Below are 72089 nucleotides of genomic sequence, written 5' to 3'. Positions count from 1 at the left end.
GGCAACCTGGTGGCCCTTGGCTCCTTGGGGATCATCATCTCCATTTTCCCTGAGTCTTCACGCCACCCAGTTTTGGGTCGACGTTCGGGGCTCAGGACCCTAGATAGCATCCCGGAGCCCGGGGAGCTGGTTGAACTTTTTAAGAGAGATTCGGGTTAATGTCAGGGTTCCAATGAAAGAAGACTCTGAGGCTTGAAGTTCCTCAAAGTTTCATTTTATTAGAGATGTCATATTGACACATCTGGGAAAACCCAACTCTGAAAACTTTCAGGTTTTCCCCACCCAAAGGAAAGTCCAAATCCCTGCCCAGCACCCACATATCTATCACATAGTCCAATCAAAGCACCATCCCAACTAGAGATGCGTCCCAGTTCCAGCCTGAGAGGAGAGAGAGAGAGAGAGAGAGAGAGAGAGAGAGAGAGAGAGAGAGAGAGAGAGAGAGAGAGAGAGATTGGTTTAGTGGTTAAGGCACCAGGCTACAAAACAAGAGGCTGTGAGTTCAAGTCCTGCCTTAGTCATGAAAGACAGCTGTATACTCTCATCTCATCTCACAGGGTTATTGTTATGGGAAAAATATGAGGAGAAAGGTGTGTTGGATATGTTTCCCAACTTCCTGTTATTTGTAAAAATAATAAAGGTGGGATATAGATATATAAATAAATAAACCATCTATTGGGGATGAGCTGATGACATTAAGATTGTGGTAGATTACAAAACCTATTCACTAAAAGTTTAATAAGTAGTATATTTTGAAACGGGATTGCTGAAATAGGGAACAAAAATCTTGATGCTTTAAGATATGGATTTCAGAAGTGGGATCATAGTTTTTTGTAAGGCAAAGTATGAAAATATAAAGGCTAATTAACTAAGGCAGCAGTACAGAGTACATTAACTGAGTGCTAGTTACCCCCCTGGACACAGTGAAAATGTTACCAAAAGAAGAGAATATTTGTAGCTCCGGGTTGAACTGTGGAATCCTTGGTGCTTTTTGAATTTGGTTATTTGCTTGAAGATGTTTCGTTATCAAACTAGGTAACACCTTCAATGCTAATAAATTACACCAATTATCTAAGAGTCTTGAAAGAGCTTGTAGATGGCAAGTGGCTTTAGACTAAACATACATGGGAACCATTGCACTACAGCTGTACTAAGAAACTTTTATAAAGAATTGCTTTATAACAGGGGTGGGTTCTACTTACCTTTACTATCAGTTCGCAATGGGAGCGTGTGCATTTCTGTGCATGTGCAGAAACTTCTGCACATGCGCAGATCGTCAATTATGATGTCTGGGCAGGTGGGCGGAGCCTCCCACCGCTTTTTCTACCAGTTCTAAAGAACCGGACAGAGCCAGGAGCAACCCACCACTGCTTTATAAGCAATCAGAAGTTGTTTCATCAGAAATTGGTTACAGGATTACAAATAGTCGCACATACTTTCAGTTGTAGCTGGTAGCAAATTCCAATTGAGATTATTCCAATTCGAATTTCAGATAATTGGATTTTCCTTTGAGGCATTGGAGGTTAGCACAATTAGAAGCAGGATTTTCAACAGCATGACTCAGAAAATCTCCTTTATTTTTCTTTCATTCCCTGAACATGACTGCTAAATTTAGGAGCAGGAAGGAATTTCCCTTACCTCAGGTTGGCTCCTAGCCCATTCTAGTGGGTCTTTTCCCTTTGCTTGTGGCATGTGGGTTAGCTTTCTTGCTTCAGTAATTTGTCGTCATTTCCCACAGTGATTCAATATATTCCCTTGAGTCTCAGGTGGCAGCAATAGGGGGTCAACCTATTTTGCAAAGCACCAGAGGCATGACAAGAAGCAATGGATGGAAACTAATCAAGGAGAGAAGTAACCTAGAACTAAGGAGAAATTTCCTGACAAGTGAGATTGGAACAGGTTGCCTTCAGAAATTGTGGGTGCTACACTAGTGGAGGCTTTTAAAAAGTTATTGGATGGCCATTTGTCTGAAATGGTATAGGGTCTCCTGCTTGAGCAGGGGGTTAGACTAAAAGACCTCCAAAGTCCCTTCTAACGCTCTTATTCTGTATTCTATATTCTATTGGGGTCTTTGAAATTTTAGAAACTTCTAGAGTTCAGATATTGCTTGAGACACTACATGTAGGTGACTATAGGTAGGCAAATAGGCATTTTAAAAATATTTGCATATAAGGTATTAATTGTGAATACGCCACATACAGTACTTAGACAAGTAATAAAATATTAATCATGTAATATATAGACTTCTGAGTATTGGATAACTTGGAAATTATCCAATTGGATATTGTAAATTAATAAAAGAGCATGCAAAATTAAAAAATATGTAATTCTGTTGTCTTTTTAATTCTAAAAAGTATGAAAAATTGCGCTGCTGTAGATACAAAACATTTTTTCAGTTCATTGTTTACCTTCTGTAGTAAAAATCTTCCATGCAAATGACAAATTAAAGACATCAAAATAGAAGTGGAATACATTTAGCAACCCTTGTGCCATATAGATAAGCCCAGTTCAATGTAACTGCCTTCACCAACCCAGTGAAGGTAATTTCAGCCACAAACTTACCGACCCAGCTGAAAATTCTGCGAATTAATTCCCCAACATTTTTTCAAGGTACCAAGAGGAAGGAAAACAATGTATATCATCAAACCCCACTTAAAAATGACATCTCTGCTGCCATCATGTAGACAGAATATTAGTAGTATTTATTGATTTGAGAGATGAAATCAAAATCTGATCTATCTATTCCACATGATAATCCTTTACCCAAAAATTCTCACTGGAGATGGAAAACCATGAATGCGGTGAACTATGAATGAATGCATACATTATCTTCATGTACACATACAATTATAACTGGTATACAATAGTGAAGGTGATACAGGAATTATAGCCACAAAGCAATAATAAGAATAATATGAGTCCATACTCCTTTTGCGTCATGGCTATGCTTGCTATACCAGAATGCAGAGAAAAATGGTCTATTGTGTCCTTTCCCTCTATTGACAATATATAATTACCTTCCACTGACCACATCCAAAACAGATATTTTTTTCTATATCAAGAAGTTATGCAGATCCAGAGAAGAGGTTATCTACCAATTCTCTTTCTGGTGTGAGACAATCAGCAGTTGGGGAACTCCATTCTACTCTCATATAATTTCCTCCTTGATTTTAGATTCATTTCATGTCTAGCTCTAGCTCCAATTCCTGCCTTGAGTCCTATTCTAAAAATGGATTAGAATGCTAAAGTTGCCCCATCACACTAAATCATAAATTAGCCAGTCAAATTTTAGCCTTATGGGGTTATATGCACCCAATCTGTGCAATCGTTTATGGTTTAATGTCTCATGCAAATGAAAAATATTAATTAAATAAGCCATTTAGCTGGTCACAAGTAAGCATGTCATGTAAACAGAGTCTTTGTGCCCAAGAGGCCATTAGCAGATGGCAGTGATGGTAAAGATTAGAAAGCCAGGAATCATCTGACAATCAAAATGTGGTGATGAAAGAAGAAGGCGATGGGTGTCTAGCACCTGCCAAATGTTATTTTCTTTGCAGATCATGCATTGCCATCCCCCAGTAACCAAAACAACACAAGATTTGTTGAAGCACTATAGGCTTAATATTCCTTCCTGCTTGAAAGCCTGTATATGTAACCACCTCACTCATCCACCAAGGGCTCCCCCTCCCCCCTCTTTCTCTTTCTCCCAAATAATGTGGTCATATAATCCACATGGTTGAACAAATCTAACTCCACCTTTCATACTTAAGAGATCTAGTGACTCATTTGAAAAAAGCTGTTGTGTGTGTGTGTTTGGGGGGGGGGTTTCAGGGCTGAAACAGAATAGAAACCAACGCTAAGTATCAGAGTTTGCTTTTATCCTCCATCTTATGTTCTATCACAAAAACAATCCTAAAGTTTGTGCAAGTGGAAGAAAAGCTACACAATGAATGGAGAAACCCTGAACTTTATTGTTACACGTCAAGCCGGGTGCCCTTGAGAAAGCCTGCCAAAGCCGTTTAACGTTTTATAGTGAAAAGTGACTGCAGTCATGAATAGAAAGAGAAGGTAATATATATTACAGCAGGGAAGACTCCAAAAAAATAGAAGCAGAAGCAACGTAGGAAAAGTATGCTAAAGTTTGCAAGCAGTTTGTGTATTATTGTTATTTTCATAAACTAAGTATCTGTTTTTTAATTAAAAGCCTTAGGCCATTTTATAAAGGACAAATACTCTCTGTGTAAGTAAATCGTGAGAATAGGGATATGGCTCAGCATATTTGGAGGGTGAAAGAGAATAAATAACTATGGTTGTTTTCATTATTCAAATGCAATTTTCTTTGGTATTTATGACTCATTGGACATGCAACAAATGCCATAATCTGTGGGAAAATGATCCATATTGGGTAGTGTTTTCTACTGCCATATAGTGTTTGTTTTATTATACAAGTATTTATAAATTGCCTTTCAGGACACCATCCTTACAAAACAGCTATCAGAAATATATTGTGTGTTTTTATTATTTCACATTGGAATAATGTAGTATGCAGTAATCATACATGGGTAAATATTTCACCTAACAGTACTTGAATCATAGGAGTAGGTGAATGACAACTCATTTATTTCACAAGGAGCAGCACTCCGTAATCCTCACCAACTGTATTCAAACCCTAACTTCTGTAGTCTAAACTCAGTAAAAGCATGTGCCACACAACAGGGAGCTGGGATACGTCTCTGCCCTGTATCCCCCAGAAACTGAACAGTATCATGAATCAGAATTTGCTTTCTACTGCTGTTCCTGGAAAAGTGTCTTTCATACGGCTTCCGCTTGTTGATGCATTTCTTACGAAACTGTAGCAGTTAAGGTGGTTTTTCAGATATGTTTACTCATTCATTTGAGAGAGAGATGGAGCAATTCAAAAAATCCTTTTATTGGACACACCCTAAATAGGGTCAGGTGCGGAACAGAGTACAGACTTGTCTGCCTTTAGCCTCCACTAGGATCAGGCTGTTCAGAAATTTTGTAAAATTCCATTTAGATGCCCTGGAGCATTCATGATGAAGTGGAATCCAACAGTTGATAATTTGGCTTGGAAAGGCTAACTATACAGATAAACTTTCTCTGAAACAAATGAAATATTCACCTGTTTTAGAGCTGACGTCAGCACTAGGGCACCATTTTTAGACAGAAGTTCTCTAGAAAACTTCCCATAATACTTACTGTGTCATTAAAGAGCTTGTAGTACAGTGGACTAAAGCACTGTTATTAACATCTGCTGCTTGCAATTACTGCAAGTTCAAATCTCCCCAGGCTCAAGGTTGACTCAGCCTTCCATCCTTTCAAAGGTAAGTGAAATGAGGACCCAGATTGTGGGGGCAATAAGATGACTTTGTATAAATATACAAAAGTATGAAGGTTATTGCTTAATGCATCGTAAGCCGCCCTGAGTCTCCGGAGAAGGGTGGCATATAAATTAAAGCAAAAAAAATAAAAATAAAAATGGATATTTAAAAGCAGTAAATGCTATTCATTTTTTAATTTTTTTTTTGTTTTATTCTTTGCAAATGATCAATGTTTCATTGTCTGGTGGGACTTTCTTGATCGGGATTCCTTGTGCACAGTCACTCACGCCCTCGTCACCTCTCACCTTGACTACTGCAACGCTTTCTACATGGGGCTCCCCTTGAAGAGCACCCGGAGGCTCCAGCTGGTCCAGAATGCAGCAGCGCGGGTAGTGATGGGAGCAACATGGCGCTCCCATGTAACACCGCTCCTGCGCGAGCTGCACTGGCTCCCGGTGGTCTTCCGGGTGCGCTTCAAGGTGTTGGTCATCACCTTTAAAGCCCTCCATGGCATAGGACCTAGCTATCTGCGAGACTGCCTGCTGCTACTGACGACCTCCCATCGACCCGTGCGCTCCCAGAGAGAGGGCCTCCTCAGGGTGCCATCAGCCAAACAATGTAGGCTGGTGACCCCCAGGGGGAGGGCCTTCTCTGTGGGGGCTCCCACCCTCTGGAATCAGTTGCCCCCAGAGATAAGGAGAATCCATGACCTCAATGCCTTCCGTCGTGTGATTTCTTAACTTCTGGGCCAAATTTATATATATTTTTAACTGTTTTTAATATTTGTATTTTATGTTCTTATTCTGGCTGTACACCGCCCTGAGTCCTCAAGGAGAAGGGCGGTATATAAATTGGAAATAAAATAAAATAAAATTAAAAAATAAGATTTTGTAACAGAGAATATATGGGACACAGTGGCTCAGTGGCTAAGACGCTGAGCTTGTCAATCAAAAGGTCAGCAGTTCAGCGGTTCGAATCCCTAGTGCCACGTAATGGGGTGAGCTCCTGTTACTTGTCCAAGCTTCTGCCAACCAAGCAGTTCGAAAGCACATAAAAAATGCAAGTGGAAAAATAGGGACAACCTTTGATGGGAAGGTAACAGCTTTCCATGTGCCTTTGGCGTTTAGTCATGCCGGCCACATGACCATGGAGACATCTTCGGACAGCGCTGGCTCTTCGGCTTTGAAATGGAGATGAGCACTGCCCCCTAGAGTCAGGAACAACCAGCACATATGTCCAAGGGGAATCTTTACCTTTAACAGAGAAAACAGGTTTCTTCTCTTAGAGATCCTACCTGGAAACATGTTTCTGTCACACTAATTTTTCTAGGAAGCATCCAGTCCCTGGAACGTATCTCCAGCATTTGCAATTCTTATTGGCACTTCTCATTTAAAGCAGAAGATAGAAAGATAGAAAAATAGAAATTCCCTATCTTCCAAAGGAAAATATGTTGAATATTATACTAGATATGCCAGGAATAGATGTCTCTGCATCTGTGGAGAATAACTTAGCAGGAGCAAATACAGAGGCTGCAGCTCTTCTATTCAACTAAATCCCAGATGCCAAGAGCCAGTCAAAACAAAATTTAAAGTATTTTATAAAGGCTCTTGGGATAAAGAACTCTGCACTTGTGAGAATGTGTTTTTACATCCATTTGATATATCTACATTGGAATACAAAGCACTAACTCAGAGCAAATTACACACATTAAAAAAATGCTATGCATACGGGTTCTATATTTAGAACCCGTATGCATAGCATACGGTTAATTAACCTAGTTTGGAGACATCACTTGGATCACTGTTCATACCAAAAAGAGAAACCTAATGTCTAGTGGTGGGCTGCAACCAGTTTAATAATTGGTTCTGTGAGCGCACACTTCACATGAGCGCCTAAACGCACTTGCGTGCAGTGTTCAAAATACAGCAATTTGAAGCTCAGCTACTTACCTTCTAAGGCAGCCCCGGTAAGTAGAACAGTGGAGGCACGGAAATCAGCTGTGCCGTGTAAATCAGCTGAGCTAGAAAGAAGGAAATATAGGACAGGATAGGGCGGGGGCAGGTGGACGGGGCCAGCTGATTGTCAGAACTACAGGTTTGCCCGAACCGGTCTGCAGCAGCCCACCACTGCTAATGTCACATGGTGGACATGGTCAGTATAAAATACTCCTTTACAACCACTACCTGAACACCCAAGATATCCTTTACTTTGCCATTCTTTTTCTAATTAGGTAGACAGTATCCCTCGTTTTGGTTTCTAACAATTTTGTAGTCCCTCATGTGGCTATTTTTGAACAAGGACTACCGGTATGAGGTCTATGTTGATCCCAATATATTCTTGGCATTAATGATGCAAGAAAATAACTCTTTCTTCGGCAGTGTTTTCTTTTGTTCTGTTTGTTTTCTAGCTTTATTATTTTTTAGAAACAACTTAAGGTGGCGAACATATTGAACACACTTTATTCCTCCTATTTTCCCCACAACAGCCCTGTGAGGTGAGTTGGGCTGAGAGGGAGTGAGTGGGCCAAGATCACCCATCTGGCTTCCATGGCTAAGGCAGGAGTAGAACTCACAGTCTCCTGATTTCTAGCCTGGTGCCCTAACAACTAGACCAAACTTGCAACTTCACTACTGTAATGTACATTAAAGAAATTTTAGGACAAATTTTAGGTCAGAGAGCTTAGAGAGCAGTGAGGGAATGATCCTCAGTGGTACCCATGGGTGGGCATCATTTTGACTATCTCACATTGTTGTTACTAGCAGTGGATCTTCAGCAGAAGCCTTTCACACTGCCCACTTTTAAACTTGAGATGCCAAGGAATTGATCTGCTACCATCTGCTTATAAAGTTCTTGCTGTACTGTAGTGCTATGATCCCTCCCTTTATGATGAAGTTTTGGGAAATGAGGCAGCCTCTATTATGATTCCAAAACTATTATGCTAATAAGAAACATTTAACTATATGTAATATTACTAATATATCTTTGATATATCAGCTTCCAAAAACCAGTGCAGGATTAATGGATATCTAGATACTTAACTCTCTAGTTGTGCACTGATCATTGTTCACAACAGAATTGCCTGAAGAGACCAAAAAAAACAGGGTCCTATGATTCTGGATTCAAATGTGATTTGGTCTTAAATACTTATGAGATGAATAGAGCTAGGCAACCATAATTTGGTATATTCTATAATGAAATCACTATACATGAATTTTCACACATGTATAAATTGTACAAATATCTCAGGTCCAAAGTATATAATTGTCAGCTTTCCAGGAAATGGTATTGCACTTATCTGTGGATGAGTTCTGCAAGTGTATTGGCAGGTGCCCTCATCAGCTTGCCCTCTAACAGTTACTAAACAACTGTTAAACAGTTGTCCATTATTGCATTGTAAAAGGCTTGCTTTCCTGGCATAAGAGCAAAACCCAACAGTTCACTGGAATCATGAAATGGGCACAGATAGTTTGTGAAAAGGGGGGGGATTAAGTGCCCAAAGTACACTAGGTAGCCTAAATAAAGACTTTCCATAGCTATTTCCCTGTTTCCACTTAACTTTAACGCAACCAATTCTTGAAAATAACAAACTCATTCTTCTTTTCTCTTTCTTGTGGCCTTCAACTTGCCCCTTATCCTATCAGGGAGGCAGGCTTAGGTCATCTTTAAGAGCAGAGTGGCACATTAGTGTTTTAACTACTTTATTCCAGAATTGTCCAGCAACAGTCGATAAAATCGGATACTTTTCACTATTCCTGATGCTGGGAGCAAAATCAGGAAACCAGCAATCGGAATGAACAGAAAGGGATTTATTGGTTGTTTCAAACTATTTTAGGGACCTCCTCTCCCAGTCTCAGATCTGCCTCTTCTCCCTAAAGAGCCTCAGTCAGCCTTGCATGAAATGGTAAGAAATAAACATTAGAACATTGCCAGGGGCTGAAATTGCATAAGTGCAAGGCAACAGGGAAATAGCGTAAGTTAAGCAATCCCCTCCTAGCTTTGCTTCTGAAACGCAGCACACAGGAATCTCAATGTGGCAGCTCATTACTTTGTAGAAAAGGGGAGAGAAGGGGAGAGAAATGTTAAGGTATTCTCCCCGTGAACCAGTGCCAACATCTTACTTCTAGGGTGACAAAAAAAGAAAAGTAAAGGCAGCAAAGCAGAGGACTCAAGCAATCACTTTTCCTAATAATCAGGGCAACACCATTCAGCCATGAGTTGGAACAGATGCTGTAGAAGTTTGATGCGGTCACAAACTGAGCCCTCACATCTTGCCTGATTACAATCAGAAGAACTTTAACTCTTCTTTACAAGTGAACCGGTACTACAATAACAAATTTATTCCTCCCGATATCAAAGGACAGTAGTTGAACTGCATGTGGAATGAGAGGCTATTATCCACCTCCTGAATTGTTGGCAGAGCTGACCGTATCCAGAGAGTATCAAACAACATCCATAGCTTGCCAGTGATTTCATACAGATTAAGTTGCTAACCATAGTTCAGAATATATGTACATATCCTTGAATAAATTACTCATCCCAGTATGGCTGGTATATGTGCAGCCATTGGTTTCTACTGGCCCCTCAGGAGATATACCTTAGCACCAGATTGGTTGGGGAAGAGAGAATAGTTTGAATTCATCAAGAAAATCCATTATACAGGACAGAATGGGATAGTTCCTTCTGTCTTTCCAAAGATATGAACACATGCAAAAAGATTCCATTAAAGCCTGCCTTAACAAACAAAAAGATTAAATGACACAGAAGCTGTCCATTATTGTGGAGACTCCTGAGCGATAAGACAAGGCTGCATGTGTAGGCTTGTCCAATAGCAATGATTGGCAACAAGCGTTCATGAAACAGCTGTCTTGATAGTTTCCATTCAAGATTGTATGCTGTGTACTTCAGCTTGTCTTTTGCCCTCAGCTTGACAACCATGCGGGCAGAGAAAATGGCTCCAAATGTGTTTATTGACCAAACAATGTACTGTTGCACTAGAGAAATCCTGACAGCAAGACCTCCTACTGAATAGAAATATGATGATACCTCTTGTGGTCTATTAAGTTACCCCTTAATTATCAAGGGCGTTGCTGCTGTGTGGGTAGAATCTGGGCCCGGCTCCATTAATAATGCAGTTAATGACAATACGAGATGATGAAAAAGAGAAAAGGGCTCAGTGACAGCCTTCGAAGAGGGCATAGCCAAGCTCAGGGTAGTTAAAGGATGATAAAATGGTGAATTGTTTGCTTTCTTATAATGTGTTTGTACATGGGCAAATCATAGAACTGGGAGCTAATAACTACTTGTACACAATTCTTGCATTCTTCATTTATTGAACAACTTGACAACTTGAGTACACAGCATAAGTTAGGAGAAAGAGGGCAAGGTTGATTCTATAGAATTTGAACTTGTAAAAGCTTCGCTATCAGAAATGAATGATTCAATGCTGATGTTCAAAGAAGGAATTCTAGAAAGCTTCCCCCAAACTGGTGACCAGAAGATGTGTTAGACACCATCTACCATAATATGTATGTATGTATGTATGCATGTATGCATGCATGCATGCATGTATGTATGTATGGTATATATGTATGTATGTATGTATGTATGTATGTATGCACGTATGCACGTGCACACACATACTCATCTCACAACATGAATAAATCTATTAACAGACAAGTAACCTGCATTGCCAAGTCAGTTTTTAAAAATCTAATTGCTGTTTGCTTGAAGAGACCCCCTAAAATGTCCTAAAATCCTAGACCCAATCTTTCCACTGAAGTACTGCAAAACTGAGTTAAGTGAACAAAATTCACTGACAAGTCATCTCAAAGCCATGTAGCCCATTTCCAGTGCTAATGCAGTGCTTTAAAAAAAAAAATCTCCTCCAACATTGTCCAAATTATATTATGCCTTGCAAGCATAGGTGCCTGTAAGGCAAGAAAATCCAGAACTAAGTCCAGTTGGTTTGTATAAGCTATAGTCTTATTTCCTGCAGCAATTTGAGAGTTCAGTGAAAACACCCAATTCTTCAGAGAAACTTGAAATATGCCAGTCAGACTTTGCGTGTAAAAGCAAAACCTGTTTTCTGAATGGGATTTAGCTTAGTTTTCTTCTTGCATAACAATTGACACCATAGGTGAGGTGTTTTTTCTCTCCAAATTTTGGTACCTGGGGCATGAATCCTCCCCCCCCCCTTGTACCTGCCTCACTCTGGCATTCAAAGAGTTTACCACTGAAAGTACAAAATGACTTATTTCAGGAAATGTAGAATCTATATTTCTTCACCTGTCAATCCAGTGTTTCTCAACCTCAACCACTTGAATATGGGTGGACTTCAGCACCTAGCATTTCCCATTCAATGCTGGCTGGGGAATTCTGGGAAATGAAGTCCACCCATCTTCAAGTGGCCGAGGTTGAGAAACATTGACTTAACCATTCACGGGAATAGTTATATAGTTCAGCAGCATCTGGATGGCTGATTTAAGTCTTGGTTTCTTTAATTCAGTTTAACAACCATTTAAGTCATTTAACAACAGCAATTTTTCAAAGTCATGATGGTGGTAAATGAGTAATGGTTATGACCAGTCGTCAAAGTTTCTGCCATCCCAATAGTCCTGCAGTCACATAATGGCAATTTGAGCACTTGGCAACTGGCTGATACTTATGACGGTTGAAGTGTCCTGCAGTCACTTGATCCTGATTTCTGGTCTTCCTGCCAGTGTCCCACAAGAAAGTCAATGGGGAAGCTGGTAGGGAAAGTCACAAGATGCTTGGGTAAGTCTCCCCCCAGCCATCCACCTTCCCCCCAGCCCAGGGGTGGGTTCCACTTACCTTTTTGCTACCGGTTCGCAACGGGAGCGTGTGCATGCATCTGTGATGATGTCCAGGCGGGTGGGTGGAGCCTCTCGCCACCGTTACTAGTGGTTTGCAAGATCTGGACTGAACCGGTAGCAACCCACCACTGCCCCAGCCCCTCTGCGCTCATGACTTGCCTTGCCAGCCACCTGTATACCCTTGCACATCCTCCCCCATCCAGCAGCAGCCAGCCCAAGCACCACACCACAACTCCCTGGCCATCAGTGCATCCCCTTGTTCCCTCTCATTTACCTGCTTGCAAGCCACCTGGAACTTATATCTTCCTGGTAGCTTCTCACTGACTTTGGTTTTTGGAAACCAACAGGAAGTTGTGAGGAAGTGCTGGCTTAAGGACTCACAATCCTTGCTTAATGACAGCAATAGGCACTTTGCACCAGGGGTGAAATCCAGCAGGTTCTGACAGTTTCTGGAGAACCGGTAGCAGAAATTTTGAGTAGTTCAGAGAACTGGCAAATACCACCTCTGGCTGGCCCCAGAGTGGGGTGGGAATGGAGATTTTGTAGTATCCTTTGCCTGGATGGGGTGGGAATGGAGATTTTGCAGTATCCTTCCCCTGCCATGCCCACCAAGCCACGCCACACCATGCCCACCAAGCCACACCCACAGAACCGGTAGTAAAAAAAATTGGATTTCACCACTGCTTTGCACCCACATCACTTATCAATGGAAATTCTAGTCCCAATTTCCATGGTAATTCATATATCACCGGTATTGTCTTCCAAACCCAGAGGCCCTCTCCATATACAGGGCTGGGTATTTCGAAGTGTCCATTGTACTTCAAAGGCCCATTTATACCAGACCAAGGCAGGGCTCCTCATGGAATCTTTGTCCTTACTTTTTCCCATGGAATGATTTCATTTTCTTGGCAACAGCAGAGATACAGGGAAATTATGTTTTGTGAGATATTCTTTCTCCAGTGCATATACTAAGCTGTAAGCACTTCCTATGGTGGGTTTATTTTTCCAATGTACGCTTAGGCATCTTTGGGGTCAGATAGGTAGGACGCTGTACTGCATCTAGCTCAGAAATCACTTGCTTTGGGCCAAGGATGACCCATTCACATACTGTAAGTATACTGCTTAATTTATTTATTTATTTATTTATTATTTGTTTGTTTGTTTGTTTATTATTTTGTCAAGCATATCTAAGGTAACAGATAAAAGTATAAACATGATTAAGAATACATGAAATACATGAAATATGGCACTGAATTACTGAACGTAGGATGCCAAATTCTAAGGGTGAAAAAAAAGGCTAAATCAAATGCTTTTGGTGGGGATAGGCCAGTGATTGCTTGATTTGTTACTTTGCTTCAGAAACTGAAGTATTGTAAGGAAGAACCAGATTATAAACCGAAAGAGTAGAAAGCCATAGAAGTACCATCTCATTCCTTAGCCAAGGCTCCAAAAAAAAAAGGCCAAAAAAAAAAAAAAAGCACATTGTCTCTTCTTCAGGGTCCCCCATGAACTATTTCCTAGGAATTGCTTTTAGGAACATCTACTATCCAGGTAGAGCTCATAGGAAAAGAGCTCTGAGCCAACCCGGCTTAGTACATTGAACAGGATAAAAGCAACCTGTTTTCTCTGAAATGCCTTCATTCTCTTTTGACTCTCCTTGCAATCAATCTGCCACCTCATTCCTGCTTCCCCTCCCCCCTTTCCAATTTGCAAATGTTGTACCAGAGCTGTGCTTATTCCCTGGTTCCGATCCCTGCCTCCTGCTCCACAGAAAGCCAGGGGATCAAAGATAATGACTGGAACAATTGCAGCAAGACGGAGCTCCTCTACTCCCTGGGTTGGTTAAACATTCTCCTGGCAGTATTGGGTAACAAGATCCACCACAGGATAGCCTTGGCAAACAGGAGAAGCTTGCCAAGGAGCAGGATGCGTGACAAGCTGCTATTGCCTCCTTGCCAATCTCCTGCATTAGCTATTGACTGAAAATAAAACTTCACCCACTTCAGTCCCAATTGCCTCCCCCATCTGTTCTCAACTGAGTTTCATTATCTCACGTTGAAACTATGCTTCGTTCTCCCTGCCGTCCAGTTGGCCACAGTCTCATTGCCTTGAGGGCAAGCTAGTTGCTGGTGCCATAGAGACTCATGTCTCTATTTTATCTTATACGTTTATAGCTATAGCACCTCCGACATGCTGTATGCATGTCTCTCTCCCTCCCTCCCTCCCTCTCTTCCTCCCCCCTCTCTCTAATGAATACTTTTTCATTATGCTTTTTTGTGATTTGCTAATCATTTATCAAAACAAAATATTAAAGTGTGTGTATGTGTGTGTGTGTGTGTCTAGGTGCAGGTGTATATATGTACGGATGGATGTGAGTAAGAGAAAACATAAGCATGTAGCAGGATCTACCAATTGTCTGGACTCAGAAGCAAAGCAGGTTGAACTAGTTTCTACTACTTAGATGGGAAGACACTATAATAATAATAATGGTATATAATAATATTAATAATAAAGCATCCTGGAAAGATATAGCGGCAAATCAGTCTTCATTGCTGCCAAAAATTAAATTTCTATGTCCATAAAGTCACCAGGGGTGAAGTTCAGTTTGAAGAAGAGTTTACTTTAGGTAATTTCTGCTTTGTAGTCAATAGAATAATTTATAATTTTCTGACTCGGAAACTTTCCCATATTTTTGATATGTCTAAGCAATGCTAATAGCAAATAGCATCTGGCTATATGCCATGACGGGTATGGTTGATGCACATAAAAACAGATAGAATTTTTATTGCACTATCATGGCTGCCATCTTGTGTCTTTTATCCATACCCTGCAGTTGCCCTGTAGGACATCCCATTATTATATCTTTTTTCCCCCCTTGCTGTCCATCTGATGGTCTAATGCAATGTAAACATTTTAGGAATAAGTCTGCAGGGAATTAGAAACATTCAAGAAAGAAGTTAAATCTTTATGTATTTGCAAGATAGAGGGAGGGAGAGAGGAAGGGAGAGACAGAGAGAGAGAGAGAGAGAGGGAGGGAGGGAGGGAGGGAGGGAGGGAGGGAGAGAGAGGTCTAGAATGATTCATCATACTGGCTTTTTAGAAGCAACCATTTGGTCAGGAGTTTTTGGCAACAGCCTACATATAAAATCTCACTTCAAAGTGAGTGTGCTGTGTGTTATGTCCTTATAAGGACATCCGCCCTGATTGGCTGCCAGCCATCGGGCGGGAGATTTGAATCCCTGTCTAGGGGCGGTGCGTCTGCCGGGAGCGAATATAAGGAGAGCTCCGGCAGCGCGCCAGCAGTCTTCTTTTACTTATTACATTGTAAATAAAGCTGTTACATGTATCGAGCTGGTCACGTCTTCTGTTCCTGCGCCTGATCTAACACTGGCGACGAAGGACTAGAGAAGAGAACCTGAGAAAGACTCACGGCACGATCGCCCAAAGAGCTGAAGCCACTTCACCACAGCGACTTCCAGAATGGCCACCCCGCAACCCCCGATGACCGCGCTGAACCCCTTCGACCCATCCCGGGAGAAGTGGAGGTCATACATGGTCCGATTCCGGCAGTTCCTGTGAGGCAATGGATACCAGAACCTCGATGATGAGAGGAAAAGAGCCCTCTTCCTGGCTCATTGCGGATCGGACGTCCTAGAGATGGCGATGGACCTCGTGGCACCCAGGGACATCGAGGAGATGTCCTGGAACGACCTGCAGGACGTCTTACAGGAGCACTATGCACCTACAGGCACCCCCATCGCAAACAGGTTCACCTTCCAGCAAAGAAACCAGCGGGAAGGTGAATCCATCAAAGAATTCGTGGCAGCGCTCCGCCAACTCGCTGCCAACTGTGAGTTCGACAATGTGGACAACGCCATCCGGGACCGCATTGTTTTTGGAATGCGAGATGTGGGGCTGCAAAAGAAATTCCTCAGCAGGAAGAGGATTCCGCTTAAAGACGTCCTCGACGAGGCAACAGCGGCGGAAACGTCCGAACAAGCAGCCGCTGCAATGGTAAAAGCAAGAGGGATCCATAAGATCCACAAATCGGGCCCGACCTCATCAGACGAGGCAACCACTCAATCCGAGTCTGATGAGGAAATGGCCGTCCACAAGGTGTCCCGCCCTCCCAGGCGGGAAACACCACAGCATGGCGACCGTGGAGAGCGATGCGGCAGCTGCAGAGGCGACCACCCCAGAGCAACCTGCAGATGGAGGGACGCGACCTGCCGACGATGCCTGAAGAGGGGCCACATCGCCGAGGCCTGCAGAGCCACAGACCCAGCCCCGGAGCCGCCCAGACCACGATTCCGGGAAAATCGCAAAGATAACCAGAGGACATCCAAACGGTCCTCAAACCAGTCCCGGCGCGGGGAGGAGGAATATCCCCGAAATAGAACGGTGCACCAGACCACCACCATTGCTCACACAAGCGACGAGGGGACCACCAAGTTCCACGTGACGCTGCTAGCAGAGGGGTCTCCGTGCAAGATGGAGGTAGACTCTGGATCCGCATTCTCCATCATGGACTGGCAGCACCTACAACAGCTGAAACCGGCATACAAAAGGACCCAGCTGAAAGCCCCGAAAGACAAACTTGTGGACTTTAACGGAAACCCCATTGAAATCCTAGGCAGAGCAACCATCCATGTGAAGTACAACGACTTCGATGGAAAGCTACCCATCACCATTGTGCAGCACAGCCGACCGAACCTGTTGGGCGTGGAGTGGTTCAAGCCTCTAGGACTTTCACTTCAGGGCATCCACGAGATCCGCAGGGACGAACTCGACTCCATCATCGAAGAGTTCAAAGAAGTCTTCGATGGTAAGCTGGGGAAATTTGTGGGGAGGCCAATCTCTTTTAATCTGGACAAGGGAATCACCCCAATCAGGCTCAAGCCCCGCCGAGTTCCATTTGCCCTGCGGCCTAAAGTAGATGAACAGCTGGATAAGCTGATCGCCCAGGGCGTACTGGAACCGATCGATCATGCCTCATGGGAGACCCCCATTGTGACCCCACTGAAGCATGATGGGTCTGTGCGCATCTGTGCTGACTACCGTTGTACCATCAACAAGGCGTTGGCACAGAGCGCATACCCAGTCCCAGTGGTGCAACATCTGCTGCATTCCCTGGGATCTGGATTAATTTTCGCGAAACTGGACCTGGCCCAGGCTTACCAGCAACTGCCAGTGGATGACAAAACAGCGGAGGCTCAAACAATTGTCACGCACAGAGGGGCATTTAAATGCAACCGCCTCCAATTTGGAGTCAGCGCTGCCCCTGGTATCTTCCAATCCATGATGGAACGCCTTCTCCAAGGCGTTCCAGGGGTGGTGCCTTACTTCGATGATGTGCTCATCTCCGGTGACTCAAGAGCCCAACTCCTTGAAAGGCTCAGGCTTGTCCTGCAGCGGTTCAAGGCCAAGGGTTTGAGGGTCAGGCGGGACAAGTGCATCATAGGAGTACAGGAAGTCGAGTTCCTGGGCTTCCTCATTGATAGCACAGGCATACACCCCACCAAATCAAAAGTGGAAGCAATCCATGAAGCTCCAAGCCCAAAAAACAAATCGGAGCTTCAGGCTTTCCTTGGGTTGCTCAACTTCTACGCCATTTTCTTAAAACAGAAAGCCACAGTTGCTGAGCCACTCCACCGCCTGCTGGGGAAAGCGGCTTCCTGGAAGTGGGGCCAGGAAGAGGAAGCGGCATTCCGGGCCATCAAGGGACTATTGACGTCCAAAAGCGTCCTCATCCAATACAGCGAGACGCTCCCCATCAGACTGACCTGCGACGCGTCGCCCTACGGGGTGGGGGCAGTCCTCAGCCACGAACTGCCCAATGGCTCGGAAGCCCCAATCGCGTACTTCTCAAAGACAATGTCCGGCGCAGAACGGAACTATAGCCAGCTGGACAAAGAAGCCCTGGCCATCGTGGCTGGAGTGAAGCGCTTCCACGAATACCTTTACGGAAGACGTTTCACCATAGTCACAGACCACAAGCCTCTTCTGGGACTCCTCGCAGGCGACCAACCCACCCCGACCTTCATGTCCCCAAGAATGACGAGATGGGCCATCTTCCTAGCTGGCTACTCCTATCGGCTCGTGCACCAGCCAGGCACAGCCATAGGGAACGCTGATGCCCTCAGCAGATGCCCATCGAAGAAGCCGGTCGAAGACCCAGCCCCCACGCTCCACCTACTACACATTGATGACGACGCCAGCTGCCCGGTGTCGTCCGCAGATGTGGCCGTCCACACCCAAAAGGACCCCACACTCCGCCAAGTGAAGTCCTGGATCCTCAGAGGGTGGCCAGCGGACAAGCCAGAGGAAAGGTTCAGCCCGTTCGCCAGGAAACAGGAGGAGCTGTCCACCATCAAAGGCTGTCTGCTATGGGGAGACAGGGTGCTGATTCCAAGCACTCTGCAACGGCGGACGCTAGAAACCTTACACAAGGGGCATCCGGGCATCGTCCGCATGAAGGCCCTGGCACGGAGTTATGTCTGGTGGCCCTCCATGGACAGAGACATTGAACAATGGGTCTCCAGATGTGACCCGTGCCAAGAAGTCCGCCCAGCGCCACTGCAATCCGAAGTCGCGAAGTGGGAGACCCCCAGCAAACCCTGGTCGAGGATCCACATTGACTTCGCGGGTCCGATGCAAGGGCGACACCTCCTCATCGTGGTAGATGCCTTCTCCAAATGGCTCGAGGTGGTGCCCATGGCATCTACCACAACAGACGCAATGATCCGAGCCCTGCGCCGCCTTTTTGCCACACATGGTCTACCGGATGTGCTGGTCTCAGACAATGGCCCCCAGCTCACATCCCTGGCCATGGAGTCCTTCCTGGCAGGACTGGGCATCCGCCACGCCCTGTCCGCCCCCTACAGGCCGGCCGGAAACGGACAAGTCGAACGCATGGTCCGACTGACCAAAGAGGCCCTCACCAAAATGGGCCCGGGGGACTGGCAAGAGCGCATAGACAACTTCCTCCTCACCCAGCACATCACGCCACACGCCACCACCCACAAGAGCCCGGCCGAACTGTTGATGGGCAGAAGGTTGAGGTCACCCTTGGACCGGCTGCACCCCCAATACAGCCCGGAAGTGACCGCAACCGCCAGCCGCCCGCTTCGCGCCTTCAGCAACGGAGATTCAATCTTCGCGCTAAATTTCAGCGGCTCTCCTAAATGGCTGAAAGGGAAGATTGCCAGCACAACCGGCCCCAAATCCTACATCGTCGAGTTGGAAGATGGACAGTTCACGAGACGCCACATCGACCAACTCCGAAAAAGGTGGGGGGGAGCACATGAAAACCAGCCTGACGAGGGAGGCCTACAACACCCCGACGAGGTAGGCCTCCAACACCCCGGCGAGGTAGACCTACCACACCCAGACCAGGTAGGCCTACAACACCCCGACGAGGTAGGCCTCCAACACCCCGGCGAGGTAGACCTACCACACCCAGACCAGGTAGGCCTACAACACCCCGACGAGGTAGGCCTACCACACCCCTGTGAGGCAGAGCAGCACCACCCCGACAAGGTCGGCCCAGCCCACTACCAGATGCTGTCACGTCGACAGCCCAGCGAGGTAGACCGGGGCCAACCGCACGGGGGATGGCACCACCAACCCAGCCAGGTGGGCACCGGGCACAACAGGGCCAGGGACCACCAACCCAGCCCGCAAGTAGACCGGTACCTGCCCAGAGGAGGAGCGGCGCACCCCACCAGTGACAGCAGCCTACGCCAGCCCAGCCAAGGAGACCACGGTTCCAGGCGAGTAGACCGGGACCCATCCAAGACGGGCACCCCCCAACCCATGGGCAAGGGTGGCACACGACTCCCCGGTGAGAGGGACCCCCGCCCATCACAAGAGGCAGCCAGGAAACAACACCCCGACCCGGATGACCCCAGGCACCACCCGACGGTAGACCAGGGACTAGGAGGAAGGGAAAGCCGACAACAACCCGGCCAGGTAGACCTGCACCACCCCGGCAGGGGAGACCTCCGCCGCCCCGCAGAGGTAGTGCCGCAACAACAGCCCGACCAGGTCGACCACCACCGACCAGACGGGGTAGACCAACGCCAGCCCGACCTAGCAGGCCAACACCACCCCTGCGAGGTCGGACAACGCAACACAAGCCAGCACCACCCGCAGCCGGAGGGCCGGTCCAGAGGGCACCAAACAGAACCACCACCCACCCGGCACCAGGCCGAACCGCAACCGAACCGCAGCGCCCGGGAGACCAGGGAGGAGCAAACGATGGACTTACCGAGACCCAGACGCTCTTCCCGGGTCGGAACCGAGCCACCGAGACGAGGCGACAGATCGGGAGATCTGGGCGGGAGATTTGAATCCCTGTCTAGGGGCGGTGCGTCTGCCGGGAGCGAATATAAGGAGAGCTCCGGCAGCGCGCCAGCAGTCTTCTTTTACTTGTTACATTGTAAATAAAGCTGTTACATGTATCGAGCTGGTCACGTCTTCTGTTCCTGCGCCTGATCTAACACTGTGGAACTGCAATCACTCCATTTGGGGCAGATTAAAATAACTGCCTGGAGCAGCCCTGCTCAACCCAGTGCCTGCTTCCAGAATTTCTAGCCAAAGGCTGATCACTCTGAAGGAACCCAAGGAGGATCTAGTTTTGCCGAATGCTAAATGGCAGGTGGTTGTGGTCACTGTAAAGCAACAGACCTCTCACTTTCTTTTTCAAAAGTATGACAGTCCTGACATTTTTGATGTGTTGGAGAATAGGCCGATTATCTGGAGGGGGGGGGGAAAGGCCCCATGCTCCAGCTTCTCAAAGCAAGCAAAAACAAAATAAGTAAACAGATAAAAAGCAAAGACGTGCTGGGATGAATTTTATGTGCGTATTCCCACTCCTAAGAAAGGAAAAATGCATAGCTAAAACAGGACCAAGAGTGAATGAATACATGTTTGAATAAAATTTGCATATGGTAATCTGTATGCACAGTACCTTACATTTAGAACTATCTACTATGACTAAAGCAGAAATATACATTACATGAAAGCAGAGAGGATTGTGCCTTTCTATCTTCCTTCCCTTTTATACATTATGAGGAACAGTAAAACAGTATAACTAGCAAAACAAAGGATCTAAAAATGTCACAGATTTTTCCATTAATATATCATTAATGACTATGAAAGTATATTATGTCGCTTGTTAAAATTAAAAATCACTGAAGAACTTTGAGCCAATAATAAATATCAGAACCACGCTCAACACAGTATAAACTACCAGCTGAAATTATGCACTATTTGAATTGATACTAAGAATCAATTCCAATTAAATATCCCATGGTTAAAACATAGATTATTTATATAGAGAAACCCAAATTGATGTATTAAGTTATTATCCAAGAAATTTCTAATTTGAGCTGAAACTTATTGTCATATTTACTTTAAGGTACAGTTATTCTTGTAGCATAGTCCCACAGCTTGGTTAACCATACTTCTGAGGAAGAAATCAAACAACTTTTCCAGGAAGAAGGATATAACATCCTTGTGACAGTTAGCATATACAAAGCTAACTTTGTAGACTAGATTTTCAAGAGCTGTGTGGTTTAGTAAAGTTTAATAAGTTGTAGGTTGAAATGGGTATTTAGCTTTTAAATTTTGTTTCATTCTAGTAATGTTGAATTTTACAAGATCACTACCAAATGTTTAAGAATGATTCCACTTGCTCATTACATTATCATAATTCTTAGAGAAAGAACTTTATTTATTTATTAGAATTAGTCAAACAAAAATGAGAACAAGAATAAAAGAATAAAAATACAATGACAGGGACGATAGGCACAGTAGTGCACTTATGCACACCCCCTCTACTGACCTCTTAAGTATGATGTAAGGTCCACAGAAGTCAATTTGTGACTGAAACTGTGAAAATTTGTAGCTGAAACAACTGACTCAGGTAGAGCATTCCAGACTTTGTTAACTCTATTGCAGAAATAATATTTTTACAGTCAATTTTAGAACAATTTACACTGAGTTTAAAGCAGTTGTAAGCACGCATATTATTGCGATTAAAACAAAAAAAGTCAATTACAGGTAAAACATTACTACGTATAGTAGTAAAACTGTTCATTTTAGCAGTCAAAACTGGCTAATATACTAGTGATAAGACATTTTGTATAATGTTCCCCTTTCTTGCAGCATTTGATGCTTAAATGGACTGAGAAGCGACAGCCAGTGGAACAAAGAACCATCTTCAAAGAAAGGACTGTCCTTTTGTAGCCCTTCAAATAGACTAACAACTCTATAAAGTATGGGGACATATTCTCCCCTGCTTCTGAGAAAATCCAGAGCCAGAACCATTGATTGAGATTGCATAATATTTTCTTCCATTAAAGGGCCTCTGGTTGTTCTGGTAAGATCCTCTCTCTGCTTAATTCCCTGGATTTCCTTCTACAATACAATATAATACTTATACTGGACTGGACTGAACAAACTCAGATTGCATTTTCCTAGCCTTGCATAAGAGTTGAACACAAATTGCATGGTCGCTGTGTGATTTGCTTAACTGAGTATTGAACAAAGTCTGGCCTGATTAAAAACCCTGCCCCATCATAACATTCTCTGAATATGACTTTGGACTAATCACTTTCGAATCTGGCCTACTTTACATTGTTGGGAATAGGAAAAGGTGTGCCACACATTAATTATAACAGGGCTGCCCTTTCCCAAATCTGGTCTCTGGAAGAATAGTTTACTCAGAAAGGGAAGCTCAGAAAGAATGGAAACCACAGTCTATGTGTAGAAGGAGAGGATTCAGCTCTGAAATCATTCTGCAAAGATAGAACATGGTGTTTAGAGAAATTAGAGCACTTTTGAATGCAAATTTAGATGTGTCATTACTGTTGCTGGTGGAAAAACAGGATATTAATGAAACAAAAAAGGAATTGATTGTAAATTTGATAATGGCAGCTAGATTAGTGATGGCTAAATATTGGGGACAAAATTGGAATATTCAAAGAAATGAGTGGTATAATGAAATTTGGAGTATGGCAACAAATGATAAATTAACAACAGAAATTAAATTTTAAAAAGGGATGATTAAAGCAAACAATTATAATGAAATATGGGTGGATTTTATAAAAACAGTGTTGGTGGAAGGCAAAGGGAATAAATCTACTCAAGAATATATGTTTTTTTGGAGGGGATAAGGGCACAATTGGAATATATTGTATATCTTTTAGTTGTTATAAGAAGAAGAAATATAAGGGAAAAAATGGTTTCCTGGTGGGGTGCACTGTAATATTTGTATTTTTTTCCTTTTTTTAATTTAGATTTATATGTACTATGTTTGTATTATTTGTATTTAAAATAAAAAATATTTTTTTAAAAAACCTGCAAAAAAGACTTACAGCTCTTGCTAACCTGGCTCATAAATCCTGCTCAATCAATGCTAACTGGGTATAGAGAGACTTTGACAGTTTCATCTGTGTCTGTTTGTAGCTGCTAATCAAGCCCTGTAGAATCAGTTTGCCAATCCTTCTTTGGGAGTGATTTTCTGACTTCTGAGCCTAGCCTGAAGCTCTGGGAAGAGTGTTAGCCCCTCTCCCATACAGACTATGCCCCTACCCCACCCACTCAACCCAGGCTCTGGAAAGCCCTTAAGACCTGGCTCTTTTCCCAGGCTGGAGAGTTAATATGTTTGTTATGCAGTGTGGGGCTCCTGCCATATTTGTAGTTTATCATTCTGATTGTTTTAATCTGGGCCACTGGTGTGTTTTCACTGCTTTAATTGTTTCTTGAATTTTACCCAGAATCTTACAGACTGGCTAGCCATAACAAATTGAGTACATTAAATTAAATGAAATAAATGAAATCTGTACTACCTCCCTCTGATAGTCTTTCAATATTGGAAGATTGCTATCATGTGGCCCATTACTCTTCTCTTCTTTAGACTAAATAGCTCTTCTAATTGTTTTTTTCATAGGATTTAGCCTTTAAGCCGCTCACCATCATTGTAGCTCTTTTCTGCACTCTTTCCAGGGCCTCAGCATTCTTCTTTCTTTTGTGGCAACCAAAGTTGGATACAGTGTTCCAGGTCCAATATAAGTGACCAGTGCATCAAAAAGCAGATCTATTGCTTTCTGGAATCTCAACATTGGTCCTCTATTGATGCAGCCAAAGATTGCATTGGCTCTTTTGGTGGTTGCATGCTCTTATCTGTGGCCTATCACGACATGCAGTTCCCACTCATGACTATCACTGCTAAGCCAATTATTGCCTATTTTGTGCCACTGCTTCCAGTTTTCCTACCAAAGTGCAGAAACGAACTTAGGCTAAACATACTCAGTTTTTGGAACACCATTGAACAAGGGCCTAATGTTCAAGTCTACAACATTAAAAGATCCTTTTGAAGCTTGGGTCTATCTTCCGACATATTATCAATCTCCCTCACTTTGTATCATCTGCATATCTGATGAGCATCCTTTCTATTCCCTCATCTAAGTAAGTTTTTTAAATGTTGAAAAGCACTGGGCTTATTCCCCCCTTCTTTTTTTTATAAAGAAAATAATGAAACAATGTTAGCTCTTCTTCAGTCTTCTGGCACTTTCCTTCTACTTCAAGACTTCTTAAAGATTATTGTGAGAGATTTTAGTCAAAGACTATGAAGAGAGACAGAATCAGAAAGATCCTTTAGCTTTTAGCCAGAAATTGTTTGGGTAGATTGCTTTATAATCTGCGGAAGAGGAATATTTTGATCCAAAATGGATTTTTAAAAATGAGCATGGCTTTACCCATATCCCAGTTTTAGGGCAGCTACATTTTTATTCTAATGAAGAGCATATAAAGCTCCTTTATATGGAACCACAGTTTCTCTCTTTTGATGGACAACATCTCTTCAGAAAGGGTCTTTTCAAGTTTGTTTGCCTTTTTTTAACTAGAAAGAATAACTGCACCTGGAAGCTTCTGTGTGCCAAGTTCTGTATAGCTGACTTGTATTATTATATATCAAAAAGTCTCTTTGGATATAATTTTAGAAGAGGGCTAAAGATTTCTCCCATACAGAAGAATCTTTTCATATTGTTTCTGAATGGACTATCAATACTGTTTGTTGTGACACTGGGGAAAAGAATTAGGTCATTGGAAACCAAACTGAAAGTTAATGGAACCTGAATTGTTTACCTTATTGTATACTTTATTCAGAAAACAAAAATTAATTATTGCAATATGAATGTGTCTCTCTACAGAACTAACTTTTCTCAAAGTGATGCCTTCCAGCTATGTTGGACTATAATGCCCATAGTTCCCAAGTAAATTGATCATTGTTTATGTTTGATGAAACTTCCTCAGGTTAAGAAAGGGTATTCTAGGATATCCAAAGAAATAAAGAATCCTTAAGTGGACATCTTTCTTAACTGTCAATAGTAAAAATAGGTTTTCCTTTTCCTTTCTATTCTATTCCCTCCCCAAAATCCAACCTCAGTTCTTCACTGCTCCCCCGGTGATGCACTTATATCAATTATCAAGCAGCACACAAGAATTAAAAACCAATGATTTATTGGTTAATTATTATTGAAAAGCAGGAGCCCTGTACATCACACAGGGCTCTCCTGTGGACACCAATGAACAGATGCAAACATCTTACAAACTCTTTTTGATTTCAAAATAAAGATTTTTTATTTGTTCAGCCCAGCTGAATATTAGCAACAATAATCATCAATTTTTTTAAAAAAAGCCCAGGGCTTTGATAAAATCACACAAACTTAGTTATGAAAAAAAATAGATATCTATGTACATTATATAAACATATATATATATATATATAACATATAAATTAAGAGCAAGAAGAAGCTATTCATAGAGAAAGTTGTAGCACTTTCTAGGGAAAATGTTCTTCCTTTCTAGACACACATGTACTCAATCAACTGGCGAAGAGTCAGATCTGTGACTACTAAACCTTGCTCTTAGGATTGATGTGAAATCCATAATGATCTCAGGTTTACTATTGTCAATTTTCTGCCTGTAAAACAGGAGTATTTGCTGGTAAACAATCAGTTGCTGGATGGGAAGCTACATGTCCACCTGACTCTCCAAAGTGTCTACTAGGCTTATCAGCATTCCTAGGTTATGGTAGAACAGTGTCAGAACAGCATCTCAGTTTCCCGCAAATAGCTGACCACAGCGTTCACCTTCAATCTGCAGATTACTTGATGTTTTGGGAACATCAAACATCCAGGAATAGCCAAGAACAGCATGTTCCTTCTGCCTCAATGAGCTTTGCGCACAGTCTTAGACAGCCGAAGGCATTGTAATCCTAATTCAGAGTTGGAGGCTGCCAAATTCCAATTGCAACAAAATAATAACGGTTCACAATAACCTACTTGAGCCAAAATATCAGCTGTAATTGGTTGAACTCCCTTCTGGGAGCCAGCATACACGCTTTGCCCCATGTAGGGCTGGAGTTTTAACACACTGCTTCAGATAGCAGTTTAATAGTTCTGGGCCCATGACAACCCATTATCCTCAGAGGTGGGCCTCCAAGAAAGAGTTGGCCACTTCAAGTCCACATGAGGCTCTTGTAGCTGTTTAGCTCTGGTCTTGCACCTCTTCCTCCTTCCAACCACTGGAGTTTTTCCCAAACTTGTACACAAGTCTCCGGCCATCCACACGTTCCAGAATTTCCCGTTTGTAGTAATACCTGAGAGAAGAGATAGTAAAGGCTTTAAAGAAGAGCCCCCTCCAAAAAAAATCAAGGCCAAATATTTTTAAATGTTTCATGACGGATGTAGATTTGAGTCAGGTTTCCATAATATGAAGGTTTGGAACTTATTATTGCGTAAATTGCAATTTTTGGTGACCAGACTTATTTTCTTTCGTTTTGGCTGGGGAGGGGTAAGTGACTGAGACACTGCTGTAATTACACCAGCAGAGAACATAGGACCTCGATTTCTGTCCCTTTCCCCAAAGTTTGGGTTTATTTTTTTAAAATGGTAATAGATGTGCTCAGCTGATCTAAGATGTAGCTTTCCACCCCATTTTGAGGATCTGAATAGCTATAATCAAAGAGAGTCCCACCACAACAGCATCTGCTCATATGTTCACCCTGTTACCTCTTCATTTTATATCCTTACTAAGAATTACAGTGCTTATTTTTGGCAACTTTGTTGATGTTTTTTCCTCAGGCAGACCATATTACAGGTAGTCCTCCACTTACAACAGTTCATTTAATGAACATTTAAAATTACAACGGCACTGAAAAAAAGTGACTTAATTATTTTTCACACTTATGACTGTTGCAGTATTCCCATGATCATGTGATCAAAATTCAGGTGCTTGGCCACTGATTCATATTTATGATGCTTACAATGTCCTAGGATCATGTGATCACCTTTCGGGACTTTCCGACAAGCAAAATCACTGGGGGCGCCAGATTCACTTAACAACTATGTTACCAACTTAACAACTGTAGTGATTCATTTAAAAATGTGGCAAGAAAGGTCGTAAAATGGGGGGGGGAATTCACTTAAGAACTGTCTCGCTTAGCAACAGAAATTTTGGGCTCAATTGTGGTTGTAAGTTGAGGACTATTTTGGTAGACCTTTTAACAAAATGTTAATGAGTTATTGATCTTTGAGTTTTAGGAAATTGTTTGCTTTTAATTTCTTGTGATTCTCTTTTAATTTTTTAATATAATTACTGTGTCCTTTGCAGAGTGACATGACCTTTTTACAATTATGAGGATTATTGATCAGTATATAAAAAAATAATGATAGATACCTCATGGCCCGGCTGAGTTTCTCATAGGTCATGCTACTATTTTTTTTCTTTTGTCCCCAGAGCTGAGCTACAGCCTCTGATCTCAGGAATTTGAAAATGCCTTCTCGACGGTCTTCCCACTTCAGCAAACCCTCATTTAGCTCAGGATGAATTAGGATGTCCCGAATAAATTCCCACAGGTGGATCCCTCTTGGTGCTGGTTATGAAAAAGGAAACAAGACAGGTAAATCATTTGTCTGTCCAAATGACACTGCAAGCAGGAAAGGTTTCTAAACTGGGCATAAAAGATTAGGCACTAGGGCAGTGGTATCAAACTAAGGCCCGGGGGCCGGATCCGGCCTACAGGTTGCTTAGATCTGGCCCACAGGGCTGCCCTGGAAACAGTGAAGGACTGGCCTCCGGTGCCTCTGCCAGTGAAAACAGACTCCTGGGCTCTGTTTTTGGCTGCGACAACCTCCTGCAACCCTCTGCCAACGAAAACAGAGCTCGGGACCAGTTTTCGTTAGCAGAGTGCTTGGGCTACCCCAGGCGCCCCCAACACAAGTGATGTTGAGCTGGCCACGCCCACCCCAGCCATGCCCATGTGGCCCCCCGAGATCAAACACAACCCTGATGCGGCCCTCAATGAAATGGTATGGAATCATTGCATAAGAAAATGGAAAGTATGTGTCTGAGAAACCTCTATACCTCCAAGGAGACAAATAGTAATCAGATAACTGAGATGCTTTTAACCAGTTTGGAAGACAAGGAACTATAATGCAAAATGACATAATTCAAGCATTGTGCAGTTGATCAGTGTTTAAATTCCCTGTCCCGCTCTGGCATATCTGGCAAACATATGTTCATCAGTAAAGTTATTATGCTTCTGCAGCTATCTTAATGGACCAAATAAGTGAGCCGCCTCGGAACCTGAAGTTGGCAGGCCAACATATGCAAGTCAAGCAAGATAGCAAGATTTTAAATATCATCTTCTTATTGCACCAAACAGCTATATTCTGAGCAAGAAGGGCATGGACAAATTTGGATTGCATTCACTAGCCAGATATCATGAAATCCTGCTCATGTATTGTATGATATCCACTTACAGTGTTTGTTTTTTTTAGTCTCCAGGCAGTCTCTGCTGTCTTTGCTGATCTTCCTTGGTCGTCCCCTTTTCCTTTTCTTGAGATCTTCTTTCTTATATTCTGGACAGCGCCATGTAGGGGGGGGGGAAAAAGATGCACTTGAAAACTTTTTGCCCCAATATTTTACATTCCTACAACTACCATATGTGGACTTGAAAGTCCAAGCATGTTCCCTAGAAGACAGTATGGTAAACCAGAGCCAGAACCTGTACCCAATATAAATCAAGTCCTGATCCCTTACTCCATTATAGCATCCTGGCCAACTGGTTTGTTTACCCTTGGGTAAATAGAATGTGTACATTTATGCACAGTCAACCTCTCAGCTACAATGTAAACAGACAGGAGCAATGGGGGAGGGGAGGGGATAAAGTTAAGATGATGGTCACACATTTAAAAGGGATGTGGTTTTCATCATATGGTCATGGCCACCATCATTTTCTAAACCAACATTTTCCATCCACATAATATAAACATATGGGACAAGTGTCATTGCCTCTAGCAATCATGGTTTCCATTATTCTATTCTCTTTAACTGGCAGGAAGGAGTTTGGTTAAGTTTTTGTGCTTTTTTAAAAAATTCTACTCTACATTTCTTTAAAATGGAATTGCAATAGAATCCTCCAAAGTCAGAAAGCACTTGATCAGCTTCCAGGTCAATTGCTCTCCTACTCTGAGTAAACTATAACAGAACAGAATTGGAAGAGGCAACATGAGAACAACTAGAAAGCAATTATATGTAACTTTCTCTTCAAACAGAAACCTTCCATAAAAAGCTACAGTCTTTGATGTTTCACAGGTTACAAATGAGGAAATTATATTTTTTTTCTCCTTTAGGCAAGTTTCCCATTTAAAATTAAACCACCATTCTCCATCCAAAGGGAGCAAGCTATGGACCTCCATATTGTTTTTCTCCAAAGAAAAAAGGGCCACCAGTGCCTCATTCTAAGCACAAAAACAAAACTAAGCAAATAGCCCTTACTCAGATCCGTAGAACTACAGTCTTCTATAACTTAAAAGAAAGGGGCTGGGATAGGAGAAAGATACAAAGAAGTTATATGTAGTTGCATTAATTTGTGCAGAACAATTATTGGCTATTTGGATTTCTGAAGTCAATTCTATCTATGTATGTGACATCTCATTACATTGCTTCTGACTCCTTTTTCCTTTAGCAGTGTTATTAACATTTGATTTGGTCTCCTAATTGTATTTGTAGTAGTCATTTCCCAAAACTACAGACTACTGCTGTTGACTAGTTGAAGGGGATTTGTATTATAAGAGAATATTTCTGGAATATTCAGAATTTGATTTTGATTTTAAATGCTTAGTGCTCAAAATTTATGAGGAAACCTTTTCTCATATCTAACTATAGCAATGGTATGTTATTCCTGCTCACACAATAATGAAAGAATAGACTCTGAATATGCATTGATTACTCTGTTACTTTGGCCCGATGTTCAGCTCTAACATTTTATAGAATTAAGTTGTCGGACATCTATGATTCTATTCATTTTTTTCTCTTCATGTTTGTTCCCTTTTTATTTGTTTTTATGCCATCCTCTATCATCTACCCTTTCTGTCCTTTTGTCTTCCTCCTCTCTAGTTTGTCTTTGAAGATGCCAGCCATTCTACTGGCAAAATAGCTAGCAACAAAAGCATTTATGCAAGCATATCTGAAATCCTGTTGATCAGCTTGAGTCTTAACTCACCATCAGAAAACTTGCAGTGCTTTATGTCTATGGGATCAAGATCAAGATCACTTCCACCGGAGTCCTGAGATTGAGGGCTCTGAGACATTGTCCCTGGGGAGAAAGGAAAAGAAATTGAAAGCTCTACTCTAGACACTAGCTCTGGAAATCAAGCATGATTGTCAAATGTTCTGGATCCTGAGGATTCATTTATTTATTTATTCAAAAGACTTATATTTTACTATTGCTCCACTTCTAGAACTTAGATATTTCTGGTATTAGGTACAAATATTCCCTCCCACCCCCATAAAGAAAATGGTTAACGGGTTGCAATCTGTTTATATGAGTGAATTTGATGAGAAGTTTGATCTATTAAGGCCAAAAGGCTTCCTGTGACAGCTAAGCTACACCCTGCAGGAGGCAAAGGACATTAGCAATTTGGGGAACATACAGTACCTGCTAGAGATGCAGAACTGTCTGGGGACATGGCTCCAGAGATGTAGCCAAGATCTGGCTGTGAAAAAATGGTCGCTAGTTTCATTTCCTCCAGATAGTCCTGACTGCATGAGTTCCCCAATTCTAAAGAGAGAGAGAGAAGAAATCAAGGGTTAATCACATTCATAAAAACAGATGTAAACAGATGTAACAGGGAACTATTACAGGACAGAGCAGCCATTCATTATCCTCTCACCTAAAGAACTGGATTCCAGAAGGGCCTCCTGGGATACATCATCAGTCCTCAGCACTGACATGATCCAGCCAAGTTCATCTGAAACAGACACAATAAGGGTGTGGGAAAGAAAAATATGTTACTTCTGAATTAGAAACCAAGTACTTCTTCCTTGCATTGTTTTCCTTATAGGGAAGTGAAATAAAATAGGGGCAGTGTTTTTCTGGAAATTTATATTTGCTCCTGATAAATAATGATTAATCGGGGACAGGTACCAGACATTGTATTCTTGTAGATGACTAATTTCTGCTTTCTGGACTTTTCATTGTAATGCCTTTGCAGTAATGTAACCTGCTGTCACTTCATTTAGCACCTGAAGTTTCCCTTTCTCCTACTATGAATATCATGAAAAAGGTTTCATTGTATATATCTGAGGATGGGGATGAGGGCCAGACACCAGGGTGAAGCCAATAAGAAAAGGTAACAATCGCTACTAGTCCAGAGTAAATTCACAGCCTCTTCTCTTCCTAAAAAATATCTTGCTTCAGGGAAATAGATTGGTTTAATACAGGACACTAATCCATTATGAGATTTGTTATGTTTTGTAAGGAATGGTTTATCGCTTAATGTGATGTTCAATCATGTGTTAAGAACCCATAATTCAGCAAATCTTTATTTACGATGAGGCGTGGACATTGTCATTTAATTTTACACTTAACAACCCACCTCATTTTCTCAATTTTTGCATTTCTTCCTCACAAAGTGGGCAGTAGAGGGGAGTAATCCCAATGCATTTCTGCCTTGAAAGGAGGGAGACACCAAGACTTACCAGTCTCATGAAGGCGGTCATATAACTCATCCCCAAGGGGCCCAAAGATAAGTCCCAGCTGATCCCGTGTGTATTGGCAAAGGGTGTAGCCATCCATGTTGCAGCAAGAAAAATCTATGGCACTGGCATCATACTTGTTCTTCTCTACATGATAGCTGATCCACTCCAGCACCTGAGACCTGCTCCAGCTATGTGGCATTTCACCAAACCATGTTGGTTTGCCTGAGAATGATAGAAGGGAGAAGCGGGGGAGGGGGAGGGAGGGAGAAGAGTGGGTTTAGTTGAGCAGGTGATTGCTTTGTTAGTGCCAGCCCAGCCCCTGGAACACTGTGCCTGAGCTGCACAGGGTGCGGCCAGTTCATTTACGCACAGGATTTATCTTGCTTAGTCACTGTGGTTGGGTTAACACGTACACCTGTCACCTGTTCCCTTATCTCTGAACATGCCCCTCCCAGCTGGAATGAGGTCATTTAGGGCAGCAACTTCTCAGCTCTCTGTGCAGCCAGCCATGCCTCCATTAGAATACAGTACATAATCAACTGCCACAGTATTGGTGGCGCTGTTCAGTGCTCCAGTGGCCCTTGACTTATACAAGGCTATGTGTATAGCCTTTTCACACATAGGAAAAGCAGTACAGGTAGTCCTCGACTTACAACAGCTCATTTAGTGACCGTTCAAAGTTTACAACGGCACTGAAAAAAGTGACTTATGACCATTTTTCACAGTTACGGCCTTTGCAGCATCTCTATGATCAAAATTCAAATGCTTGGCAACTGGTTCATAATTACGACCATTGCTGTGTCCCAAGGTCATGTGATCCCCTTTTGCGACCTTCTGACAAGCAAAATCAATGGGGAAGCCAGATTCACTTAACAACCGGGTTACTAATTTATCAACTGCAGCAATTCACTTAACAACTGATGAAAGAAAGGTTGCAAAATGGGGCAAAACTCACTTAACAAATGTCTCAGCTAACAGCATAAATGTTGGGCTCAATTGTGGTCGTAAATCGAGGACTACCTGTATAGAGATATTACAACTGGCCTTTTGGCTCTGCAAGGTTTTAAGCCAGCCTTCCCCAACCTGTTGCCCTTCAAATCATCATCATAATTTGTATAGAATATGACTCTTTGAGAGCTGTATGCAATGAAATTTCATTTTAATGTATGCCGATTAGCGTACATTTAAAGTGACAAAGTTATTCTAAGTTCTAAGTCAAATGTTCAAAGCATTTCAATGCATTAACCTAGCAATGGTTAAAGAGCTTATTCAAAGTCCCCAAGTATTTCATTGAAATCCATTGGCTACAGAAACTTAGGCTCCAAGGCCAATAAAGCAGAATTCCAAAATCCATTCTAGATATAAGATGCCCTCTTTTTAATTTTATTCAATTGCCTATTTGCCTTGCACCATCAGATTATGGACAGCTACCTGTTGTCTCAGTTGCCATGTTTGCATTACTCAGAACAAGAGATAGGTTGTCATCTTCGACGAGGTGGGTTAGCAGATCAGGGTCTGGTGGGACCTCCTCTGGCTGGTACATGGCACTGATATAATTAGAGATGAGGTTGCTGATTTCACAAGATCCCGCCATGGAATTTTCTGTAGAAAATTGAAACTGTTAGATTTTGACCAAAAGGGAGAGCACAATAAGCATGGGGGAACATGAATCACCTGCATTTTTTTCTTCTTTAACATTTTGCATATTTTTGTTTTGCAATAGTATCTCCTGGCTCCTAGTTCTTCATATTTTTCTGCAGTCTTTCAAGCCCTTGCATTGTCTCATCCAAACTAATGCCCTCTAGATAAGACTAGCCACCGTGCCCATCGTACTCCATTCCAAATGAGTGGAATTGTAATCCAGTAATCTTAGAAATCACCAAGTACGGAACAGCTACCCTAATTGGTAAGATCTTTCCAGAAATATCCAAGACGAAGCCTTCTCACATAAGGACGATGTTCTAAATGAAGAGAACTGTCAACAAATCCAAATATATCGCAACTCTCATTTTACCAGTGTTTTAACTTTTTTGCTTGGAGAAGCCACAGAAATAACTTTACATTGCAGTCCATCCCATTTCCATCCCTCTCCTTAAATTTGGTTAAGACAGCAACAACATAAAAGAGGGGTGGGAAAACAATTACCACTTCAAAAGTTCTTTAATAATATGAACTTTCAGGGATTGGATTTTGAAGTTATTTTTCCTAGACAGAGATCCCGCTACCTTTATTTATATATACTGTATATATATATGAATGTTTAGCCCACATTCCATGAAAAATAACCTCCAAGCATGGTCCCTGTTTTGTTATCAGACAGCATACATTCAACAAACCTCTTATCAAATTTAAATAATTCTCCATTTATCTGAGAAAAGGTTCTGATTTCTCAGAAATGAATTATTTCTTGAACTTTGCTCACTTCAAACTTTTCAGGCATTATCATTTATTACTTGCTAACCCCTCTCCCACCCTTCATCTTGCGCCCTATCCCTTTACAGCCATAGAGCAAAATAGAAAATACATCAAATATAGAAGAAAATTGCCAGAGAAATCAGCCACAGCCTATCCCCCCTTTGCCAGAAAATTGCAAATTGCTTGACAGTATAACACTAAACCAGTAGATATTTTTCTGGATGCTTCTCAACCTAACCATCCAAAGATATTATACAGCTATTCCATCACTGTTGTTCATTCACACACACACACCCCGAAAAAAATAGTGGGGAAACATAGGAGGGTTACCAGGCAAAGGTTCAAACTCTACCTCCCACTCCCTGTACATTTCCAGGAATCAAGAGAGACTGATAATGCGGAGGGGGGCGAGGGGCTAGCCAGAAAGCATCATCTGAGTCCATAGAAACAGAAACAGAAAAACTGACTGTCCGGAGCAGGACAAAAGCTTCTTTGATCAGGCATTTTGGTTCCACCACCAGGCAATCAGATACATTGGTAAGCTCATGAACTGCTCATACATTCAGTATCTTCTCTGAAGCTTGTGGAATAAGGCAGGGCTCTGTTGAATACCGAGCAGACACAGCTATTCTACATCCATCCTTCTGCTCACTCACAAAACAAATACACCATCTTCCTTTTGTACCTACCAGGCAGGTGCTGCAGCAGCGGTTAATCCACACGGTTGTTGGCTAAAAAAGTAGCAGAGAGTGTTCAGTTGCTCCTGCTCACCTGTGCCCTGGTATTTGTGATCCCCTCCTGAGTATAACTCAGCCCCTCCCCATCGTTGGGCCTTTATAGGGCGCCTCTCCTGTAACATGATCTCCGCCTCTAGGGGAATTCCAAGCACAGGTACTCAACTCCCGCCTAGGGAATTTGCATATTGTGCCACCTGGGTCAATGCCAGCCTACCTTGCCGGGAAATCTGGGCAGATAGTTTAATCATTACCAGAGGAGCCCTGGCAGGGCCTATGCCAGTTTCACTCAGGACGATGTTTTTCTACCTTTCTTATCACTTGTGTTTGTTTGCTCATCAAAGCAGTAAACCACCCTGCTTTTTCCCTGCCCTGCTAAGAATAGAGCTATATAAATGGTTTGATAGGGGCAGCTACCTCCTGCCATTCCTGTGGAGGGTATCAGGTAGGGTCTGAAGGTGACAAACACACCATTATAGATCAGGAATGGCCAAATTCATAGATGAAGGTGGCTCACAAGGCTACTGTCTCCTGTGTAAGATTCCCTCGCAGTCAAATGCTGAAGTCAAAAGTTTTCCCAGCACACTAAGCAACACTGCTTTCCACAACAAATTTGGCTTCTTGGTTAGGGACACAACAATACTTGTCAGTGTCAAGGATGCAATTATAGGTACATTTACCTGGAAATAATTCCAATGGAGTATGACTAAACTGATTTTATGTTAGCTATATATAGAATTAGGGCATGCTTTTTACTGGAAATCATGGGATTTCAGTAAGTTGAAACTAAGTCCCATTCCCATGCAATCAGTGGCATATTTACCCTTATGTTATGATTATTTAATGAGACTGCAAGTGCCAATGACCCCAAGAGGTCTTACTTCCTAATGAATGTTGTCACAAGTCTGAATTGAGTTCATACTGGATTTCTAACTCCTATATTGTCCCACCCCATTGTTCAAGAAGAAAAAGGGAAGTAGTTTAATATGGAAGACATTTGTGCCACTGTAAGAGATAAATCAAATATCTATATGAAGAGGCAAAATCCAGAGAGATAGGTTTGTGTAATTAGTTGTAATGTACATAAAAGCAACCCTTACTGCATTATAATATATGGCAGCATAGAGTTATTCCAAATTAAATGACTTTTCATCTGCTCTGAACTAACCAAGATTGGATCTAGTTAGTATTTGACCAGAAGACTGTGGAGGTGAACAAAATGTCCTAAAGAAGGCAATTTCAAACCACTTCTACATTATTGTCAGCAAAATGATTGGATATGTCCATGAAGTCACCAGGTAGCAAGGTCAACTTGAGGAAGATCTTTATTCAATTAGAGCCATCTACGCCATTGAAAACCAAATAGAGGTGAGGTTTGTGGACTTCCCAGAGAGATTAGCTGCCCCCTACATGCTGGGAAACAGGAAGTAGGATTAAATGGGGGGGGTGTTCTTTTCCCTGATTTAGCACAACTCGCCCCATAGACATAGGAAGACATAGACGTCGTTAGCTGGGAGAGTAACTTGGTATTTATTCTTTGCTGTACCACTGCCCCCTTCTGTCATCACAGGCAAGACTGCAGAATGTTTTTCCAAGTGACGTAAGGACGCTTTTAGCCCACACTGCCCTATGCAGTCAGGCTAGGAAACGTGGGAGAAGTTTTTTTAAATCAACAAAAACACTTTCTAATCTATGTAGATTTCAAATTGACCCAACAAGTTAGAGATGGGCAAAAGGCAGTTAAGCATTCCTTGTAAAAACAGCCACAACTTCACTGAATTTCAGGGGATTAATATTCCCTTTGTACGTGGACTTCTCTTGCAGCTGGGTGAGATTGTGATAAGCTAGATAAACGTCTTGTCACTGAAAGCTGGTATTAATGGGTAAACTCTGCATTCATAGTAGCTACGGTTTAGTGGAAACTGAGACAGCCCACCAACTTGCCTAGCTGGCTGAGCCACTGGCAATGCACACGCCACACCCTATTGACGTCAAGTGGAGAATGTTGCTTGGCAAGAGGGTTGCCCCAGTGCTCTGGTGCCACTGCGCAGGCAACAGGTCAGACAGGGCAGTTCTTCCATCTGATTCTTAACAAAAACATTCTTCTTAACAAAAGTGATAAGTGATACAGGTATATCTCTGCTGATCTCTAGGCAGTTCCTTTGGATTCAAGGCAAGAAGATGTTAACTTCTGTATCACGTTAAATCTCACAACAGGATCACCAGTCGGTTATGGTTTACCTGGTGGGATGTGGGACTTTGGCAGCTCCATATAGTAAACAAACATTAATCACCTAGATTGTTTAATGCCATGAGGGGAAAAGCATAATCTCTTGATTTAGTCCAGAGGTCATGAGGATTGAGTCAAAAGAATCATATGGGTGAGCGGGAGGGGTTAATATCTTTTATACTAAATAGAGATAGTCCTTGACGTACAAGCACAATTGAACTCAAAATTTATGTTGCTAAGCGAGATAGTTGTTAAATGAGTTTGGCCCCATTTTACAACCTTTCTTACTATAGTTGTTAAGTGAATCACTTCAGTTGTTAGTAACATAGATATTAAATGAGCCTGGCTTCCCCATTGACTTTGCTTGTCACAAAAGGTGATCACATGACCCTGGGACACTGCAACCGATATAAATATGAGCCAGTTGCCAAGCATCTGAATTTGATCACAAGACCATGGGGATGTTGCAATGGTCATAAGTATGAAAAGTGGTCATAATCCCTTTTTTTTCAGTGCCATTGTAACTTCAAACGGTTACTAAACAAACTGTTGTAAGTCAAGGACTACCTGTATGATCTAGTGATATCCCTGCATACAGTATAAACCTAATTTTGGCTGATGGAAGATTTTACTAGTAATGAAGAAATCTTTGGATTTGCGGAAACTGTTAACTCCATCTCCTGCTTTATTTCTGCTTTCTTGGCAAGGAAAACAATCCACCTATGTCCATGCATACATATTGCTTGCAAGTTTTGTCAATTTCAGATTGAATTTGACCATAACAATTGTCAACTTCCTTTTCCTGGGCATCAGTGATTAGAGTATAAATTTGAGTTACCAGCATATTAAACGGTTGACTGCAAAGTCAAATTTAAATTATTTGGTCATTGATTACATTGTAACAAAGTTTACCTTTACCAAAAGGTACCAATATACCTTTGCTATATCGTTTCTGAGTATGAAAGCGTGCTGTTCTTCATTTTCATGTCCCAATGTGACCTTCTGACTGAAAGTGTCCAATTCCAGGCCATCTCAATTTACTGGTGCCTATGATGTCAATCTATAGTTAATTCATTTCACCTTTCACTGTGTTGAATTTTTCCATATTGCTTCTTATGTTCTATCTCCCTACTGTACTTCTGTCTTTGCAGCCTCACATTTTCTTTTCCTCCATGGCAAAATCAGCAACTAGATGTCCTGAGGGCCTTTATCTAACCACATCATAAACATGATTAGTACACAAGACCCTCAGTTCTCTTTTAGCAGCATGTTGAATGCCACTCAAACTGATGGGCCCATTATTTAGCACTATATCTTCAATTGCTCTATACTGCCTATCCAGGTAGTCTTCTTGATCACCGTGAGAGGGTGGTTGGATTGTATCCCCCTTGAACTGTGTCGACTTGGCAAGAGATCCTTTCCACTGTGGTGAGGGGACAGTGGACTTTGGACCTCGGATTCTGGATGCCCCCACTTTATTTGCTCCCTTTTGGACCTCTTATTTTCCATCTGACCCTTGGGACATGGGCACTTATCCTCTGTATACGGCAAGATGTATACGGCAGCTGACCTTCTTGTTCTGCGAGACTCCCCCCTCTCGCAGGATTGGCCCTCCACTCTATCGAGGGCCTACCTCGATGACGGATTTTGGAATCCCGAGAGGTGGCATGCGGCGAAGAGGGGGTTGAGGGGTTTTTTAAAATTGTCATTTGCCAATCTTTTAAGGGGTTTTGGGAGGGGGGAGGGTTGTTTGGCAAAGGATAGGGAGGGTGATTTGTTGGGGAGGGGACCAGGCCCGGCACAGGGTCGCGCTAGGGGAGGTGCGGAGCGGGGATCGGAGGGGGTTGGTGCTGGTAGGGAGGAGGGCGATGTCATCAGGACCGTAGGTGGGAGGGGCAGGTATGGTGGGAGCAGGGGGCCATATCATGTTGTGGGGGCACGTATCCGCTGTCTTCAAGCGGTGACGTGCTCCGGCCCCCAGTGCTCTTCTCGTTCCCTGGGTTGTCCGGAGTCTCAGAGCCTGGGTCTTAGGCTGATGCTGTGCAATGCCAGGTCCGTGTCTAATAAAGCCCCCCTCATCTGTGAGCTGGTTCAGGAGGGGGGAGCGGACCTGGCGGGTATTACTGAGACCTGGTTGGGCCTGGAGGGGGGGGGTCCCCCTCGTAGAAATGTGCCCACCGGGTTTCCGCGCATTCCATCAGCCAAGGGCCCAGGGTAGGGGTGGGGGGGGTGGCGGTTATTGTAAAGGAAGGTCTTGATCCTAGGGAGGCCACTGTACCTCAGATAGCCGGTTGTGAGTCTCTCCTTGTGAAGTGGGGCCATGGGAGGCAGATGGGCCTGTTGGTTACGTACCTGGCTCCTTGCTGCGTGGCAGCGGCCCTGCCCGAGCTCCTCAATGTTATAGCCGGGGTGGTGGTTGATACCCCCAGGCTTTTAGTCATGGGGGATTTCAACCTGCCGTCCATCGGTGAAGCATCTGAGGCGGCTCAGGAGTTCATGGCTTCCATGACGGCCATGGACCTGACCCAGTTAATTCAGGGCCCCACTCACATAGGAGGAAACACGCTGGACTTGGTTTTCGTCTCTGGTCAGTGGTTGAATGGCTTAGATACAGGGGATATAGTTATTGAACCCTTGTCATGGTCAGACCATTCTCTCCTTAGACTTGACTTCCTGACCGCTATGCCCCACCGCAGGGAGGCGGAACCAATTAGGTGGTTCCGCCCCAGGCGCCTGATGGATCCTGATAGGTTCCGAATGGAGCTTGGGCCATTTCCTGAGACTCTGGCACGCGACTCGACTGAGGACCTGGTGACTGCCTGGGATAAGGCGGCCGCTGGTGCTTTAGATCGGGTCGTGCCTTTGCGGCCTCTGACCCGGCGCCGAATCTGCCCAGCTCCTTGGTTCTCCGAGGAGCTGAGGGGGATGAAACGCCGGAAAAGATGCCTAGAGAGTAGTTGGAGGGCCAGTCGCTCCGAATCTGACCGTACACTAGTGAGGTCTTATATCAAGACCTACTTAGTGGCGATAAAGGCGGCGAAGTGTAATTACTTTTCCGCTCTTATCGCGTCGGCAGAAAATCGCCCAGCTGCCTTGTTTAGGGTGACTCGCTCCCTTCTCCATCTGGGAGCGCGGGAAGACCCCTTGCAAGGTCGTGCTGAGGATTTTGCGCATTATCTGCACGATAAAGTCGCTCAGATTCGGGAAGGCTTGGACTCCGACTGGGTAGGTACGGGCGGGTTGTCCGAGGTCTGTCTTGAGACGGTTATCTGGGATGAGTTTGACCCTGTGACTCCCGAGGACGTGGACAGGATGCTGGGGAGGTTGAACGCAACCACATGTTTATTGGACCCGTGTCCCTCCTGGTTGGTGCTGGCTACCCGGGAGGTTACACGAGGCTGGCTCCAGAGGATTATAAACGCTTCCTTGAGTGAGGGGTTCTTGCCTCCCGCCTTGAAAGAGGCGGTGGTGAGGCCCCTCCTCAAGAAGCCCTCTCTGGACCCAGCTGTTTTAGCAAACTATCGTCCAGTTTCCAACCTTCGCTTTCTGGCGAAGGTTGTTGAGAGTGTGGTTGCGCGACAGCTCCCCCAGTACCTGGAGGAAACCGTCTATCTAGATCCGTTCCAGTCCGGCTTCAGGCCCGGGTACAGCACGGAAACGGCATTGGTCGCGTTGGTTGATGATCTCTGGAGGGCTCGGGACAGAGGTTGCTCCTCTGTTCTGGTCCTATTAGACCTCTCAGCGGCTTTTGATACCATCGACCATGGTATCATGCTGCGCCGGTTGGAGGGGTTGGGAGTGGGAGGCACTGTTTTACGGTGGTTCTCCTCCTATCTCTCCGACAGGTCGCAGTCTGTGTTGGCTGGAGGGCAGAGGTCGACCTCAAGGCACTTGGTTTGTGGGGTGCCACAAGGGTCGGTCCTCTCGCCTCTCCTGTTCAACATTTATGTGAAGCCGCTGGGCGAGATCATCCGTGGTTTTGGGGTGCAGTGCCATCTGTACGCTGATGACACCCAGCTGTACATCTCCACCCCAGACCACCCCAACGATGCCCTTGAAGTGATGTCCCGGTGCCTGGAGGCGGTGCGGGTCTGGATGGGGCGGAACAGGCTCCAACTCAATCCCTCCAAGACTGAGTGGCTGTGGCTGCCGGCGTCCCGATATAGTCAGCTGGTGCCATCGCTGACTATTGGGGGCGAGACATTGGCCCCCACGGAGAGGGTGCGTAACTTGGGTGTCCTCCTGGACGCACGGCTGTCCTTAGAAGAGCATTTGACGGCCGTGGCCAGGGGGGCTTTCTATCAGGTCCGCCTGATACGCCAGTTGCGCCCCTTTCTGGATCGGGACTCCCTATGCACGGTCACTCATGCCCTCGTTACTTCCCACCTTGACTACTGTAATGCTCTCTACATGGGGCTCCCCTTGAGGAGCACTCGGAGGCTCCAACTGGTGCAGAATGCGGCCGCGCGGGTACTTATGGGGGCGGCATGGCGCTCCCACGTGACACCTCTCCTGCGCGAGCTGCATTGGCTTCCAGTGGTCTTCCGAGTGCGCTTCAAGGTGTTGGTTCTCATCTTCAAAGCGCTCCATGGCTTAGGACCCAGTTATTTACGAGACCACCTTCTGCCTCCGATAACCTCCCACCGGCCAACACGCTCCCACAGAGAGGGTCTCCTCAGGGTGCCGTCTGTCAGGCAATGTCGGCTGGCGACCCCCCGGGGAAGAGCCTTCTCTGTGGGGGCACCCGCCCTCTGGAATGAGCTGCCCCCAGGGATACGACTAATCCCGGATCTCCGGACCTTCCGCCGGGCCCTGAAGACGTTTTTATTTCAGCAAGCCGGGCTGGGTTAAAAATTTTTAATTGGTGAATTTTATGGGTAACGGGGTTTTAAATTGGAGAAGCCTAAGATAATTTAATTCTGTTTTAATGTATTTTAATATTTGTATTGTGTGTTTTTAATTTTGGCTGTTCACCGCCCCGAGTCCTTCGGGAGAGGGGGCGGTATAAAAATTTAATAAATAAATAAATAAATAAATAAATAAATAAAATATAGTTTATCACTGTTTTCTCCTGAGCAGTATGAAATGATGCTTTTAGTATTATCACTAAAATAATCATCCACCTCCAGCTGGTCCCCAAACAAGGTGCTTTTTTGCTTTAACTGGTCAGTTGGGATTTCCTTCACACCTTGGTTGACCCTGCTGGGAGCATATAATCTTGGTATGCATTTTATTCATCTCTTCCAGGAACACCCTCCTCCTGCCAAGATGAGGCAGTATAGCAGAACCTGGGTGCAGGAGGTCATTAAAGTACCTGACTTTTTCAGGCCTGTCGGGAAGCCTGAAAAAGATGCTCCAGTTTTAAGTTTAGAATAGAAGAGAATAGAATTTTGTATTGGCCAAGTGTTATTGGACACACAGGGAATTTGTCTTGGTGCATATGCTCTCAGTGTACATAAAAGAAAAGATACGTTCATCGAGTTCATAAGGTACAACACTTAATGATAGTCTACAATAACTTTAATGAGTGATTTCCTTAAAGCAGTGGCATCTTTTTTAGGTTTGCTTGAAAAATGCCTGAAGATGTGGCTGTTTTAAATAAGTGCTGTGCTTCTACTCATGAAAGACTGAAAACGCTTTCGAATATTTTTTTTTATTATAGACAATTAGTAAATATAAAGAAGTGAGATCAACAAGGCACATTTGCTTTAAAGATGGCTCTGAAAATATTCTTAATATAAATAGATAACAGTTGCTCAGTGATATGACTCAGTATAACCCAACACTTTATGTAGTGCATCTCTCTTTGTGTGGATATTTTTTTTATTAACCCCCAAACCATTTCAATGTCAAATTATTAAATTCATCTCATAATAAATTGCTTCTGTCTCTTTTGGACAAACATTGGTGTTGGAAATGTGACGTGTTCTAGAGACATTTCATTATGCCTGGTGGACGTGTAAAAAAACCAAAAAGTTCTGATTCAAATACATACAGTAACTGAGATTTTAAAGATGAATATAAAATTAAAAATAGAGGTTTTTCTTTTGGAACTGATAGACAAACAATTGAAAAAAAAGTGATAGAACTTTGTTTTTATATTTTTGGCTTATTCCCCTCCCCCCCCCCGCTTCTTTCTTTCCTTTATTCTATAGTGGTTTCTGTTAGTTTTTATAATTCTTTTTTAAAAATAATACAATTATATTTTTTAAAAAAATTAAATTGCCATGAGACTGCCTACATCCTGATTTATGATGGCTGCTGTTTTAGAAAAGAATTTTTTGCCCTAACCATGGACAGTGCTGGGAAACAGGGAGACCAGGCCAAGCAGGCCTTGCACCCTTTGGTGACGTATTTTATACTAAGGCCTTCTTTGATCTTCGTATAAACCTTTACATGCTAGTGAATCTTAGAAGAGCCCAGTTTTTGTTGCAGACAGCCAGTTTGGGCTAGTGGTTAAGGCACCAGGCTAGAAACCAGGAAACTGTGAATTCTAGTTCTGCTTTAGGCATGAAATCCAGCTGGGTGACTTTGTACCAGTTACTGTCTCTCAATCCAACTTATTTCACAGGGTTGATGTTGTGGAGAAAATAAGAGAAGTAAAGAATATTATGAATGTTTGTCACCTTGAGTTATTTATAAAAATAATAAAGATTAGTTTAAACAAGCTAAAAAAAGAAAGCAAGAATACCCTGGTATCAGGGTAATTTATCTTGAATCTCTTAATTTTCCTTAGTTTTTAGTTGGCTGTGTTGGAATACAGGGAATGACAGGATTTGCTGTATAAATCATAACCCAGGAATAAGATTATGTGATATGGATACGGAACAAGGCCAGTGATATGAGGGGTTAGGAGTGGGAGGCACCGTGTTGCGGTGGTTCTCCTCCTTTCTCTCTGACCGGTCACAGTTTGTGTTGATGGGAGGCCAGAGGTCAACTTCGGGGTGCCTCATGTGTGGGGTGCCGCAAGGGTCGGTCCTCTCGCCTCTTCTGTTCAACATTTATGTGAAGCTGCTGAGGGAGATCATCTGTGGTTTCGGTGATGACACTCAGCTGTACATATCCACCCCAATGATGCCCTTGATGTGATGTCCCAGTGTCTGGAGGCTGTGCAGATCTGGATGGGGAGAAACAGGCTCAAGCTCAACCCATCCAAGACTGAGTGACTGTGGCTTCCGGCATCCCGATATAGTCGGGTGGTGCCATCTCTGACTATTGGGGGCGAGGCGTTGGCCCCCACGGAAAGGGCTCGCAACTTGGATGTCCTCCTGGATGCACGGCTGTCCTTAGAAGAACACGTGATGGCCATGGCCAGGGGGGCTTTTTATCAGGTTTGCCTGATCGGACAGTTGCGTTCCTTTCTGGATTGGGACTCCCTACGTACAGTCACTAATGCCCTCGTCACTTCTGCCTGGACTATTGTAATGCTCTCTACATGGAGCTCCCCCTGAAGAGCACCCGGAGGCTCCAACTGGTCCAGAATGCGGCCGCGCGGGTGGTTATGGGAACGTCATGGTGCTCCCATGTAACACCTCTCCTGCACGAGCTGCACTGGATTCTGGTGGTCCTTCGGGTGCAATTCAAGGTATTGTTACCACCTTTAGAGTGCTCCATGGCTTAGGACCTGGTTATTTACAAGACCGCCTGCTGCTACAATAGCCTCCCACTGGCCAACTCGCTCCCACAGAGAGGGGCTCTTCCGGGTGCCATCGGCCAAATAATGTTGGCTGGCGACCCCCAGGGGGAGAGCCTTCTCTGTGGTGGCTCCTGCCCTCTGGAACGAATTGCCTCCCGAGATGCGGAGGATTCCCGCCTTGCACACCTTCCGCCGGGCCCTCAAGATGCTTTTATTTCAACAACCCAGGCTGGCCTAATTTTTAAATTTTAATTGTTAATTTTTTAAAACATTTAAATTGGGTTGTTTATTTTAATTATATGGGCCAAACTATTTAATATTTTTAAACTGTTTTTAAATTTCATATTTGTGGGTTTTATGTTGGCTGTACACGCCCTGAGTCCCTTTGGGAGAAGGGCGGTATATAAAATAAATAAATAAATAAATAAATAAATAAATAAATAAATAAATAAATAAATATGGATAGAGTTTAAAAATGGGTTTGCCAGGCAATTCTGAAATTGTTATAAATAGTGTAGAAAGATTTTATGTTTTTTTTTAAGATCAACCAGCGATCAGAGTATACTGAGAATATATTAAAAACATAATGTGACATTAAGGTGGAGAGTATATGTTACAGTATATTGTAGAAATGTTTTTATTAAATTTCTAACCAGCATGATCCCAGTCAAACCAGCACATGATTTGTAAGTAGTTGCAAGGAAAGACAAAAGTAAAATCCTACTAGTCTTGCTAACCAGTTATCTGATGATGTATTTTTCCATTTATTTTTAAGTACAGCTGCCATCTTTGGCTGTGGAATCAGTTTTTGCAGTTCTATGAACTTCTGCAAAAATCCAATGCAAACTTGTCCTTTTTCAAAACAGGAACTAGCTTCCTGTTGCAATTACTGTAGTTGTACTTTTTCAGATTCATAAGCAGCCCCACAAAGACATCTTTCTGCATAAATATTACACTTCTCTATTTTAGGCTGGGAATAACATGAGTAATGGCACACAAATCTGATTGTTTTCTCATTAAACCTCTTCAAATTTACACTCTTACGACATGGAAGTTCTTTGTTCAACATGGATGACCAAATTACACTATTATGTAGAACCTCTGGTCCTTCCGAAGGTGCTTTACTACAAAGCCCAGCATTCCTCACTTCAAAGTTGCTGGATCTGTCAGCAGCTATAGTGCAAGGACATATGGGGTTTGAAATATTTTGCATATTCACAATAGAACTAACTAAAAACTATGATATTAAAACCAAATAGCAATTGCAAGACAGTTGTAAATCAGTAGAACCTATTTCAGAGAAAAATATTTTGTAAACTGGGAGGATTATAATGAAATATACTAGTTTTTTTTTCTAAAATCAAAAGTATGATATTTGCATAAATACACAGACACCGCAGATTCACTTTTGTTATTGTTGAAGCTGCCATTGATGAGCTCAGCCTTACAGAAATAAATACCGTATATTCTGTGGAGTTACACTGTTATGGGAGAATCTGCAAAGCAACATTCTTGACTCAGAACTCGTATCAAATATCTTGTCAATCCTTGTTGATGGCGGCTTGGATTTTTTTACAAGTTGGCACCAAAGTTCAATTGCAAAATCAAGCAATGTGTTTATTTTGTACACTTAACAGTTCCATAGGCTCACTGAACTGAGTGATTCTCAACATTTTTATTAAGTTACGTCAGTCACATCAGAGTCAAAACAAATCATACCTGCAGACAGAACCTGAATTACCACATCAGAAGACAAGCTGCCTTTCAACTCTGATATGACAAGGCAGATTTGGATCACTTATGCAGAATTATATATATATATATATATATATATATATATATATATATATATATATATTTATATATATATATTTATATATATATATATATATATATATATATATATATATATATATATATATATATATATATGTGTGTGTGTGTGTGTGTATAGTTAATATTTCGGGTTTCTTCCCGTGTAATTGTGGATATATCCCTAAAAGGGTAGAAGCGACGTTTTAGGGATATATCCACAATTACACGGGAAGAAACCCGAAATATTAACTATACACACATACATACCCGTGAAAACTTACATAAACATATATATATATATATATATATATATTTAAAAAGTGCATAGGCCAAAACCAGGGCTATGGTTGAGCATCCTACATGCTCCCCTATTTCAGAATCTTACTTTGATTAATCATTTTTGTGTGTTAGTATCTAGTGTGCCTTCTAACTTATTACCATCTAATTTAAATATCTGATTTTTGGTTGGCTCATTACCAAATAAATATATGTGTGTATGTGTGTGTGATTTTAAGCTGCCCAGAGTTATCCTGTGGTAACATGGGCAACCAATAAATTTTATAAATAAATAAAATAACAGATTTTACTGCTCTGATTGCATTTTTGTATTACAAGAAAACTAGCCCATATCACTCTTCCATTGCTGCTTGTATAGATAGAAGAACAAGCAATGAATTGGTGAAGTCATATATCACTTTTTGCCATGTATTTTTGTAGGATTGCCTCTACTGTTGGATATGGCAAATCATCACCCTTTCATCATAGCGGTCATGCTGGAATGATTTTTAATCTTTCATAATGTCCTTAGTGATTCTTGCAAGACATATAGTTGTGAAATACGCTGAAATGTACCCAGTTTTGTTCCAGTAGCCCTATTTTTGTCTTGTTGTTTTTTTTTAAGAGCTCAAGGTTTTCTGTTCTCAGAATTTACTTACAGGCATATTTAAGGATCCGAGGACTTGAGGATTTAAGAAGGCCAATATTTTCACAGGGGCCAGTAAGCTTCAAATATCTGCATGTCAAAAATTCCATTTCTAAGAGCCACAATGTCATACTTATCATTTACTACTGTATGGGCACATTAAAGAAGGAAGTGACAGATAATCCTTGTCTCTAAAATCTGAAATCTTTAGCATTTAAAAATCTTTAGCATTTAAATTTCAATATTTTGGAACTGACCAAAAATACTACTTTCACTTCAGTTGTCTACATTAGTCTTCAGTCCCACACAAAAAAAGAAAAAAGAAAAGAAAAAAAGAAAAAAGGAAGACCATCTACTTTGAAAGCATCTACTGCCACCTTCTGTACAATACAGAAAAAACAGGAAATGTCCATTTTGTGTGCTCACACGTTGAACAGAACAATAGATATATAAAAGGCCCATTTTTAACCATGTTTAGCGTGACTGAAAATTCCCAGGTCCTAGAAACAGATACATACAGAGACTAAGCCATAATGATACACCTTTTGGTACTGTCACTGTACCAGTCACTGTGTTTTATGAAAAATATTTTCTGGTTTAACCTGTTGGGAAAATATACAGCCAATACAGCTTTTAAATAAACTATAATTAAAACAAAATGCCACATGTGCTCTTAGCCAGGCTTTTTTCCCTATCTGCATGCATAACTGAGAGAGGGGGTGGGGGGAGGGGGAGAGAGAGGGAGGGAGGGAGGGAGGGAGGGAGGGAGGGAGAGAGAGAGAGAGAGAGAGAGAGAGAGAGAGAGAGAGAGAGAGAGAGAGAGAGAGGCAGAGAGACCTAGAGACCTTCCAAAGATGTTGCTGCCTAACAAAGTACTATCATAGTAGCCAAGTCAGCCAAGTTCTTTTGGCAATGGATGGAGTATTTTGGGGTGATGAACCTATCCACAAATAGGTTTTCCCTATTTGGCAGGAAAAATATAATATTGACAAATCAAATAACAATTTGCTGCCCTTTAATGATGCCTCCAGTCTGTTGCCAAGGCAGTCTCCAGTAGCAGAAACGCCCTGAGAGATAAAAGTCATGTGAAGGGATAGCATACTAATCGGAAACAAATATTGAACCAAAGCATAGATGACTGCAGCTCCCTGGCAGCATAATGTCAGGGTAAATGATTGTTGATAGCTGCCTTGAAAGAGAGGTTTTAGCATACATGGTTAAGGAATGAGATTTGGATACAATTTTTTCTTCTTACCCGGGAATCTGTCTTCTTCTCCCCTGGGACTTCTCGCTGCTTCCATTTTGTCTGCCAACGGTTGTAGCTGGCAGATGGCGTCTGACCCTTTTCGAGAAAAACTTCTTTATAAACTTCAAGGAACTAAAATTAAGCAGAAACAAATGCAGCTCCTGGGGAATTAGTTCAGGCTTTGCTCGGTCACACAAGGGAGGTAATTTCCTGCCTCACCCCACAGGTAGTTGTGGTCACAAGTACGAAAGAACAGCAGAGACTAGAGGAAAACCGCAAGAGGCACATGGCCTGCTCCATCGTGTGGTCACCAGTTCATGGCAGAGCTGGGTGGAGGGAGTGGTAGTGAGGAAGGAAATAAATAAACTGTATTTTAGAGCCTAGCCTTCTAATATATAGTTCCTCTAGTTAAAATGGGAAATGGTTGGTCCAATATCTGCAAAACAATGAAACAACTGACATTAAAGCAAATGCTGAATATGCCCTTGCAAAAATATTTTTAATGGGTGATAGGATACGATTTTATTCTTCTATTTTTACCATATTATATTGACACCTTCCAGATGAGTTGAGTGAAATTTCCATTATTTGTAGCCAGCAGGTCCATAATGGAAGGTGGTTGCATTCTCAACCTTTTGGAGGACATGAGCCCGCACTCTTTAAAGCAAGTTAATTGTTTGATATTAGATAAAAACATTAATGTCTATAAATCATAAACAACATCCACAACAGTTAACAATTATGGATCAAATCCCTTAACTGAATGCAGCTTGAAACCAACAAAGATTCACAGAGTCTCCGTCTCCACTTCGATTGAACTGCAGCGTAATCATGTGCTAACAACACTTAATATGTCCTTGTTCCCATAACTTCCTCAGCTTCACAAACATTAAAATACTATTTTCCCACTTTATTTCATCAGTATCCTGTGGCAGCCTCAAGGTGTGCAAAATTTGTTTGGCTTTGCTGCCCATCACTTTGGAGAAAAGTCAGGAGATTCTGTAGTGAATAGGAATTGCAATGAGGGGACTTCTGGGGAAGAAATAGCAATCTAAAGTTGGTACAGTGAGGAGCCAGTCAGTATAACAGCTCTTTATAATTCCTCTCTGGGCAAGGAGAAGACTTGAGATGGCCCACAAGTGCTCCAGATATTTGTTCCGTGCAAGAAGAATGAAAGACAGTGGTCTCTTGCAGGTTTAAAGCTCTGGGAGACAAGGAAACAAATCATCTTGCTGACCATTGTAGCATTTAAGAGAAGGTGATGAATTAATAAAAGTGTTGTGATGAAGGGGAAATGACTTATTTACACTATATAGTTCTTTTTATTTAGGAACCCTGATGGTACAGTAGTTAGAATGCAGTATTGCAGGCTAACTCTTCCCACAGCCTGGAATTCAATCCTGATGGGGCTTAAGGTTGACTCAGCCTTCCATCCTTCCAAGGTAGGTAAAATGAGGACCAGATTGTTGGGGGCAATATGCTGAGAGTGTAAACCACCCAGAGTGGTGTAAAGCACTATGGAACAGTATATACTGTAACTCTATTGCTATTTGCTATATTCTTATTTTTTCTTTCTTTTTTGTTGTTGGGTTGAGGTCTGATCTTGGCGATTTGGTTGCAAACTTTTCATCCCCATTCGAGGAGACATCTTCAGTGCACTTTGGATTGTCCTTGTTTAGTTGCTGAGTCATAGTCCTTGGTTTTAAGTACCATCTGCAACTAGAGCCAGCCAATCCAGGGGTAAAATGCTTCAGGTTCGGATTGGATCACCCGATCCAATAGGGATGGGGGCGGGTGGTTCGGAGAACCGGTAACAAAAATCCCTGCCCTCCCCCACCCCCATGCCCAGCTGAGCCACACAATCATCAGAGGCTTTTTTTTTTTAATTTTTAAAAGCATTTTTTCTACAACCTCTTTGGCAGAAAAAATGCTTTTAAAAGTAAAAAAAAAGCCTCTGATGTTCACGCGGCTCAGCTGGGATCGTCAAATGCTTTTAAAAGCCTCTGACGATCCAAGCTGAGTTGCCTGATCGGCAGAGGCTTTTTTTCTTTTAAAAGCCTCTGACGATCCAAGCTGAGTTGTCTAATCAGCAGAGGCTTTTTTTCTTTTAAAAGCCTCTGACGATCCAAGCTGAGTTGTCTAATCAGCAGAGGCTTTTTTTCTTTTAAATGTCTCTGACGATCCAAGCTGAGTTGCCTAATCGGCAGAGGCTTTTAAAAGAAAAAAAGCCTTTGATGATCAGGCAACTCAGCTGGGATCGTCAGAGCCTTTTGAAAGCATTTTTTTACAACCTCTTCACCGAAATGGTTGTAGAAAAAATGGTTTTAAAAGTTAAAAAAAAATTGGCCATGCCCACCCAGTCACATTACCCCTCCACTAAGCCACGCCCATAGAACTGGTAGTAACAAATTTTAGATTTCACCACTGAGCCAATCACACAACCTGAAATCAGACCAGGACTCAGAAAGGTATTTAAAGGCCAGTGCTCCACCAAACAAGCACAATCCAAAGCGCACTGAAGAGGTCTCCTCAAATGGGGACGAAACGTTTGCAACCAAATCACCAAGCTCGGAGCCCAAACCAACAACATTAATATTCAAAGCTATTAATATTCAAATATTTTCTTTCTTTTCTATTTTTCCTTTTCTGCACCTTCTATTTTTTCTTTTTATTCTTTTCTTTCTTTGTATTAATTTTGATTGTAAATTGAAATCCTTAAGTAAACTACTATAAAAAATAGGGGCATTTTTTTTAGGACTGCAAATTTTACATCAGTATGAACTGCCAATTCTAGAAAAGGTGACCTTAATAGTAAAGAAAATCTCCTAAATAGGGAATTAAATAAACATTTCCAGGTAGTTCTCTAGATTTTGGTGGTCGAACGTAGGGCTAAAAAATGCACCTGATTGTGTGGATTTTTTTTTAAAGAGCCAATAATATTGGTGGATAAGTACAATGTTGAGGAATGCATTGTGATCCTGCTTGGTAAGGATGTTCCCTGGACAAGATAGAAAGATATCACATTATCTTTTACTTGCTTCCATCATCTTCAGTTGTCATATCTGCTGCTTGTCTTTCCCAAAGTTTCCCAAAGTTTCAGGAGGCAACTGGACTGTTTTTTCTTTGAAGCTGTTTCGCTTCTCATCTAAGAAGCTTCTTCAGCTCTGACCAGATAGTGGGAAATGGAAGGATTTATATTCCTTGCAGACATCTGGTCATTTGCATCCTTTTACAGGGTCATTGAAGCCCTTGGAGGTTTATCTGTATCCTCAGGGTCACCTGAGTGGTGTTCCTGGTTCCTGTAGTCTGCAATTCTTTTCTCTGGAAATCCATTCCTACTCCCACACCATTCAAAGGGTGTTCATCCCAAATTGTATAGCTAAAAGTCAAAGAAAAATGTCGAGTTGTCTCCTGAAAAAGTGCTTTTGGGATCTGGATGACTGAGTATCTCTACAGACTTTTAGCTATACAATGACCCTGAGGACACAGATAAACCTCCAAGTGCTTCAACGACAGTGGTGGGATTCAAATTTTTTTTACTACCGGTTCTGTGGGCGTGGTTTGGTGGGCATGGCTTGGTGGGTGTGGCAGGGGAAGTATACTGTAAAATCTCCATTTCCACCCCACTCCAAGGGAAGGATCCTGTAAAATCTCCATTCTCTCCCCACTCCAGAGGAAGGTTACTGCAAAGTCCCCATTTCCTTCTGATCAGCTGGAACTCGGAAGGCAGAGAATAGATGGTGGTGGGGCCAGTCAGAGGTGGTATTTATCTGTTCTTCGGACTACTCAAAATTTCCGCTATCGGTTCTCCAGAACTGGTCAGAACTTACTGAATACCACCTCTGTTCAACGACCCTCTAAAAGGATACAAATGACCAACTGCCTGCAAGGAATATAAATCCTTCCATTCCCCACTATCCTGTCAGAGCTGAAGAAGCTTCTTGGATGAGAAGCAGGGGTGGGATCCTACCCTGGTTAATCCTACCCTGGTTTAACAACTGGTTCGCTGAGCGAACCGGTTCACTTTCTGCATTGTAGCCAGCAAGGAAAACAGCTGAGGCGTGGTAATCAGCTGGGCTTCGGAAATGGAAATATAGGTGAGTATAACACAGGGGCGGGCAGGCGGACCCACTTTAAAGACAGAGTGAACAGGTTCCCTCATGGCTGAAAGTTGGAGCTAACGGTTCACCCAAACCGGTCTAAACCCGTAGAATCAGTGGTGGGTTGACCCCGGTAAAACCAGCAGGAGGCTTTGCCCACTGACCCGGATGTCATCATAGGTGATCTGCGCATGTGTGGGCATGATGCGGACCGGTAGTAAAGGTAAGTAGAACCCACCCCTGGGTAGAATCTCTTTGAAACATCTTCAAAGAAAAAACAAGAAAGTCATTGCCTCCTGAAAAAAGCACCTTTGGGACAACCATGACCTGGATGACTGAGAATCTTTACAGACTTTGCTGTTTGTCTTTTCATATTGTCTTTCTGCTTCTATAGGTCATTTCCTTAAAATTCCATTTTATATCCATATACAGTATACTTGACTGAAACTCCCAACACCCCATGATACTGACGGATGTAATTTATAGGTGAGTATCACATTAGATTTCACTTACAGTAACTTTCTTTCAGCAACCTATTCATTCTGCACTGCACTCTGTGGTTTACATTCCAAACTAATTTAATGGTTGTGGTTCATAATCTGCTTTTTCTTTCTTCCTGTTGTTTACTCCAGGGTTTTTTTTCAAAGTGCACTCTTCTTACTACAATGACTGATGTTATGTTGTGAATCCACATGAAAGAATTTTCTTTCCACAAACGATTGGAAAGAATCATAGTTATTTTAAAAGTCCCCCACTTATAAGAAAAAAGGGAAGAAAGTGGGGGGGGGGGGTTGGGTGAGAAAGATAGAGAAATAGTGGAGCTGGGCCAGACAAAGAAACCAATTCCACCTATTTCCAAAGCTTTGTCAACTCATGTTGACAAAATTAGGTGATAGAAATTATCTTAACCTGTAGATATTTATCACTGAAGGGCCACGGGGAAGGGGAGAGGTACACAGAACTGAGGCATAGATTAAATTTAGAGCTAGAAGCAGCCATTTAGAAAGTTAAATCCAAGATACTGTTCATGTAGGAAACCGAACTAAAGTATCAATCATGACACGATTGTCCAACCTCCACTTAAATGCATCCTGTGAAGAATACTGTATTTGCTTCTGCTGTTAAACTGTGTTTACTGTTTATTTTTTTTCTAGCATTCAGCTGGATTATTATCTTGTGTCTTTTTCAGCAAAATAAAAGCGTCTCGGTCAAACATCTTTAAAACTATAGCCAACTAGGACTGTTTTAGAGTTTATTAGTGAGACCAGTACTAGCTGTTTCCAGGGGCATAAGTAAGTAAGGACTCCAGAAAACAAAGTGACCCTGCCAACTTCAGAGTTCCTTCATATTTGTGAGAAATGTTCCTCTGCACAGCAGTGTAACTGATGCAAGGAATAATGTATGTTAACTTAAAACTTGAAGCAAGAGACAAGAAAAAAAAATCTAGGAATGATCAGGGAGTGTACAAATGCTACAAAATAAATGAATTCTCACACAACTCAAAGAAGTGAAAAATTACAGATAAAAATTTATTAGAGCCAATATCAAATGATAGCTATTTTTAATTGAAATAAGCACATTGCTACTATCTTTTAATTTACTTAGAAATGTAATGTTTACATTTGTATTTTTTACATTTTCAAAGTTTACAAAGAAAAAAACTAAGTTCTTTTATCCAGCAGGTTTCCCACGAGTAAAGATTACCTTTGGGGAGCTTTAATCTGAAATTTCCAGCATTAAATCAAAAGCAGATTGAAACCAGTCCTCTATACCAGCAAAAGTTTTGAAAATAGCCTTTATTTCTTCTACCCTTTAATCCCACAGATCACTCACAGCCATTCATACAAACTGATTTGTGTTTGCGTCTTTTTTCCTAGCTTTCTTCAGTGTTCAAACCTAAGATCTTTTTAACGTAGTTCTGAACATTAACATGGAGCTGTGAAGCAGTGGACAAATATACTTCCATAGCCAATGCTTGAGCTGTTTCTGAGCCACTCATCATGGCCCGGTAGATGGGAAGGGTGTACTTCTGTTTTCCCTGGAATAAAAACAGAGTAACTTATTGATAAGCTAATAGCATCCTGCAATTTTTAGGAAAGTAACAATTATCTCCAAACCCTGTTGTAAGATATACTGGTGAGCCACATTTCTTTTCCAGTTACAGCACTGTTCAGTATACTGAAAGACAGCTGGATGGTGATAACAAGGATTTTGTATCTAAGAAATAGACAAGACTGGGACTCTAATAATAACAAGACAGTTATCTGTTGCTAGATAGAAACAGAAAAAAAAAGATTCTGACAAAACTACAGCAACTTTGTGTTTCTAGGAAATACAACAACATCAAGCACCAACCTGGCTGTGAAGAAAGTCTTTCACTTGATCAAAGCCTGCTTCGTGATTATTTCTGAGGACAATTTGGGACCAGCGAAGACGCAGCTCAGCATTCTTTGCTTTAGAGATCTTAGGATACAAGACACTCATCTTCTCAACATGCCCTTAATATGAAAGGACAATCAAGTTAATTTTTTTCCTCAGGAAAGAAATGACCATGGCGCTCTTTCAATTATTTTTAATAGTCACAGTGCTTGCCTTTTATACATATTTGATAGCACATGTCAGATTACTTATTGTATATTAAGCACTCCGGATTCCTGTTTCATCTCAATATACACATGCTTTCTGCTTTTTCAAGTACTTCTATTGATTTTTGAAGTGCCATAAGATTTTTTGTATTTCTAATAACTAGCATGATTACCCGTTTGAATGCTATTTCTTTTATTTTTGTATCACTGTCAAAGGAAAGACAAATTCCAAGATCTTTCTGTGCCTAAAAATCCATCATACCCAGGCAGTCTAGTTCCTGGAACCGCCCACTAGCACCCCATTATGTGAGCTTCCATAAAGCTTCCTTATAGAATCCTTCATTTTGGCAGAAAGTGTCTTACCATCTGGCAGAGGAGATTTCTTCAAGATATTATCTAGGAAATAAACCAGCTGGTAGGTCTTCCATGCAGAGATATCTAGTGCTCTAATTGCCTCCATATTGTGGTCAGGAGATGCCCAGAGTTTTGCCAGTTTCTCTGCTGGCTTCATCAACTCCTCTCCAGGTGAAAGGTCAGGAAGGTATGGTGGCCAGCCAGGTGTATTCAGCCATCGGTCAAATTCAAAACCTGCCACAGGAAGAAAGGGGAAGTGGGGGGGGGGAGAAATCTGCTTATTAGATATTGATATTGGAATCTATATCAGTAATGAAATTGCTACTAAAGGTTTCAGCAACACTGTTTAATTTCTGAAGTTCTTCAGAACCACAACAGTACATTATCCCAGTTCTTATTCCATCTGTGCCCAAGAGATATGTATTTTTTAGTAGCACAAAAAACAAACAGAAAACAAACAAACAAAAAACCCTATGGACATTCATGATGTCCCAGTAAGCAACTCACAATATCAGGCTTTTTGTTCTTCTGGGATACTCTGTCATGACAGAATAGACACACTGGGTCCAATTTCAAACAAAGCAACACATCAACAGCTGGAGTTCATGTACTCAAATATTCACATGAATTTACATTCATTTATTTTGATTCACACGGAAATTACCACATCCTGAAGAAGAATCAGTTGTCCCCTGAGGATTAGGCTTCTTTTAAGGATACATGGCATGCCATATATTGGTCTAGACTTGTTAACAACATCTTGATGCCTTGTTGCTTTAAAATTCCAGTCTATTTTCTGTGGTCTGCTACAGACTAAAGATAGATTCCTAAATAAATGTGGTTCCTGATGTCTTGTCTTTGGGCAAGATGCATGCTTCATTACACAGATTCGTAATCTGTGCATTCTATTTAAGAAACATTCAAGGTGGCATTACAAGCAAAATTGTTTAGCAGATTGCCAATGGCCAGTGTTTTTATAAATAACAGCATTTTGTGTATTTTTCCTTAGATAATAAGTAATGTAGATTGGTAGAATATATTCCCTACGTGCCATTTTGTTGATACCACCTTCTTATGCATTGCTTTAATGCAGGGATAAACTTGAAGCAGAAAAAGAGAAGATTTAATAGGCACTTAAAAGCCTCTCCTCCCTAATTAAACATGTTCTCCCAGGCTATTTTAATTTAGAAAGAAATGGGCATCGGGACTTTGTTTGTATGCAGTGTGTACATTTCCTTAAGGATGTTCTCTTCAACTGCCTTCCTCAAATGTGTAAGTTTTCAATTCTCATAATTTCCAATTTTGCATAAGTTTTAAACCAAATAAATAATTTGTGAGAAACTAAGTGATTAAGAAAGACCAAAGTTTTAAAAACAATCTGTTAACCTCTTCTTAGGGCTAAAGCTATATTTGTATGATTAAGAATGTTCCTGTTATCAGATATCAGAAACACTTAACATTTGGCACAATGACAATGTTCTGGACTGCAAGCCTTCTATATATGGTGGGAGCAGAGCACCTGCAACTATACACATAATTTGCAGAACTGAGAATAATCCTTCATGCATCATGTCTGCAAATTATTCCTCCCTCCCTTCCTTGGAATTGCTGCTGACAGAGAGCAACTGTCTGACTTATTATAAGAGCATTTTCTATGAATGTTCACTATACAGCTGCTGCTGAGTTCAGCAGTATTGCCAGAAGGCCTTTTTCCAGGAACCAAGGCAGGATATTGTCCAACTGACTTCTTTATTTTGACTTGAACTGTTGTCAGGCAGAACCTTTAAAGAATGCATTTGCTGTTTTTAGCTTATGGGAACTAGCACACAATCTCCAATAAAAATACAACCAGATTGGGAGCAGAGGGCAAAAGAGTAGAATAACTCATCAGAATTGAATTATTCTAGCAACTGGAGGCAGGAAAACATGAAGCTAATTGAGTTCAAAATGGTCTGGAGGACTCTGGAAGGAATTGCTACCTGGGATTAGGAAAAATTGAAAAATTTCTGCTAGTCAAAGCCTTGTGGCAATTCTGAATGATTTTTTTTTTTTAGCTATAACGTCTTTGCTGACCTGGAATGGTGTCCACCCCTCGCTTCTTCAATTCTGGGAAATATTTCAAGTAGAAGTTGAGGGCGTCATCGGCTGTGATGCTCTGAAATTTGAACTGGTTCACATACGCCTGCCACAAAAAGAAACTAGCCTGAATTACTTCGAGACCTTCTGGTTCATCTCTGGGCTTTCAGCCCTTCTTTATCAATGTCTCACAAACGTTCTTTGCATATAAGACTACCCTGCCTAATTCAAGTTCAGCTTACTTCTACCTCTTTGGTTTTAGTCTGAGAACTACATATCTCAGCTTTAAAAGAAACTCCATCACCGTTTCAATTTCCCAAACCCTTCAAAACTTGAAAAGCCACCTTTCCACGTCATCTGGAAGACACACTTGCTTACTTTATTGGCTTGCCATTTCTTAAAACCAGGTAACACTGAAGACTTCCTATGTGTAATTTATGCAGCCGACTAGAATGACTTTTCCTGGAGAGGCAGCTTAAAAAATTTAGCTTGCTCCCCTAGCATCTTAGCTTTGTTTCAATCCAAGCTGTATTATAACAGCAAAATGAACTCTGATTTGCTTGGGAATGCTTATTTAACTGAATGGCATGCTCAAAAACTGAAACTATGCTCCAAAAGCTGTTGGTTCAGTCAGAAATGAACGTAGACAGATATGCTGGATCCAACATTCTTTTCACAAATATGCCTGCGTGTGTTTGTAAAGAGCTGCTTAAGGAATTCCTACCACAGTATATGATTCTTATAGCACTCACTTCCTTGCCCATTTTTCTCAGCAACTGACACCAAAAGCAAATTGAACTTGGATCTGTCTAATTTCCTTTTAAAGCCATCAAATTGGTAATCATTGAGGTGACTGCAAATCTCATAGTGAACAATGTCTTTTACCCTCCTTCAATAGGGGAGAATAATCAGGCCGCTCATTGTCAAGCCAAAAATTTTTTTTTAAAAGAATCCCCCCACCGTGCATAATTTTTTACACTTCTTTCATGTTCCTGGCACTATAATCATGTATCTCTAGCAAATTTTTCATCCTCTCTACAGTTCTGATCTACAATAGTCTAATCAGAATATATGGTGAGACACAAAGATCTGAACTGTATACATCTTTCTAAACACAATACAAAGCAGCTTACTTTGAAAATACACACTGAGACACACTGCAAAGTAGAAACAAATTTCAGGCTAACACACAGTACCTGCAGAAAAGCATCAAACTTAGGTTGATCTCCCACAAGATGGGCAAGGTATGAGACAAAACAGTAGCCCTTTTCATAAGGAGTTTCATTATATGTATCTTCAGGATCAACACCTGAAAGGAACAAATATACAAGCTGAAAATAGCAAAACCAATCATCTTGTTAGTGAAATAATCAAATATAGAATTCAGCATGGCAAATACTTAAGAATTATCTCTCAATTAATATTCCCATAACTGATCCTCTTGAGAGAGAGATCAGGGGTGAAATGCTCCCGGTTCGGACCGGATCGCCCGATTCGGTGGGTGGTTCGGAGAACCGGTAACAAAAATCCCTGCTCCCACCCCCACCCACCATGCCCAGCTGAACCACACGATCATCAGAGGCTTTTTTTTTTTTACTTTTAAAAGCATTTTTTCTACAAACTCTTCCGATGAAAAAATGCTTTTAAAAGTAAAAAAAAAAGCCTCTGATGATCGCGTGGCTCAGCTAGGATCATTAGAGGCTTTTCAAAACATTTTTTTCTGCAACCACTTGGCCGAAGAGGTGGTAAAAAAAATGCTTTGAAAAGTCTGAATCCCAGCTGAATTCCCTGATCGGCAGAGAGGCATTTTTTAAAAAGCCTCTCTGACCATCCCAGCTGAGTTCCTGATCGGCAGAGAGGCTTTTCAAAGCATTAGAAAAAATGCTTGGAAAAGTTTTAAAAAAAAAAAAAAGTTGGCCACGCCCACCGTTACATTACCCCACCCCCACCAAGCCACGCCCACAGAACCTGTAGTAACAGATTTTACATTTCACCCCTGAGAAAGATGGTTAAGAGACAAAGGGTTGGCTACCTGCTAAAAGGATAAATCACAAAGGCCTACAATCCAGAGTTAACTATGGAAGCTATGACTTCTGGGAGTTGTGGGTGTTGTAGTCCACACACATTAAAGTTGCCTAGTTTGCCTAGATTGCCACACATATCAAAGTTGCCTAGATCTAAACACTGCTTTAGATCAATACAGACCTGGTTCGATTTGCACCCTGAGCTTGTTGAGAGGATGCTCTTCCCCAACATTGTCCATGTGCTGACGAAGCAAAGCTCTCCCAGTAGCAGCTTCCAAGGAAGTATAAGCAGCACCTGATTTTAGGGGAAACCAACAGGAACAACTTAGGTTATGAAGCCTCTGGCAACTGCCAAGCCAATTAAACCAAAATTGCCACTTTAGTGCTCTGGAATCAACTGTCAAGCTGTATGGTCATTAGGAGAGCAGCCACAGGGACACGAGAATGCACTGGTGCAACTTTGCCAGGCAAGGCACATTCTATTGAAAATGCAATAAAAACAAAAGCCCTAAACCCCCTTCTCTCAATAGGGGAATATATTGAACCATAATATAATTCAGGTTGCCAGTTCTCAAGATAGATATCTAAAAGTCCATTGGGTGCATTTAAGAGGTATACAGCATCGTTCTTTTCAGTGGTGGGATTCAAGTAATTTAACAACTGGTTCTCTGCCCTAATGATTTCTTCCAACAACCAGTTTGCCAAACTGCTCAGAAAGTTAACAACCGGTTCTCCCCAAGGGGTGCGAACTGGCTGAATCCCACTACTGGTTCTTTTAGGCAGTTGAATCACTAAGATACAGCTTGATACACTCCTCCTATTTAATGCAAAACAGAATTTAGATACTCTGGGAGCTGCCAGCCAAACATACTTGGAAGTTGCCAGGATGGAGAAGGTCAAACTATACCCACCACCCTGGACATTGATTATCGACCACTCACCATAGAGTGCTCCAGAAATCCTCCTTTGGGCATACATGGTGAAACCCTCGTTCAGCCAGAATTCCCCCCAATGGGCATTGGTGACCAGATTTCCAAACCAACTATGTGAGATCTCATGGATGATCACATCTGCCAGGGAACGATCGCCAGCCAAAAGGCAGGGGGTCACAAAGGTGATACAGGGGTTTTCCATTCCCCCAAATGGGAATGAGGGAGGCATAAATAGGACATCATATCTATCAAAAGCAAAAAAAAAAAAAAAAAGCATTAGTTAGGAGAATAATATTCTGATATGTTCTTATATACAACATTGCAAGGTTGAGGTTATCCTGGACCTGCCGATTTCAGTTAGCAGAATCCAAATTCGAAGTAAATGTATACTAGGCTTCTCAGGCATTTCACTTTGCTAAGCTTCTGATGGTTGCACCAGTCCCAGTCTCTTAAATGAGAAATGACTCTGCTGCCTTTTTAAAATTCTTCTCCTAGTACTCTCTCTGGGTATTTACCCAATGTTGTTGCACTGAGCATTTTGGACTAGAGATTTATATTGAGGTAGAACTGTGCAGCTTTTCAGAGTCAAAGGCAAAAAAAGATATTGACATACCTAAACTTATTAAACAAAACTTAACTTTTCGGCGAACTATGCTACAACTGAGTGCTATGTGAGTATCTCTGAGTGATGCAAAGCTTTTTTACCCCCTTGAAAAGCAGCTGACAGATGAAACAAGAAGCTTGATTCAAGAGATGGACATACAAGGCATGGCTCTTTCCCAGATTCATCTATTCTTCACACCTCTTCAAGTGCCAATGGGTGGGAAGCACTGTTTTAAGGAGCTGCCCCAACACCAACTTGAGGATGCAAAGAGCCCCAATTGTGTCCCCTTCCTTTTTTGGTGAAAAACAGACATATCTCTGTCTGTGCTTCTCCTTGGGAAGATGGATGCTTTCCTGGGAATATTTTCTTTTTTTGAAACAGGTTTAGTAATGAAAGGGTACCTTTCCCATACGTATGGTCCAAAAATCTTCTCTCCAGTGGTAAGAAATTCTTCAATCACACCGTCATACTCTTTCTTAGCAGCCTCAATCAGGCAGGGCTCAGCCCAGACGTGACTCCTGGGGGGAAAAGCAAAAATGGCAGGGAGATCAGCCTAAGAGAGATGAGAATATCCCTAACCCTGTAAACAGGGAGGCACAAAACACACTGTTGTGTACCCTTGGATGCCAGTGGAGTATATTCTGTATCAGACAAGAAGCAATGGAGCCATTCTAGCAGGAAACAGTCCCATTTTTAATCAGTTCCCACACAGAGTCAATATAAAAAATACAACTAAATGTAAAATGTGTCCAAAATTTCAGGGTCAGGCAGAAATAAGCAAAGTGCAACACGGCTTTTAGTTTGGAAACAGAAAACAATTATTAATTCTTCTTAAGTGTCGGCTGATCATATTTATGGCCTGATGCAAATCTCAATTTGCGAGCACATGCACTCTTCCTCCTCCCAGTTAAAAAGGCTTGTACTGAATAATGCTGAAGAGCAAGATTATATTGCTGTTGCCACATGGTCCTGGGGAAAATGTGTGAATGTTTAAATGCTTTAAACAGCTGCACTCAGGAGCTGCATTTGTGCCTCTGAAAGCTTTGCAGCATCTATTCAGAATCGAATCTGAAGGGCTATCCAAATCTGTTAGAGAGGAGTGGAATAAGAAGCCACTTTGAGACACAAGGCCAGTGGGGGTGGGGGGTAGGTGGGTATAAGGGCTTCTCTCTCTGCTCCACTACTCCCACCTGATCACAAGAACAGCATCTGCTCAACTATCCACCAGTCTCCAGGAAAGCTGGATTGCAGTTTCCTTCCTGGGATTCAACTGGAGAAAAGAGTGATGTCGATTATCCTCTTGGATTAAGATGACAGGTATGTTTGCAGCAGCCTTTTACCTTGGTCCCACTTCTGCTGAGACAATGTCTCCAACGACCAGGGCCACCAAATAAGAAGGGATAGGATGAGGCATCTCAAAGAGGAAAGTGTTCCCCTTCTGTTTCTCCCTGGTAACTGCACTCATCACAGCAGTGAAGCCCTCAGGGACCTAGAAAAAGGGGAAAAAAAGAAAAACTGGGTAGTCTAGCTTTGAGAAGAAGGATTTTTGCTTTGGAAAAAACTGGCTAGTCTTGCTTTGGGAAGAAGGATTAACCTCTTTCATTTTCTTCTAGAAAGGAAAGAGTGATGATTTTTTGCCACAAAAGGACAGAATATGCAAATGCTATTCAGGATGTCCACACAAGTAAAATGCCATTGTGCAGATGTCAGGATACATAGCAATGTGTACAAAGCAGTGGTGGGATTCAGCTGGTTCTGTCCAGATCGCGCGAACAGGTAGCGGTGACTGCGGGAGGCTCCGCCCACCCGCCCAGACGTAATGCGCGACTACTGCACATGTGCAGTATTTGCGAACTGGTAGGTAAGGTAAATGAATTCCACCTTTGGTACAAAGCACAGGAGCTAGCATCCAGCAGTCACCCCCCCCCAACCTCTCAAAATCAGAAGTCCTCTTTTTGGAAAGCAGCTTGCAATGGAAGGTTCAAGAAGCAACAGTTATGCAAAAGAAAAGTGATAACTGCGGCAGTGAGTTCACACCAGGTTTTGAAAGCAAAATTAATATTATTTATGGTCTATGACACGGCTGTCAAACTCAATCATGTCACATGACGTATCGAAATGTTTTTTACCTTTGCAGAGCCAGGGTGGGTGTGGCCTGCGTGTGATGCCCATGGGCCGCCAGTTTGACAGGCCTGGTCTATACCACGGGAGATACATAGTAGAAAATATAGCTTTGAAAAACAATCATTGCTCCAGTCTCGTTAGCTTGGTTTTGCCTTATGTCTCCCAGCTATTGGGGCATATTCAAAGCAAACAAGGTGAAACAGATTAATATGATGCATGACCTCATGCTTTGAAAGCCCTGAGGGAAACAAGTGAGAGACAGCATTTAAAATATATATATAATAATCTCTCCCGTAATGAATTCTAGGTTTTAAACACACTGAACTGTGGGGTTTAAGCATGTCCTTCTCTTATACAGCTGGGGAGCTTCTTACCTTTATAATAGCTGAATATGAACTTTTAACTGCAGGAGTGTCAAAGCAGGGGAAAACAGATCTATTCAGAACAGCTTGGCCTTGAGTGTACATGTACGGCTTCTGTTTCCCTGCGGTCTGCTCCGGCATAAGCCAACATACCTGTCAGGAAATAAAAAACAAGATTTCCATAAACAATGAGAATCTCTGAACATGAGCAGCATCTGCTTTCTTAGAAACTGGAGAAAAATTCTGGAAAGAGGGACTGGTTGAGCACACAAAAGCCAGAGGTGTAAAAAAAAACAAAAACCCAGCCTTATCTCCTGCGCAGGTTGATGAGAATCCAAACAGAAAATCAATAAAAGTGGGCACAGGATGAAACTGTTAGGCTCTCTTGATGCTACTCTGATTCCTACCAACCTTCCCAAAGAACTAACAAGTCTTCATTAGACACAGCCACCTCTTTGCCAAAGCAAGGATCATTTTAATATCACTCTCCACCTGATGCCAGTGTGAGCTGAGAATTATTTGAGGGATTTCCCCTTGCTGATTACTTCTGTCCATCCTGTCAGGCTAGCAGAAGACACATGTTCCATGTCCATCTATTAAGGTAGGACCCAAGAGACGGGCCTTTTACTGCTGTGGCACCTGCCTTGTGAGACTGGACCTCTTCTTGATGTCCTTTGAGAAGTCCCTTAAAATCTGATTGCCAACAGGCTTGGGGGTCCCCCAGAAATGGGGATTTAATGAGATGAGTAAATTGTAACATCAATACTCTTCCTACCCTTTTGAAGTTTTTAAAAATAATATTTGTTTTAATTTTAGAATATTTTTCTGATTGTTTTAATGGCTTTATTGGATGCTGCCCAATATCTGTGAGATGGGTGGCTTATAAATATGATACAGATTGATAGATTGATAGAAGATGGATGGGTGGATGGATGGATGGATGGATAGATAGATGATGGACAGATATTTTCAAACACAGAAGTAAATGAAAATTAAAATTGTTCAGGCTCTGGATTTGGAAATAAGGATTCTTTAAATACCCAAATCTTTTAGCTATGCAATCCAAATCTTCAGCTTTCCAGAACTGTTGCTGTGAACTATTTCTAACAGAATTAATCATCTGGGCTCACATGGTTCTCAATTTATTTTCACAAAGCATATTAATGCAAATCAATATTGCAAATGTTGGAGGTGTCAGGTTTAAAAAAGGTTAAGGAAAAGATTTTTTTCCCCTATCTTACAGATGAGTAAATATGTAATGCAGCTGTAACTGATTTTTTTTTAAAATGAAACATTTATCAATATGAGCTTTGTCCAAAAAAATCTATGTTTTTTTCTTAATTCTAGTAACATTAAGGTATCTGCGTGCCAAATTACCAAATAAAGTATAAATACAGTGATTGGGGTGGGAGAAGACATAAGAACAGAAGCAGTGTCTCGCTAGATCAGACCCCTGGTCCATGTTTAAACAGTTTTTGAGTTAAGGCTGCAATTGGGACCAGAATTGCCTGTTATAAGTGATGTGGTCATAAAGCATGATGTGATATGAGCACAATCCTTAGCGACAGCAATCCAAGCAGTTTTGGTTGTTTCATAGTAAGTGCACACAGAGTCATTAAGCAGGAATCCCAGATAAAGAGTGTGAGATGCCATCAGGGCATGTGGGAGACCCTAGGAGGCCTGGCACAGGCCCTGCATGAGTTAGAAGATGTGGGTGTGTGGAATGTGGTGTGATGCAAGATCAGTAAGACCTGGGAAACAGCACTCAGGATGTGTGCATGTATGTGAGCACAGGGACACTGGGGAAAGAGGGCTTGGGGCAGATGTGAGTGAAGGAGGGAGAAGGAGAACATGGTGCGTGTGAGGAAAGAAAGACCAGGGATCTATAGAGATTCTTAATCATCCAGGTCATGGTTGTCTCAAAGATGCTAAGAGCTGAAGAAGCTTCTTGGATGAGAAACGTTTTCAAAGACAAACCCAAGGGAGTCCTGTTGCCTTTTGAAAAAAAGCACCCTTGGGACAGCCAGGGATAGGGGAAACTTATCCGAGTGACTTGGGATCTTTCCTGCTGGCTTCCCCATTGATTTTATTTGTGGGAAGCTCACAGGTAAGGTTGCAAATAGTAATTACATGACTATGGGATGCTGCAAGCAAACTGATCAGTAAGTGCAACTTGATTGCCAAGGGCTTGAATTTTGTTCAGCAACGGCTGGAACTTCAAGGACCAGTTGCAAGTCCCTTTGTTCAGCACCACTGTAACTTTGAATGGTCAATGAATGAATGGTCATTACTTAAGGACAACCTATAGCTGTGATGGCGAACCTATGGCACGCGTGCCACAGGTGGCCCGCAGTGCCCTCTCTGTGGGCGCACGAGCTGTCGCCCCAGTTCAGCTCCGCTGCGCTTGTGCGCAGGCCTCCCACTGGCCAGCTGGTCATTGGGTCTCTCCCGTGCATGTGTGAGGGGTGGGGGGGTGCGGGGGGCCAGGTGTGCATGTGTGGGGGTGGGCACATGCGCAGGGCCCATGTGCGCATTGCATTTTGGGGGTCCGGCCGCACTTTGGGCACTCAGTCCGGAAAAGATTAACCACCACTAACCTATAGTCTAGCAGTCTGTTCTCACAATGGCCAACCAGCTACACAAGGAAGCCCAACAGTTTTCCAGTAGACAGCCTTTGGGCGCAGTCATACTAACATCAAGGCTAACAGCCACTGATCCCAATGACTTCAATGAATTTGTTCATCCTTTTTCAAAGTCAGCCAAACTAATAGCACATCTCAAGGCAGCAAATTCCAAAGTTTAATTATGCATTGTGTAAAGTTAGATAGCACAAATCTCTTTAATGGGAGTCAATTCCACATGAATTGCATCATGTGTAGAGATATGGATGCCAATTTGTTCACACATACACCATCATGAAGCAATCAATTTTAGGGAAATAAAATATTCTGTTTAGGGAACATACAGTATCAACCTTTACAAGGAAGCCTTTCTATTGCATCTTTTTCCTGCAAACCGTCCTTAACGCAAATCTCTTCCAATCCCAAGTCCCTAGCAGTCATTAGATCATACTACCCATTATCCCTGATTAATGGTATTTGGGGATTATGCCATAAATGCTTTTATCATCATATAAATATATCATAATGGCCAGGTTTCAATCTCCCACAGCAGCTATGTGCTGGGATTTTGCTTTACAGAAATTTCCAAAGGCTTCCCGACTGGTAATTCCAGAAACTGTAATCTAAATCAGTGATCTCCAAACTTTTTCCTTCATTACCCAACACTGCTTATCAGAAAGTCCTTTTTATCCAATATAAGTAAAACACTTTAAATAAATTTAAATGTCCCTTTTGTGAATGGGTAGTTGCCTGTCATTACCCAAAGAAAAACCACTTTTACCCAGTTTTAGGTAATTTACTCAGGTTTGGGGATGCGCTGGTCTAATCATAACTGGAGGACATCAGATTGGGGAAAGTGTCTTTATTTTTAAAGGAACACAGTCAGTACAGATTAAGTGGTATAGTGGTGGTGTAGGGTTTCCAGACCTCCAAGGTCCCTTCCAACTCTGTTATTCTATTGTTATAAGTTAGCCAACATATCATAATTTTGCACCCATCTGTATTGTAGTCCCATTTTATTTAGAGGAATTGCACTAATCTGGGCCATTTTCATCTTGGCTTTGGAGTTTTCCCTAAATAGGATAAGAAGTGCCAAGCTTAATTTCGCTCCCAGCAAAAATGGTAGAGGTTAAATAAGAGTACACAAGGGAAGGCTGCCTCAGTTTTTGCTGCAGGTCTAGTTCACTCTTCCTCTCCATGGGTTGGACTACATCTCCTATCTTTCCCAGCCAGTGTGTCCAAGAGAGGAAAGGGAATAACAGTTAGAACAGCCTCCAGGTGAGAGGTCTGCAACAGATCAAGGGAAGGGATGGCCTTACAACATGCTGATAATGATAATCCACACAGAGATAAAAAAAGATTTGTGCTGCCTCTCTCCCTTCTTTGGCAAACAACTGAAATCACATGAAGGATCAGGATAATGAGAAGCAAATATTAAGAAGATGAAAGGCACTCAGGGTTAATACCATGATGACAACACTACAGGAAAGGTGATGGTCTCCCTTAAACTGAGCTGATGACATCCCCCTATTATTTTCTTGGCAGCAGGACAAGAGTTGTTCACTTTGTCTCCTTCGAAGAGGACTCTGGACTCTCTTCTAATCTACAATTCTGGGGTTTCTTAGTGGTGTCTCAGCCCTGCACTAATCATGTCTGAGCATGCTTACTTACTCAAGGCCAGTTGAAGTCAGCTAAGCATTGCCACGTATTAATTCATAAGAGCAAGACAGGATGGCCATTTAAGCTTAAGAATTACGGCAGCTTCCCGTTTTCCTAGTCAGTTGAAAACACTTATTCACTGGGAATTTAAGACGGCACTCCTGAGCATGTGCAGAGTGCCTTTTTTCCATTACGGAGCCATGATGCAGCAGCTCTACGGGCGAGTAATTAAGAGTCAAAGGGCAAGATTGAGCCTGGCTCACCCGAGAAGCGAAGGAACCGGGCGGAAAGCTCCTGAAAGCCAACCCACTGTCCAGTCGCGCCGTCCGCCCCAGCCACTCACCCCGGGACCCCCTCCGGCCCGATAGGCGATCTCCAGCACCACCGCGTCACCGCAGGTCAGAGGTTCGGGCAGGGAGACATGCAAAGCTGAGCCGTAACTAGCGAACGGGCGGTTCTGGAAAGAGACGGGACGCAGCGCTCCCGGCTCTTGGCCTTTTTCTTCCCCTCGGCGGCTCTTCGGCGGTGCCAGACCCGCGCTTTCCACCTCCACGCTGGGATGCGAGTCCAAGACGATCTCGCTCACGCCATCCCGCAGGCACGTCAACTCCAGCCTCACCGAGCCTCGCAAATGCCCGGCACCCGCCGGTTCGAAATCGACGCGCAGAGATAAGTGCAGATGCCGCAGCTGGAAGGAGTCGGCGCTGCAAGCGGTCGCTGCGTCCCGGCCCGCCATGGTGAGCGCAATCCGGAGGCCTGTAGCAGCAGTGGAGGCGGCGGCGGCGGTAGTGGTGGAGGCGTGCCGGTGGGGAGTGGCAAGACGCTGGGAGGCTCAACCCACGAGGAGGAGCAAGAGGAGGGTGTCGAAGCATGGAGGAGGTTGCTGTGCGGACAAAGAAAAACACAGAAAAAAATGTTTTCTAATTCTGGGATATTCCGACTTTTAAGTGGCAATAGCAGAGATAGCTGGATTTGTTTGTTTGTTTGTTTGTTTGTTTGTTTGTTTGTTTGTTTGTTTGTGGGTGGATGGATGGATGGATGAATGAATGAACGAATAAATGAATGAATGAAATTAAATTTATATGGCTGCTCTGCTCACTTTCAGTGACTCCGGATGGCTAATAGCAATAGCAATAGCACTTAGATTTATATACCACTTCATAGTGCTTTTACAGCCCTCCTCTAATATGGGTCCTCATTTTACCCACCTCGGAAGGATGGAAGGCTGAGTCAACCTTGACCCAGTGAGATTTGAACTGCCAAACTGCAGCTAGCAGTCAGCTGAAGTAGCCTGCAGTACTGCACTCTAACCACTATGCCACCTCGGTTCTTTATCGAAGAAAGATAAAAACCCAGTATAACAAATAGAAAGCAATACAAACCCCCCTTCCCCCGACATCTATCAACTACTGTACAAGAGAGCCCTTGGCACTGGTTAGTGCCTTCTCTGGGGTTCAAGTGCTGTCTCTCTTAAACTCTTAGACTTTGCCGTGCAACATCTTCACTAACTGAAAATGGCAACTGATACCTTGATCCTGATTGCCAGTGCTCTTCAGTTTGGTGAACTTAGATTGCATGGCTGAGCAGCTCTTCTATGTTTTCCCTATAGATGGAAGCCATCCAGTGTATGGCCCAAGACCGCCAGCCAACTTTGAAGCAACAAATCCATATACAGAGCAAAGCATGTATAAAGCTCTGGAGAAAAGATGCTGCTTCTACCATGTTATCTGGGCACCGGAGGAACGTGCATCGTGGTCTCTCTCCTGTTCCCCCAGAGATGGACCTACTGGTTGTCAGTCTTCAACACTCCCAGCAGAATCAACTGTGTAGCCTACACACCCATCTGCAGTGCAGTGGTCTCTCCTGGATGTCATCACTGGTGAGAAGTCACTGGGGCTTTGTGGGACATGAGTTCTAGTGTGCCTGACCTACTCTGAATTCCTGCTTAAGACATCCTGACCTGGCACCAGCTTTTGCTAATGACCTACTCCAACCTGTGGCCTGCTCTTATTTTTTGCTGGAGACAGAGAATCCATCGATCCAGGTGATTACCAACCCATCTTGATTACATCTACCATCCTTGGCATCCTCCATAAGATCCTGGCTAGGTGACTCCGGGATACACTCATACTCTCCCCCTTGCAACAAGCCTTCCTGAAGAAAGCCAACTCTCTTGAGGTGACAACTTTGTTCCTCTCCATCTTTCAAAGGGTCCACATTACTCAAGTGTCTTGTGCAATGCTCTTCCCAGATGTTGCCAAGGTCTTCTGATACTGATTTTCAGCAGATACTCCCTTGGGATACTTCCAGTCCAACATCAAAGGGGTTCCTTGCTTCTCCACTTTCATCCCACATTTGCAAAAGGACTAACTTAGGAAGCGTGCATCAAATCGCACTGCACTATTCAACACTCTTCAATGTCAAGATGCCTTTCTCTCCCTGGGGTCACAGCTCATCAAACTGTGTAACCTGAATTCTCTAGTTGTTACTTCCAAAGCAGAAGTGTGGAAGAATCTACTCTTGCAATCCATCAACAATCATGAACTGAGTATCCCTAACATCGACGTAGTAACAAATGGCTGTTGTGCCCATCCTGGGTATTTCCTCAACTGTACCTGTGGGGCATCTAATTGAAGGGTGGCCTACTCCCCACAAAATCCAGGGATGTGTGAGGCTGTAAGTCAGCTGCAGAAATGTCTACTATGCCCTCAAAATGCTCAACTAGGATGAAATCACCCAGTCATGTTCTTCAGCCCTTGGAACAACTTTTCTGGACTGAGACAGTGTCTGCTCCTGGATCAAGCCCATCATTCCATCCAGCCAGACGTGGTTGTGCAGAGGATGCATCAACTGTGAATCCTTGACATTTCCATGGTCATTGCCTACCCGAATGAAAGAGTCCTGGGACTTTAAGATTGCAAAATATAGTCATCTTAATTGTGTCGCAGATCTTAGCTGGCCTGCTTCTTCGGTTCTAGTTCACCATCTGCCCATCATTTCCAACTGGGGGACAGCTCTACTGTCCATCAGTTAATGGGCTCCGTTCTTTGGGTTGGAATTGCTGGAACATTATGGACCTTTACTTACTTAGCATGAGTAGCTTGCTCAAATGTTATGATTTGGAATCAACACTGGCTGTTCCTGGACTGTTTGAACAAAGCTGTCAAATCCCACTTTCTAAAAGCTTTTACTTTCTAAAAGAACTCAGCCTGGACTTTAAGCGGACTTATTTCAAAGAAGTAATATAATTTTGCAACCCTGGGCTGCTATATCTGACATCAAAAATCACAAAGAATTTGATAGAACTTTTTCAGACTAACATATTTTATTAAAATTGGCAAATGGCCATAGCTAAGGTTTGCAGTGGTAGTATGAGGACAGAGTGGGAGGGGAAAGATCACCCAGAGGAGCAGAAGCAGGAAA

General features: G+C 42.5%; 2 protein-coding genes across 2 annotated transcripts; both read right to left on the bottom strand.

Annotated features, from left to right (window-relative positions):
- Positions 1 to 26646: 26646 nt before the first annotated feature.
- On the bottom strand, positions 26647 to 33821 carry ELF3 (E74 like ETS transcription factor 3). Its single transcript, XM_070939889.1, has 8 exons — positions 33659 to 33821; positions 32228 to 32449; positions 31420 to 31497; positions 31185 to 31307; positions 30750 to 30842; positions 29005 to 29103; positions 27920 to 28115; positions 26647 to 26840 (listed from the first exon to the last, which is right to left on the bottom strand). Exons 1-8 carry the CDS (start codon positions 33819 to 33821, stop codon positions 26729 to 26731), a joined length of 1086 nt encoding a protein of 361 aa, XP_070795990.1. The 3' UTR covers positions 26647 to 26728.
- A 21064-nt stretch (positions 33822 to 54885) lies between these two features.
- RNPEP (arginyl aminopeptidase) lies at positions 54886 to 69403 on the bottom strand. The gene is made up of 11 exons (XM_070939888.1): positions 69010 to 69403; positions 64399 to 64539; positions 63241 to 63389; positions 62302 to 62418; positions 61306 to 61541; positions 60546 to 60659; positions 59537 to 59649; positions 58338 to 58446; positions 56274 to 56498; positions 55681 to 55823; positions 54886 to 55363 (listed from the first exon to the last, which is right to left on the bottom strand). Exons 1-11 carry the CDS (start codon positions 69400 to 69402, stop codon positions 55199 to 55201), a joined length of 1905 nt encoding a protein of 634 aa, XP_070795989.1. The 5' UTR covers position 69403; the 3' UTR covers positions 54886 to 55198.
- Between the last annotated feature and the right edge of the window lie 2686 nt (positions 69404 to 72089).

The sequence above is a fragment of the Pituophis catenifer genome, unplaced genomic scaffold (assembly GCF_029215685.1).
Source record: "Pituophis catenifer annectens isolate HBS135680 unplaced genomic scaffold, rPitCat1.0.hap2 SCAF_3, whole genome shotgun sequence".
NCBI classification, from domain to species: domain Eukaryota; kingdom Metazoa; phylum Chordata; class Lepidosauria; order Squamata; family Colubridae; genus Pituophis; species Pituophis catenifer.
The sequence above is the reverse complement of the archived record's forward strand: the minus strand, read 5'-3'. Positions and strand labels throughout refer to the sequence as shown.

What these genes read in the sequence shown, in the direction of transcription:
- ELF3 (XM_070939889.1), bottom strand. Translation starts at nt 33,821, where the DNA reads ATGGCGGGATCTTGTGAAATCAGCAACCTCATCTCTAATTATATCAGT. An exon ending in TGACCGCCTTCATGAGACTG is followed by an intron (nt 31,498 to 32,227) that starts GTAAGTCTTGGT and finishes TGTCTGTTTCAG; the next exon opens with ATGAACTTGGCTGGATCATG. An exon ending in TCTGGAATCCAGTTCTTTAG is followed by an intron (nt 31,308 to 31,419) that starts GTGAGAGGATAA and finishes CTCTCTCTTTAG; the next exon opens with AATTGGGGAACTCATGCAGT.
- RNPEP (XM_070939888.1), bottom strand. Translation starts at nt 69,402, where the DNA reads ATGGCGGGCCGGGACGCAGCGACCGCTTGCAGCGCCGACTCCTTCCAG. An exon ending in CAGGGTGCAAATCGAACCAG is followed by an intron (nt 59,650 to 60,545) that starts GTCTGTATTGAT and finishes TGTTCCTTTCAG; the next exon opens with GTGTTGATCCTGAAGATACA. An exon ending in AGGGGTGGACACCATTCCAG is followed by an intron (nt 56,499 to 58,337) that starts GTCAGCAAAGAC and finishes TTCCTGTGGCAG; the next exon opens with GTTTTGAATTTGACCGATGG.